A 72,089-nucleotide genomic window follows, 5' to 3' on the forward strand; every position below is an offset into this window, starting at 1 on the left:
CATAGTGCAAGAGCGAAGAGGTAATAATAAGAATGGAGGAGCGGAACGAAGTGCTCAAATTGAAAAGGGTGTCAGACAGGGATGTCTACTGTTCAGTCTGTACTTCGGAGAAGCAACGATGGAAATAAAAGAAAGGTTTAGGAGTGGAAGTAAAATTGAAGGTGAAAGGATACCAATGGTACGATTCGCTAGTAACATTGCTAACCCCAGTGACAGTGGAGAAAAATTACACGATCTGCTATATGTAATGAAGACTCAAATGAGCACGGGATATGCATTGAGAGTAAATCGGAGAAGGACGAAAGTATTGCGAAGTAGCGAGAAACATAACATCAGGATTTATGGTCGGGAGGTAGATGAAGTTAAGGAATTCTGCTACCTGGGCAGCAAAATAACCAGGGACGGACGGAGCAACGAGGACATCAAAAGCAGACTGGCAACGGCAAAAACGGCATTCCTGCCAAAGAGAAGTCTACTAGTCTCAAACATGCGGCTTCATTTGAGGAAGAAATTTCTGAGAATTTATGTCTGGTGCACAGCATTGTATGGTAGTGAAAGACACTGGGGGGGAAACCGGAACAGAAGACAATCGAAGCGTTTGAGATGTGCTGCTAGAGAAGAGTGTTGGAAACGGGATGAGAAGTTCCGCCTTATGCAATACACCTTTTTTTCTTTTGTTTCACCCATACATGTTTCAGCACTTTTGCGCTATCATCAGTGGCTTCTATTTTTATTTTTAACTGTAAATTTGTTATTAACGTTTGCGTCGTTTACAACATTATGGAAAAGTTGCATTTATAACTTAATTGGCGAAAAGTAACATACCTTACATAATGTTATTGACTATTTATTTTGATAGCTGTTCTGCTACACAATATACAACTTGTCATCTGCAAACAGCAAAACGTAATTTATTTTCTGTTTGTTATGCGTTTACGAACGGAAATAAGACTGTATCAGGTTTTCTTTCTGTAACTTACAGTTTTGAAGTTGTGGTACGTTTTCTTGTGTTGTTGGCGAAGTAAATAGGCTTACTTCTCTGCCTGTGTTCGCGTGGCAATGCAGTTTTCCGATTACTCAAAACATAGGCGGAGTTTTCGCTGCCGTTACGTGTTGTTGTGGCTGTGTGGCGTTCATTTGTTTCGTGGCGTGTTCTGCTGGGTGGGGCGCGCGAGTTTGAATTGTATTTGGTGTTAGTGGTTTGTGTGGGTTTGCGTGTGTGTGATGAGTACTGGGTCAGAGAGAGAGAGAGAGAGAGAGAGAGGATTTGTTTCAAATGATGGAGATAATACGAATGTGGAGGGGCACGTGGTCAGCACACTGCTCCCCTGGCCGTATGTCAGTTTAGGAGACGGGAGCCGCCACTTCTCAGCCGAGTAGCTCCTCAGTTTTGCCTCACAAGGGCTGAGTGCAGCCCGCTTGCCGACAGCGCTCGGCAGATCGGATGGTCACCCATCCGAGTGCTAGCCCAGCCCGACAGTGCTTAACTTCAGTCATCTGATGGCAACAAGCTCTTTTTATTCCTTTATAAATATTGTTCCATGTGTTTGTATGTACCCTATATAGTTTCGCTAGCAAATAAATCCCTGTACTTTGACGTGTTAATTCACTTCTCACCACTCCACCATGGAAAATTGATCGAGCGATCGCGTTATGAAATTTGCTTTGGCCATTGAGAAACTTTATCGTAGCTAGAATTTTTGTTACAGATGGTAAATCATAGACCCAGTTCCACTGTTCGGTACTAGGCTGAGACTGACGTGACGTAAACCACTGTGTGAAATAACCGTGACGTGACGTGATGTGATGTGACAGGCAGTGTGAAGACATCCTGATGTATCGGTGCCCTGACGTGATGTTCCATAACTGACATGGCTAGTTACTTAATTCTGATACTATACTCACAATTTTTGTTACGGATGGTAAATCATAGACCCAGTTTGACTGTTCGGTACTGGGCTGAGACTGACGTGACATAACGCACTGTGTGAAATAACCGTGTCGTGACGTGACGTGACGGGCAGTGCCAAGACATCCTGATGTATCGGTGCCCTGACGTGATGTTACATAACTGACATGGCTAGTTACTTAATTCTGATACTATACTCACAATTTTTGTTACGGATGGTAAATCATAGACCCAGTTTGACTGTTCGGTACTGGGCTGAGACTGACGTGACATAACGCACTGTGTGAATAAACTGTGACGTGACCGTGACTTGACGTAACGGGCAGTGTGAGGACATCCTGATGTAACGGTGCCCATTCGTGACGTTACGTAACTGACGTGACCGTGACTTGACGTAACAAACACTGTGAATACATAGCTAGTTACTTAATTCTGATATTATACTCACAATTTTTATCACGGATCATAAATCATAGACCCACTTTCAACGTTCGATACTGGTCAGACGTGACATAACGCACAATGTGAAATAACTGTGACGTGACGGACAGTGTCAATTTCACGGTGCCCTGATGTGACGTTACATAACTGACAGTGATAATTCACCCTGACGTGACCGTGACTTGACGTAACGAACAGTGTTAATACACCGTGATGCGACGGCAAGTGTGAACCAGCCCTTTCACCCGGTAGCTCCCGTCCGCGCCGCTGCGACCCAGGTCGGGGAACCCCCTCCCGCCGGCCGCCATTAGTCCGCGTTACGGCGCTGTTCCCCGGCCCCCGGTGACCTCTGACCTCTCCAGCAGCGGCTGCCGCCGTCCGTCTTGCCGGGGTCAGGGGCGTCTACCCCCACCCCTAACCAACCCCCGCCCCCCCCCCCCCCATCCCCAAAACCAGCCCTTACTTCAATTTCTCACCGTCTGCCCCATCGTACCTCCACCCCCACACAGCACTCCGATAGCGGCAGGGCCCCGATAAATCTGAGACACAGATTCCCGGCTAGTGGGAACTGATTCCGGTGTTTCTTCCGGCGCTGGAAAAAGCCACCCCGTGGGTGCTGTGCGGTCAGAGAAATACGTTTCGTATGTCCGGTCGAGAGGGAATCAGTTTCAGCTGTCCCCTGATCCACACGTCAGCACTCTCCCATAGGAGTGATGGCTGCAGATTAAATTACCTGCCAGGGGCAAACTTCCATACTGTCCCCTCGAAAGAATTAAAAGCCAGTTACAGTTTTATAACGCTGCAACACCGAGTAATGTGCAGAATCCAGATTCTTTAAAGAATTCAACGCAAATGTAGGAAACAGCTGATTACTTCACAAGTGAGGCACGTGTTTAAAAAAACGTTTCAAGAATGTTTCAAATTCTGCTCAAAAATGGTTGAAAGTCGATAGCTGCCGTCATTATCAAACTACGCATGGATCAATATTGTTTATATTATAAAAGCAACTGTACAGTGTGCGTGTGGCTAAAACTCAAAAACAAACCCGTTACGATAAAGAGAATTATGTGGTGTGGTAGCTATCATTCGGGGAACATTCCGTGAACATTCGGGGAACATTCCGTGAACATTCGGGGAACATTCCGTGAACATTCGGGGAAAATTCCGTGAACATTCGGGGAACATTCCGTGAACATTCGGGGAACATTCCGTGAACATTCGGGGAACATTCCGTGAACATTCGGGGAACATTCCGTGAACATTCGGGGAACATTCCGTGAACATTCGGGGAACATTCCGTGAACATTCGGGGAACATTCCGTGAACATTCGGGGAACATTCCGTGAACATTCGGGGAACATTCCGTGAACATTCGGGGAACATTCCGTGAACATTCGGGGAACATTCCGTGAACATTCCGTGAACATTCCGTGAACATTCCGTGAACATTCCGTGAACATTCGGGGAACATTCGGGGAACATTCGGGGAACATTCGGGGAACATTCGGGGAACATTCGGGGAACATTCCGTGAACATTCCGTGAACATTCCGTGAACATTCCGTGAACATTCCGTGAACATTCCGTGAACATTCCGTGAACATTCCGTGAACATTCCGTGAACATTCCGTGAACATTCCGTGAACATTCCGTGAACATTCCGTGAACATTCGGGGAACATTCCGTGAACATTCGGGGAACATTCCGTGAACATTCGGGGAACATTCCGTGAACATTCGGGGAACATTCCGTGAACATTCCGTGAACATTCCGTGAACATTCGGGGAACATTCGGGGAACATTCGGGGAACATTCCGTGAACATTCCGTGAACATTCGGGGAACATTCCGTGAACATTCCGTGAACATTCGGGGAACATTCGGGGAACATTCGGGGAACATTCGGGGAACATTCGGGGAACATTCGGGGAACATTCGGGGAACATTCGGGGAACATTCCGTGAACATTCCGTGAACATTCCGTGAACATTCCGTGAACATTCCGTGAACATTCCGTGAACATTCCGTGAACATTCCGTGAACATTCCGTGAACATTCCGTGAACATTCCGTGAACATTCCGTGAACATTCCGTGAACATTCGGGGAACATTCGGGGAACATTCGAGAGTGTTCAGGAGCATTCCAGAATGTTTCACAATGATCTGGGATGTTCTGGAACATTCGGGAAGATTCCAGAATGTTGGGAATATCCCGGATCATTGTGGAACATTCCAGAACACTCTTGAATGTTGTGGAATGTACTGAAACATTGTGGGCCATTCGAAGCCCTTTTTGGTGTGTTCTGGAATTCTCCACTGACGGGGCTACCGATTGGTAGGGGTATATACGTAAAGCAAGACCCGTTGTGGGTTGGAACGTCAGTTTCTTATCAGTGACGAAGGGAGGAACCGAGAAATTAGTGCAGTGAGTGAATAAAAACAAACAGTGAAATGTGAGTGTTCAAACTCACACAGTGACTGAATGTAAATAGAAAATAAAGTGTGGAAAGCGTATAACGTGTAGTTAATGTATTTTTTAAAGAAGTGGTTCAAATGGCTTTGAGCACTATGGGACTTTAACATCTGAGGTCATCAGTCCCCTAGAACTTAGAACTACTTAAACGTAACCAACCTAAGGGCATCACACACATCGGTGCCCGAGGCAGGATTCGAACCTGCGATCGTTGTGGTCGCGCGGTTCCAGACTGAAGCGCCTAGAACCGCTCGGCCACACCGGCCGGCTTTAAAGCCGTCAAAGTTTCGCATCAGGGATGACAGTAAAATTCATTACTTCTTTGTCACCGACTGTATTCGTGACAAATTTTGCAGACAGAGTGTAACTGCAACGCTATATCACTGTACGACACAGTGTAGGAGGTATGACGTCATGAAGAATGAGAAACTGTCGCATCTTCCATGACGGTCATATTTATTACTTCGTTGCAACTAATTTCATTCGCAACACGTCGGGCGGACGGTATTGACATATATCGCTGATGTACCTATAAAATTATATAACTGTACGATACATGGTTAAGACGCTGCATGGAATGCACAGACGTAAATAGACACCTGGCAATGTCGGATTTGTCTGATGGTATACTGTATGATGCGCGCTCCGTTTTTAGCGATGACTAGTCTCTCATGCATCTCAATGTTTATGACATTATATGTCCTGGACTGCATGTCGTACACTGATGTACAGGGCCATTCGCGAAGATATGCAAATATTTTAATATGTTATTCTACAAGTAAAACAAAAGAAAAAAGTTCGTATATGCAGACACCGCAAAATTGTACGAGGTTACACTAAAGCACGATTTCCATTTATTTTGCTGTTATTGGTCTGGTGAATCTAATGAAACATGTCCGAGACGTGTATCCGTAGTAGTTTCCGAGATCATCCAGAGAAGCAAAGGTTGTTATTGAAGTAAATTTGTTTACTTTCTATTAAGAATATAGAAACGTTTATGTCATTGTTGGCAACCGTCAGTGAGTTGTTTCAGTCGTTTCCTAACCTTGAGACGAGTTAATTTTCTGCGTTGTTCGGCGAAAGAACATAACAACAACAGTATATTTAAGTGTAACCACAAAGTAACTGTTGTAGTTTGTAGATGATTTATGAAATATGTTTGCCTTTTCCAATTTACGACAGAAGAATACGCCGATATGGTGTTTATCGGTGGAGACATTGTTGAACATTTATTGTGAAATTCGCAGAACACCTCAAAAAAGATACACTCACGCTTCGTTCCCCGTTCCTTCTTGACATGGAAATTTTGCATATAATTGACAAACGCTACAAAATTAACGTTCAGAAGATTTTGAAATATATAAGCATTCTCTGCTAAATTCAAAAGACTGATCAACTTGAAACTTCCTGGCAGATTAAAACAGTGTGCCCGACCGAGACTCGAACTCGGGACCTTTGCCTATCGTGAGCAAGTGCTCTACCATCTGAGCTACCCGAGCACGACTCACGCCCCGTCCTCACAGCTTTACTTCTGCCAGTATCTCGTCTCCTACCTTCCAAACTTAACAGAAACTCTTCTGCGAACCTTGCAGAACTTGCACTCCTGAAAGAAAGGATATTGCGGAGACATGGCTTAGCCACAGCCTGGGGTATGTAGATGGTAGAGCACTTGCCCGCAAAAGGCAAAGGTCCCGAGTTCGAGTCTCGGTCGGGCACACAATTTTAATCTGCCAGGAAGTTTCATATCAGCGCACACTCCGCTGCAGAGTGAAAATCTCATACTGATCAACTTGCTTTAAAAAACACTCTATTTTGTATCATCTCTCATATAAATGTAAAAATTAGCCCACCCTTTTCCATATATTACAAGTATGTGTCACGCTTAAAACTTCATTATATGCCTTCGTTACATGTTTAATACAGAGTGTTTGCGTAAGAGCGCGCGCAAATGTAACAGGACATAGAGAAAGCTCCACTGAAAAATTTGAGCTAGGGAACTTGGGGTCAATCTGGAAATTTGTGGTAATTTCCTATGGGAACAAACTGCTGAGGTCATCGGTCCCTAGGCTTACGCACTAATTAAACTAGCTTACGCTGAGGACAACACACACACACACACACACACACACACACACACACACACACACACACACACACACCCCAGGGAGGACTCGAACCGCGCGAAGCGTGGAACCTCGGGTCAGAGAAGCCAAGTTAACGAGACGTGGAAGTAAACTTGCCTACCGCTTTGTCTAGCAATACTGTTTTCTAGCTCGTTTATCACTGACATGCGTACAAGTTTGCACGTACTGTGCTGTTTGTTTACAAGTGCATTCTAGATTTCCTGCAAGGAACCAGGGAGGACCGGCCTGATGAGCAGAAAGTCACGATGCAGCTCTTGTTTGCTTGAGTCCTAGCCGACCTGTTGGAGAAGGTACCCTCGGCTGTTGGTGAGAGGATGTGGATACAACATGGCGGTCGATCGCCTCACACCAGTATGGATGTCCGCAACCATCTTCGCATTCGGGAGGACGACGGTTCAATCCCGTCTCCGGCCATCCTGATTTAGGTTTTCCGTGATTTCCCTAAATCGTTTCAGGCAAATGCCGGGATGGTTCCTTTGAAAGGGCACGGCCGATTTCCTTCCCCATCCTTCCCTCCCCCGAGCTTGTGCTCCGTCTCTAATGACCTCGTTGTCGACGGGACGTTAAACACTAACCACCACCCACCACCACCGCAACCATGTCAGTGCTGTTTTTTCCTGGTAGCTGGATTGGAAGAAGAGGTCCTATTCCATGGCCTGCTAGCTCACTTCACTTGAATCCCCTCTCATGGGGATATTTCAAACCACTCGCGTATGATACCCCAGTGGGTACGGAGATGGAATTAGTTGCCAGAACTGTAGCTGCCTGTGATGTAATTCGCAACACACCGGGGGTATTTATCAGGGTGCGTCAGAACCTTGTTCTCCGAAATCATGCTTGGACTGGGGTTGATTGCCGACAGTTTCAGCATATTTTGTAAGATACAGTACAAATGGTACGCCCGTTGTGGCAATGATGGTATTAGCACTTAATTAATGCAAATAAAAAAGTACACACCAGTGTGATTTTATTCCTCTTATCTCGTTAAGCCGGCTCCTCCGAACCCAGGTTTCCTACCTAAAATTGTTCACCGAGGTACGCAACCGACTCTGCTATAGATCTAGCGTGCATTTTTGTGTTAGCTGTATGTAATAAAATGCCTCGTTTCCGAATATCTCTGTAAATTCATGAAACACGTTAGGAACACCCTATTTCTCGGCACTTTTTAGCCGTGTTACAGACGCGAGTTTCACTGCGGAACAGAGAGCAGCGTCAGCCATTTTCATACTGCGCATTGACAGCGCGACAATCGGAGCACAAAAACACAGAAACTGTGACTGTAGATGATGTTCGAAATAAAAGCTACGTAGCTAAAAGCGTGATGAAGAACAACGTTGAATGCTGTTCATACATTTGAATGTCTTGAAGTTTCATGTAACGTAACTTAGGTCCTACGTATGTATTACGTACATTGGTCCTACTTCCAAGAGCGTAACAACGCCGGCGTGCGAATACTGAGGCTGCCGACGAATCGTCGCGTTTGTGTTTGTGTACACCAGGTTTATTCTTACGATGAGCGGAATATACAAACGCGACACACAACTGACTGTCCCGTGTGCTAGCGCACAATGCGGGTACCCGGGCTAGCGTAATAACTGGTGCACTTGCTGCAGCCGGGCCGGCCGCAGTGGCCGACTGGTTCTAGGCGCTACAGTCTTGAATCGCGCGACCGCTACGGCCGCAGGTTCGAATCATGCCTCGGGCATGGATGTGTGTGATGTCCTTAGGTTAGTTAGGTTTAAGTAGTTCTAAGTTCTAGGGGACTGATGACCACAGATGTTGAGTCCCATAGTGCGGTAAAGAGCTGGAAAGACCAGGTAAATGGACGCCCGACATTACCGCCGTGCGGTAACTTACATTCTCGACAGATCAGTAGCATTTATGTAGACCTTCTCTCGGTTGATTTACGTTGTGCCTCGGACGGACCTCCGACTGCAGACAGTTGATGGAACAACCGGCGAGCAATTGTGTGCTGTTACCTCCAGTACAAGGTGCATTCAAGTTCTAAGGCCTCAGATTTTTTTTCTAATTAACTACTCACCCGAAATCGATGAAACTGGCGTTACTTCTCGACGTAATCGCCCTGCAGACGTACACATTTTTCACAACGCTGACGCCACGATTCCGTGGCAGCGGCGAAGGCTTCTTTAGGAGTCTGTTTTGACCACTGGAAAATCGCTGAGGCAATAGCAGCACGGCTGGTGAATGTGCGGCCACGGAGAGTGTCTTTCATTGTTGGAAAAAGCCAAAAGTCACTAGGAGCCAGGTGAGATGATTAGGGAGCACGAGGAATCACTTCAGAGTTGTTATCACGAAGAAACTGTTGCGTAACGTTAGCTCGATGTGCGGGTGCGTTGTCTCGGTGAAACAGCACACGCGCAGCCCTTCCCGGACGTTTTTGTTGCAGTGCAGGAAGGAATTTGTTCTTAGAAACATTTTCGTAGGATGCACCTGTTGCCGTAGTGCCCTTTGGAACGCAATGGGTAAGGATTATGCCCTCGCTGTCCCAGAACACGGACACCGTCATTTTTTCAGCACTGGCGGTTACCCGAAATTTTTTTGGTGGCGGTGAATCTGTGTGCTTCCATTGAGCTGACTGGCGCTTTGTTTCCGGATTGAAAAATGGCATCCACGTCTCATCCATTGTCACAACCGACGAAAAGAAAGTCTCATTCGTGCTGTCGTTGCGCGTCAACATTGCTCGGCAACGTGCCACACGGGCAGCCGTGTGGTCGTCCGTCAGCATTCGCGGCACCCACCTGGATGACACTTTTCGCATTTCCTGGTCGTCGTGGAGGATTGTACGCACAGAACCCACAGAAATGTCAACTCTGGAGACGATCTGTTCCACAGTCATTCGGCGATCCCCCAAAACAATTCTTTCCACTTTCTCGATCGTGTCGTCAGACCGGCTTGTGTGAGCCCGAGGTTGTTTCCGTTTGTTGTCACACGATGTTCTGCCTTCATTAAACTGTCGCACCCACGAATGCACTTTCGACACATCCGTAACTCCGTCACCACATGTCTCCTTCAACTGTCGATGAATTTCAATTGGTTTCACACCACGCAAATTCAGGAAACGAATGATTGCGCGCTGTTCAAGTAAGGAAAACGTCGCCATTTAAAGTATTTAAAACAGTTCTCATTCTCGCTGCTGGCGGTAAAGTTCCATCTGCTGTACGGTGCTGCCATCTCTGGGACGTATTGACATTGAACGCGGCCTCATTTTAAAACAATGCGCATGTTTCTATCTCTTTCCAGTCCGGAGAAAAGAAATCGGAGGCCTTAGAACTTGAATGCACCTCGTAAGTGGACCGTTAGGCCCACCTCGGGTGCCTGAACTGCTGGCTAGAACAGGAGCGGCAAAGTCGCTAACATGACACACAGCGAATTATGGACGAAGGGCAGCACGCTAGATTCCACATGTCCCATCAATCGATATCTTCTTTTACACAAGTTGAGCGACAGATTTCTCTTTCCTCGAGTTCTTTTCAGCACTTCCTCATGAGTTACTCGATGCACTGACCCACTTCTCAGCTTCCTCCTGTAACACCCGGTTTCTAAAGCCCCCGTTCTCTTCTTGTCTGTGGCGTTTGTCGTTCAAGTTTCACTTCTGTACAAGGCTGCACCTCCCGACAAATACCGACGAAAAAGACTTGCTAATAATTACAATGCTAGCGAGTTTGTCTTTTTCAGAAATTTTTAATATGTTCTTAACCTCACTCATCATATTTTACCGGCCAAATATGGACACATGGAAAAAAGTTTTGCATCACTCCGGTTCACGGAACTCCTAAAGATACCCGTCGACTACGGATATTCTATGACAGAGACAGTCCAGAATGAGATTTTCACTCTGCAGCGGAGTGCGTGCTGATATGAAACTTCCTGGCAGATTAAAACTGTGTGCCCGACCGAGACTCGAACTCGGGACCTTTGCCTTTCGCGGGCAACTGCTCTACCAACTGAGCTACCCAAACACGACTCACACCCCGTCCTCACAGCTTTACTTCTGCCAGTACCTCGCCTCCTACCTTCCAAACTTTACAGAAGCTCTCCTGCGAACCTTGCAGAACTAGCACTCCTGAAAGAAAGGATATTGCGCAGACATGGCTTAGCCACAGCCTGGGGGATGTTTCCAGAATGATATTTTCGCTCGCCAGCGGAGTGTGCGCTGATATGCTAGAGCAGTTGCCCGCGAAAGGCAAAGGTCCCGAGTTCGAGTCTCGGTCGGGCACACAGTTTTAATCTGCCAGGAAGTTTCAGACACAGTGCCTTTGACTGTTCACAGATGTCACTAAACCCGCCTAAAGATGTAAGCAACCATGCACGGGCAGCGCCTATTAGATGGAGGGGGTCCGACAGCCGGTCAGTTCCAGTCATTCCACGAAGAAGGAGGTACACGGCTCGTGTTGTCTGTAGTGCTACTGTGCCTAGACGGTCAATACCGCGGTTCGATCGCGTCCGCATTGTTACTTTGTGGCAGGAAGGGCTCTCAACAAGGGAAGTATCCAGGCGTCTCGGAGTGAACCAAAGCGATGTTGTTCGGACATGGAGGAGACACAGAGAGACAGGAAGTGTCGATGACATGCTTCGCTCAGCCAACCCGAGGGCTACTACTGCAGTGGATGACCGCTACCTACGGATTATGCCTCGGAGGAACCCTGACAGCAACGCCACCATGTTGAATAATGATTTTCGTGCAGCCACTGGACGTCGTGTTACGACTCAAACTGTGCGCAACAGGCTGCACGATGCGCAACTTCACTCCCGACGCCCACGGCGAGGTCCATCTTTGCAACCACGACACCATGCAGCGCGGTACAGATGGGCCCAACAACATGCCGAATGGACCGCTCAGGATTGGCATCACGTTCTCTTCACCGACGAGTGTCGCATATGCCTTCAACCAGATAATTGCGGGAGACGTGTTTGGGGGCAGCCCGGTCAGGCTGAACGCCTCAGACACACTGTCCAGCGAGTACAGCAAGGCGGAGGTTCCCTGCTGTTTTGGGGTGGCATTATGTGGGGCCGACGTACGCCGCTGGTGGTCACGGAAGGCGCCGTAACGGCTGTACAATACGTGAATGCCATCCTCCGACCGATAGTGCAACCGTATCGGCAGCATATCGACGAGGTATTCGTGTTCATGGACGACCATTCGCTCCCCGATCGTGCACATCTTGTGAATGACTTACTTCAGGATAACATCGCTCGACTAGAGCGGTCAGCATGTTTTCCAGACATGAACCCTGTCGAACATGCCTGGGATGGAATGAAAAGGGCCGTTTATGGACGATGTGTGATCAAAAAATGGTTCAAATGACTCTGAACACTATGGGACTTAACATCAGTCTCCTAGAACTGAGAACCACTTAAACCTAACCTAAGCACAGCACACAACACCCAGTCATCACGAGGCAGAGAAAATCCCTGACCCTGCCGGGAATCGAACCTGGGAACCCGGGCGTGGGAAGCGACAATGCTACCGCACGACCACGAGCTGCGGACGATGTGTGATCGGCTAACCAGTCTGAGGTATCTAAACTGAATCGCCGTTGACGAGTGCGACATTCTGGATCAATGCAAGGGGACATGCTACAGTGTATTAGAGGTACTGGTGTGTACAGCAATCTGGACTACCATCTCCGGTGGTCTCGCTGTATGGTGGTCTCGCTGTATGGTGGTCTCACTGTATGGTGGTCTCGCTGTATGGTGGTCTCGCTGTATGGTGGTCTCGCTGTATGGTGGTCTCGCTGTATGGTGGTCTCGCTGTATGGTGGTCTCGCTGTATGGTGGTCTCGCTGTATGGTGGTCTCGCTGTATGGTGGTCTCGCTGTATGGTGGTCTCGCTGTATGGTGGTCTCGCTGTATGGTGGTCTCGCTGTATGGTGGTCTCGCTGTATGGTGGTCTCGCTGTATGGTGGTCTCGCTGTATGGTGGTCTCGCTGTATGGTGGTCTCGCTGTATGGTGGTCTCGCTGTATGGTGGTCTCGCTGTATGGTCGTACAACATGGAATGTGTGCTTTCCATGAGTAATGAAAAGGGCGGAAATGATTATCTAGATTTCTAGTCCAATTTTCTGTACAGGTTCCGGAACTCTCGGAACCGGGGTGACGCAAAACTTTTTTTGATGTGTAAATAATACACTTTGAAAAAAGCTTACTTGTCAGCCCCCCCTCTCGCCTCATGTGGTGTGTACGTGTTTCTGTCGCCACAACACGACGCCGGTTACCTCGACAAGACGCTCCAGCCGTGTGCCCCGTTTCTCTGCCGGCTACGGCAGGCTCACACCTTGCAGTAGGTCACGGGACCGAGAATTCCCCGCATTCCGGCTGGTGAGGTAGTTCTGCTCTCCGGGCACGCGAGGCTGAACGGCCCATTCGATAAATTGACCGCGCGCGCTCCAAGCCCGGCTGTGGCAACTTGCCTCGCCGATCGGATTTGGACTCCAAAATATGCGTGCCCTGGCCTCGGTATCGGTCGTGCTTTGCGTCTTCCACACTTTTCAGGGTTCTGTTCACTTGCTACCGGCTCTCTAGTTCGAGACCGCTCGGCGTATTCAGGCCGGTTGAATTTCGCTAGTTATTTCTGCAGCTACCTACATCATGGTCAGACAGAGATTCCGAAATCAGATACTGGATTGTAAGGCGTACCCAGGAGCAGATATAGACTCAGATCACAATATAGTAGTGATGAAGAGTAGGCTGAAGTTCAAGACATTAGTCAGGAAGAATCAATACGCAAAGAAGTGGGATACGGAAGTACTTACAAGGGAACCTCCCCATCGCACCCCCCTCAGATTTAGTTATAAGTTGGCACAGTGGATAGGCCTTGAAAAACTGAACACAGATCAATAGAGAAAGCAGGAAGAAGTTGTGTGGAACTGTGAAAAAATAAGCAAAATATGCAAACTGAGTAGTCCATGGGAAGATACGCAATGTCAAGGACGCTGGGAAAGCAGGAGCGCTGTGGTCTCGTGGTAACGTGAGCAGCTGCGAAACGAGAGGTCCTAGGTTCAAATCTTCCATCGAGTGAAAAGTTTAATTATTTATTTTCAGTTTATGTGACAAACTCTGATGTTTTCATCACTTTTTTGGGAGTGATTATCACATCCACAAGAAAACCTAAATCGGGCAAGGTAGAAGAATCTTTTTACCCATTCGCCAACTGTACAAGTTAGGTGGGTCGACAACATATTCCTGTCGTGTGACGCACATGCCGTCACCAATGTCGTATAGAATATATCAGACGTGTTTTCCTGTGGAGGAATCGGTTGACCTATGACCTTGCGACAAATGTATTCTGTTCCCATTGGAGAGGCACGTCCTTTCGTCTACTAATCGCACGGTTTTGCGATGCGGTCGCAAAACACAGACACTAAACTTATTACAGTGAACAGAGATGTCAATGAACGAACGGACAGATAATAATTATGCAAAAATAAAGGAAGTAAAATTTTCACTCGAGGGAAGACTTGAACCAAGGACCTCTCGTTCCGCAGCTGCTCACGCTAACCACGGGACCACGGTGCTCCTAATCTCACATCGTCCATTATGGTGCTTATGTGGTCCATGGACTACTCAGTTGGTATATTTTGCTTATTTTTTCACAGTTCCGCACAACTTCTTCCTGTTTTCTCAATTGATCTGCGTTCAGTTTTTCAAGGCCTATCCACTGTGCCAACTTATAACTAAATCTGAGGGGGGTGCGATGGGGAGGTTTCCTTGTAAGGAATGACGAGATACGTTTGAAGTTCTCTAACGCTATAGATACAGCAATAATGAATACCGCAGTAGGCAGTACAGTTGAAGAGGAATGGACATCTCTAAAAAGGGCCATCACAGAAGTTGGGAAGGAAAACATAGGTACAAAGAAGGTAGCTGCGAAGAAACCATGCGTAACAGAAGAAATACTTCAGATGATTGATGAAAGGAGGAAACGCCAGTATGGCGATGACGAATACACGCTTCCAATGTGCATTCACCGCGATGTCGCCAAACATGGATGCGACCATCGTGATGATGTAAACAGAACCTGCATTCGTCCGAAAAAATGACGTTTTGACATTCGTGCACCCAGGTTCGTCGTCGAGTACACCATCGCAGGCGCTCCTGTCTGTGATGCAGCGTCAAGGGTAACCGCAGCCACGGTCTCCGAGCTGATAGTCCGTGCTGCTGCAAACGTCGTCGAACTGTTCGTGCAGATGGTTGTTGTCTTGCAAACGTCCCCTTCTCTTGACTCACGGATCGAGACGTGGCTGCACGATCCGTTACAGCCGTGCGGATAAGATGCCTGTCATCTCGACTGCTAGTGATGCGAGGCCGTTGGGATCCAGCACGGCGTTCCGTATTACCCTCCTGAACCCACCGATTCCATATTCCGCTAACAGTCATTGGATCTCGACCAACGCGAGCAGCAATGTCGCGATACGATAAACCGCAATCGCGATAGGCTAAACAATCCGACCTTTATCAAAGTCGGAAACGTGATGGTACGCATTTCTGCGCCTTACACGAGGCATCACAACAACTTTTCACCAGGCAACGCCGGTGAAGTGCTGTTTATGTTTGAGAAATCGGTTGGAAACTTTCCTTATGTCAGCACGTTGTAGGTGTCGCCACCGGCGCCAACCTTGTGTGAATGCTCTGAAAAGCTAATCATTTGCACATCACAGCATCTTCTTCCTGTCGGTTAAATTTCGCGTCTGTAGCACGTCATCTTGGTGGTGTAGCAATTTTAATGAGCAGTAGTGTAAAATGGAACAACGCCTATTGACATTAACAAACTGAAAGTAGGGTGAATCAGAATATCAGTGGTGTTTGTTGCATGATTCTAGAGCGAGACGTTTACGAGATACCGTATTTTGAGAAACTGCCACAGCTCTTGCAGTGAAGTTGAGACACGATGCGCGATGACGTAGGTCCCCGTTGGCGAACCGGAGACAGAAATGCGAATTCGTACGATGGATGATTCTTCTGACTTGAGATTGCCCGGATATGCAGTAGTTGTTAAATCTTACCCCATCCGCATCGTGCACACCACCAATTGCGAGGAAACATTGTAATTATCGGTCTTCTCGTACGTTGTTCGCTCGTTGCTATGGAGTTGTTGAACCTGTATGAAGAGAGTTCCACAGATACTCTTTGATCACGTCTGAGTGAACCTACGCCGTAATGTTAAAAAAAAAATGTTCAAAAGTTCTCTTTTCAATTAATGAAGTGGTAGGTGTTTTGATATTGAGATTAAATTGTCCCTGCTGAACATTCGTTTGTTAACTATTATTGATTAAATCGTTTAATAATGTAGTCCACGCTAGATATTTCACTTGGAACGAACAGTTTATTGTTCCTTGGCCACTAAATACTTTATAACTTTCGCACCACACGCAGTTGGTTGGTAAAGTCAGTTGTTGTTAAAATTACGTTTCTTGACAATTGCGACAACTTGACTCGTCACCGTATTTGTATGATCTTCCTGAAGTCGTGTAATTGTGTCCTACTCGAGGCTAATAAGACTGTAGTCCTATGATATACTATTCACTCTTCTTTTAGTTCCAACTGTTTGAAAGTCAAGTCCAATATTCACTAGTTTCGTCAACAAAGTTCAATTAGCCCGTTATGCACGGTTGAACGCGTCCGTCAGTTCCTGTCTGCGCTCAGAAAATCAGTTTCCGAAGTTGGTGAATGACGTCACGCAAGAAACACTTCCGAGCGCGAAACAATCTCGTCGCGTTCCGGACTCTCAATAACTAAGACAAGAATTGTTCTCGCACGTCTTTACAGGACGAAAGCCAACAAGCGACTTCTTCTGTGAAAGAGCATTGTAGGCGCATTAAATTTATTCGTTGCGGTTCCAACTCTCTTCAACATAAAAGTTACCTCTGACTAACATCACGTTGTACTTAGCTTTCAAGTTGTTAATTGCGATTATCACTTGGATATTTGTCCATTAATTAAATCTGAGGTTTCTTGCTCCTCTTTTCATAACAAAAACTCTCAGTGGTGTATAATGTTGTTGTTATCAAAACTTCTTGCTGTTAGCTTATCGTTATAGATGTCGTATTTGCCAAGGTAAGTCTTCCCTACTTCATATTACGATATTCTGCCTCAATTGACTTCAAGCGCGTTGTTGGGGTCTTATACTATAGTTGAATTCTTTTATCTTGGCGGCTCGGCTCGCGCATGCCCGCCCTGACGCGGGACATTGCTGCGTTGCCAGTTGTACGCGCCAAGAGAAGCAGCGCCATAGTATAGTATAGTATAGTTCGCAAACTTACGTTTAGGGGGGAGCGCGCAGTTTATGAAGTGTTGCCTCCACGGCCGCATTATCCCTTTCGCTGCTACAGAGACGTGCTCCCCGCATTTTGTCGTCACTGCATTGCTCGCCTGTGCAGACACATCGTGTTCCGACTGTTTTGACACACTTATCATTCGATTTCACAAAAACTATTTGGCCCAAAAATTTGATTTCTACTCATCTTCTTGACTGATACCTTCCCCCCATAAATGACTTAATTTTGTTTCGATCTTCAACGCAGTTATTGTGCAGCATTAAATGTAGTAAACCATTGCACGAAATTTTGAAGAGTTTGCAGAGGTAGAAGTCCATAGCGTATACTTCCCGTATGGTCGATTTTAGTTCCGACAGTGTTGAGAATGAAATGTGGACAAGATACCTAAATTTCATATAAAATTTACTGTATAACAATACCTCGTTTAATTTAAGTACCAGATAGGTGTCGTATGTAATATTGAGAAATATTCGTCCGCATCTCGTGGTCGTGCGGTAGCGTTCTCGCTTCCCACGCCCGGGTTCCCGGGTTCGATTCCCGGCGGGGTCAGGGATTTTCTCTGCCTCGTGATGACTGGGTGTTGTGTGACGTCCTTAGGTTAGTTAGGTTTAAGTAGTTCTAAGTTCTAGGGGACTGATGACCATAGATGTTAAGTCCCATAGTGCTCAGGGCCATTTGAACCATTATTTTTGGGAAATATTCAGTCTTTCGCGACTGTAATAAAACTTTTATTTATACCGTAATCATTTACCTTTTTTCTAAAAAGTTCTGATTAAAACAAAGTTGGCGAAGTACACAAACCTGAATAGTGGACGTAATAAAGCGTAGAAACTAAAATATATTGTCAATGAGACGCAGTGCGCAAACAATTTGTGTTTGTCACAACGGACAGCAAATACTTGCCAAAACATAGACCAGGCGACGGAAACATTTAATACGACGTTGCCAAAGCAGCGAAGCTAAGAATTGCGTCAGACAGTCAAGTATCTCGGCAACGTACGAGCCGAAATTCTGCTGTAAATAGTAGTTTTAATACTGTCGCAAAAGAACATGTCTCAATATGAATAGTAAAACAGCGACTGCGGAAGAGAAGATATACAAACAAAACAGACAACATGAATATTGTATGTGTGCCTTTTCATGGTTTTTAATTGCCGTGAAAAGAAATATTGGAGTAGAAAATTAGAAAAACCGAAAACTTATTATGATTATAATGAAGAGACAAAGCACTAGAAATTTTAAAAAATTACACTCAAGCGAATAAAATTCATGAAGTAAGACACTTCGATATTGTTTTTAATAAAGAAAATATTAAAAACCAAACGAGGTTTGAACTCAGAATCTTTCACATAGCAGCCAAACACCTTAACCATTACGCTAACGCAGCTAGTCATTCAACAGAATTCCTGGAGGACTCTAAAAATATCACACAAAATACCGACAAACACTGTTGGTATGACTATGAATTACTGACGTTTCGTCGAAGTACAGTAGGAAATAAACAATTACCGCTGTTCTTTATTGCGAAAAAGCGGTTCGTGAGAATGATACAAACACCTTTCCGTGCTATCGCCTGAATTAGGAGGCTTATTGCTTGTTTGGTTTAATTAATTAATAGAATATGAAGCAGTTGGTATAAAGAATGCTTTTTCCAAACTTTCTATAAAAGAAAGTCTGCTATCAACACACTGCTTTTGTTCAATTACTTTATTTATGACTGAACGTTTCTAAAACTGAAGACACTTGTCCGTGCTCTGCACTGCAGTCGAGCTCTGGCAACGTCGTTCTCTGTTCATTGGCTGACTCTGTTTTGTGACGTCAGATGCGCAGAACGGACCTAAACTCGTCCGCCGTCGTAAATGACGCGCACTATAGTCACTTCAGTGTGTGTCAGTCCAAACAGTAGGACGTCTGTGGCCGATGGGGTTTACCAGTGCATAAAAAGCCATCATGCTAATTCTGTATGGAGAGTGTAGGAAGGACGCAGTTCGTTCTCGTACGGTGTACGGGCCAAGATACCCCAGTCGATGTAAACCATCTCGGCAATTATTTATCAATTCCTTCATCCACATTGGTGTTGTAACAGCTTAACAGTAGGAAACAAGCGATTTCAGAAGAGGGTGGAAATCTGTGTTGTTCTTGTTGCCCCTGTTGCATTTCATCCGCACGTTAGTTCCCGCAGGTGGCCGAGCGGTTCTAGGCGCTTCAGTCTGAGGTTCGTATCCTGCCTCGGGCATGGATGTGTGTGCTGTCCTTAGGTTAGTTAGGTTTAAGTAGTTCTAAGTTCTAGGGGACTGATGACCACAGATGTTAAGTCCCACAGTGCTCAGAGCCATTTCAACCATTTTTGTTAGTTCCTGTGCGAGTGTTTGCGGAAGTGACGTGAGACCGGCAAGTGTCCAGCGCTTTCTCCATCGACAGGGGTTCCATACTTACCACAGCTCTCTCCATCAAGAGCTGCATGGAAGCGATATAGAGAATAGTGTTAATTTCTGCACATCGGCATTGAGACAGGATCCTCCAGATGTATCATGCATCTTCTCTAGTGATTTTTGTGTCTTCGTCGCCGCTGTAGGGTCTTGCACCAGGGGAAGCAGGAGAGAGCAAATTGTTTGGTGGCCGGAATCCCCTCTCTCTATAACACAACTGCACACATGTATTAGCGGGATTCCTTATGTACCAGAACAGAGAGCTACTTACACTATGTGATCAAAAGTATCCGGACACCTGGGTGATAGTGACTTAGACGTTTGTGGCGCCCTCCATCGGTAATGCTGCAATTCAGTATGGTGTTGGCCCACCCTTAGCCTTGATGACAGCTTCCACTCTCGCAGGCATACGTTCAGTCAGGTGCTGGAAGGTTTCTTGGGGAATGGCAGCCCATTCTTCACGGAGTGCTGCACCGAGGAGAGGTATCGATGTCGGTCGGTGAGGCCTGGCACGAAGTCGGAGTTCCAAAACATCGCAAAGGTGTTCTGTAGGATTCAGGTCAGGACTCTGTGCAGGCCAGTCCATTACAGGGATGTTATTGTCGTGTAACCACTCCGCCACAGGCCGTGCATTATAAACAGGTGCTCGATCGTGTTGAGAGATGCAATCGCCATCTTCGAACTGCTCTTCATCAGTGGGAAGCAAAAAGGTGCTTAAAACATCGATGTAGGCCTTTGCTGTGATAGTGCCACGCAGGACAACAAGGGGTTCAAGCCCCCTCCTTGAAAAACACGACCACACCGTAACACCACCGCCTCCGAATTTTACTGTCGGCACTGCACACGCTGGCAGATGACGTTCACCGGGCATTCGCCATACCCACACCCTGCCGTCGGATCGCCACAATGTGTACCGTGATTCGTCACACCACACAACAGTTTTCCCCCTGTTCAACCGCACAATGCTTACGCTCCTTACACCAAGCGAGGCGTCGTTTGATATTTACCGGCGTGATGTGTGGCTTATGAGCAGCCGCTCCACCATGAAATAAGTTTTCTCACCCCCCGCCTAACTGTCACAGTACTTGCAGTGGATGCTGATGCAGTCTGGAATTCCTGTGTGATGGTCTGGATAGATGTCTGCCTATTACACATTACGACCCTCTTCAACTGTCGGCGGTCTCTGTCAGTCAACAGACGAGGTCGGCCTGTACGCTTTTGTGCCTTACGTGACCCTTCACGTTTCCACTTCACCGTCACATGGGACCTAGGGAGTGTGGAAATCTCGCGTACAGACGTACGACACAAGTGACAGCCAATCACCTGACCACGTTCGAAGTCCTTGAGTTCCGTGGAGCGCCCCATTCTGCTCTCTCACGATGTCTAATGACTACTCAGGTCGCTGATATGGAGTACCTGGCAGTAGGTGGCAGCACAATGCAACTAATATGAAAAACGTGTGTTTCTGGGTGTGTCCGGATACTTTTGATCGACAGCAAGTGCAAAACTGCTGAGCAGGTATGGGTTGAGGACAAATGTAAGAATTCAGAACACTAGGGAAAAGACAAATGCCGTCTACAGGAAGATTGAAGAGACCTTTGGGGAAAAGACAGCTCACATCGAGTAGTAGTTCGAAGCAAAGAAGGGAAAGCAGAAAGGTGGAAGGAGTATACAGAGGGCCTATACAAGGGTGAGCGGCAGTATTATGAAAATAGAAGAGGACTTGGATGAGAAGGCTTACATGCTACTGCGCCAAGAATTTGACACAAGTCGGAAAGACAAAACAAGACCCGAGGAGTAGACAACATTCCGATAGAGCTACTGATAGCCTTGTGAGAGCCGGCCATGACAAAACTCTTCCATCTGGTGTGCAATGTGGAGGAGGCAGACGAAATACCCACTTACTTCGAGAAGAATGTAGTAATCTCAATTCCAAGGAAAGCAACTTCTAACAGTTGTGGAAATTAACGAACTATCAATTTAATATGTCGCTGTTGCAGAATACTAACACGAATTCCTTACGCGAAAGTGGAAAAACTGATAAAAGCCGGCCTCGGGGAAGGTGAGTTTGGGTTTCGGAGAAATGTAGGAACGCGCGATGGCGTACTGAACGTATAAATTATCTGGCGGTTAAGGAAAGGCAAACCTAACTATGTAGCATTTGTAGACTTAGAGAAAGCTTTTTAAGATGTTGACTGGAGCACTCTCTTTGCAATTCTGAAAGTTGCGGGGATAAATACAGGGAGCGAAAGGCTATTAACAACTAGTACAGAAACGAGATGTCAGGAGCACGAAAGGGCAGCAGTGGCTGCGAGAGGGGTGTGAGACAGGGTTGTAGCCCATCCCCGATGTTATCGGATCTGTTCATTGAGCAAGCGGTGAAGGAAACAAAAGAAAAATTTGGAGTAGGAATTAAAATTTGAGGAGAAGAAATAAAAAAAACTTTGCGCTTTGCTCGGGACATAGTAATTCTGTCGGAGACAGCAAAGGATTGAACGGATAGTGTCTTCAGAGGAGGATATAAGATGAACATCAACAAAAGCAAAACGAGGATAATGGAATGTAGTCGTATTAAATAAGGTGATGCTGAGGCAATTAGATTAGGAAATGAGACAAAGTAGTAAACGAGTTTTGCTATTTGCGGAGCAAAATAACTGATGATTGTCGAAGTAGAGAGGATATAAAATGTAGACTGGCAATGGCAAGGAAAGCGTTTCTGAAGAAGAGAAATTTGTTAACATCGAGTATAGATTTAACTGGTAGAAAGTCTTTTCTCAGAGTATTTGTATGGAGTGTAGCCATGTATGGATGTGGAACATCGACGATGAGTAGTTTAGACAAGAAGAGAATAGAGGCTTTTCAAATGTGATGCTACAGAAGAATGTCGAATATTATATGGGTAGATGACGTAACTAATGATAAGGTACTGAACAGAATTGGGGAGAAGTGGAATTTGTGGCACAACTTGACTAGAAGAAGGGATCGGTTGGTAGGACATGTTCTGAGGCATCAAGGGATCACCAGTTTAGTAATGGAGGGCAGCGTGGAGGGTAAAAATCGTAGAGGGAGACCAAGAGATGAATACACTAAGCAGATTCAGAAGGATGTAGGTTGCAGTAGGTACTGGGAGCTGAAGAGGTTTGCACAGGATACAGTAGCATGGAGAGCTGCATCGAACCAGTTGCAGGACTGAACACCACACCAACAGGTCTGAATTTTTTTCTGGAGAAAGGAAAATTTTCGATTCTGGTTTATTTCTCTTAGGTGATTCTTTAATGATTTTAGGTGCAAGTTTTTTACAAATATACTTACCTATCTTGAATACATATTTTCAACATTTGGCTTCTTTTTATGGCCTAAAATAAATATTTTTGAAATATTCACTCATGTCATAAATAAAATAATAATTTAATTAGTACCTTGCAGCCGGCTTTGGTGGCCGAGCGCTTCTAGGCGCTCCAGTCTGGAACCGCGCGAACGCTACGGTCGCAGGTTCGAATCCTGCCTCGGGCATGGATATGTATGATGTCCTTAGGTTAGTTAGGTTCAAGTAGTTGTAAGTTCTAGGGTACTGATGGCCTCAGATGTTAAGTCCTATAGTGCTCAGAGCCAAGTACCTTGCAAAAAAAAAAAAAAAAAAAAAAAAGAAAAGAAAATAGTAATATTCAGTTATACAGTGCAGGAGAAGTAACTAACTTCTTGATTTCTGCCAGTCACAAGGTGCTGTGCGTCGCTACATCACTTGCTGATGTTTTCAGAGTGATGCGCAACAGGTGGTAGCACTTGTGTATGATGGAAAGACTGAACATTTACAAATGTGTACACGAGGTTTCAATTCAGGAAAAATATTTCTATTGCAGCTAATACAACTAAATTTTGATGTATACAATTGTTGGGAATGAGTCTGAAAAAGTTAGAAGTTTGATTTATAAAGCGTGATAAAATTAAATTCCAGTGTTAGGTTAAAAGCACAGAATTGCCTGAGATTTTACGAAATTGCTGAAATTCCCTGTGGTGTCACCGCCAGACACCACACTTGCTAGGTGGTAGCCTTTAAATCGGCCGCGGTCCGTCAGTATACGTCGGACCCGCGTGTCGCCACTGTCAGTGATTGCAGACCGAGCGCCGCCACACGGCAGGTATAGTCCAGAGAGACTCCCTAGCACTCGCCCCAGTTGTACAGCCGACTTTGCTAGCGATGGTTCACTGTCTACATATGCTCTCATTTGCAGAGACGACAGTTTAGCGTAGCCTTCAGCTACGTCATTTGCTACGACCTAGCAAGGCGCCATATTCAGTTACTATGAATGTATTCTAAACAGATAACATTGTGAATCATGTACCGTCAAGAGCGACGTTCATCATTAATGGATTAAAGTTAAGTATCAAACTAATTACGTCCGCTTTCTGAATTCTAATTCCTTGTCATGTTCCAGACCTCACGTCAGTACAGTTCTTCCCTCCTCACGCCAGCCTGCGTGAGCTAAAACGCGTGCATTTCGGCCTCCAGTAGTAACACGGTGTTGGCACTTCTGCCAACACAACATTCCCTGAGGTTTCGTTGTTTTTTTTTCTGGGTAAAATGGAGTTATGTGAGGATTCCAGGTTTTCCAGGGGAATTGCCAACCTGATGATCTGCCGAGTGGAACATTTTGTCTCCGAAGGTTTGCGACGCCCCCGTGGGGAAGGGAAGACCAGCGAGCTGAAAGTCGGCGACAGATCGGATAGCTCGCAAGGGCCCTCTGCGGGCGTTGTTTGGCGCCTGGCTCGCCCTTAAGGGCCGGGGAGGGCCCTCAGGGCTGCGGGGCGTGCCCTATCTGCCGCCACGACCTGCCCTTCGCGGTCGCCCTTTGCGCAGGGCGCGTCTGGAACCAAGAGGCAGGGAATACTACAGAGAGGCAAACTCGACAACCCTTGACCATGTATTATGTTGTCAAAACAAATGGGCGGTGGTAGATAAACCGCAAAAAGAATACACAACTGTTAACGTTCAGCAATTACGCTGAACAATGTATCTGATCGTATGGACTCTAAATCACAGAGGTTGCCAACCTCTCTCTGACCATTACCTCTGTGTGTAATCGGGTATTAGCTATTACGGCCCCCTCCCCTTTCCTCCCATCACCCCTTCACCACCCCCACATTCTCCAGCACCACCAACTTGAGCAGTTAACTAAATGAAAAGGAATTCTCTTAGAACTCTTACTTTTTAAATTATGAAAGTTGAATGATATTTAGATTCTGTAGGAATTAATGAGTCATTGAGACAGTTTGCACTGCTCATGTCCAATAAGATTCTTTATCCTGTACTCTGCCGTTGCACATCATATCGTGCTCCTGTTCACTTCTTAGTTTTTGTTTTCATTCCTCTCATCCACTTTCTGATGTAAATTTTGAACACCGCTATTGTTTCCCATTTGTTCTGTTCGGCTGGTGTTCTGTTCGGCTGGTGTTCTGTTCGGCTGGTGTTCTGCTCGGCTGGTGTTCTGCTCGGCTGGTGTTCTGCTCGGCTGGTGTTCTGCTCGGCTGGTGTTCTGCTCGGCTGGTGTTCTGCTCGGCTGGTCCAAATCCAAATTCCAAATCGTGAAACTCGTCGTTCAGCCATGGTCTGAGACTTCTGAGAATAGAGCCCTTGACGTAGGGGAAAAAATCCATGGGCGTGATATCTGGTGACCTTCGAGGCATGTCATCATCTGCTCTTCGACAAATCGTTTTTCTTCGCGAAGTTTCGTTTAAATAATCGTGGACGGCAGTGAAATAATGTGGTGGATCAACGCCGTGTTGCAAGTATATTTCTTGCAAGTTTTCAGCAAGTCCTGCTACCACGTAATTCTGAAGCATATCCAAATAGTTATCACCTGTCACTGTCTCTTAAAGAAAGTATGGTCCAAGTACTTCAAATGATGATATTGCTCCCCAAACACTCAAACCAGGTTGATTTAGTGGTTGTTCTAACAAAAGTTCTTAATTGTCAGTATACCATCAAGTGCAGTTCTGTCAGTTAACTTGTCCGCTTAACGTAAAATAGGCCTCGTGAAACCATTCAGCTTTATTGACTAGGCTAGGGTTACGTTTCTGTTGGTCAAGTATCAATTCACAAAACTGAAGGTGTGACCTGGATTATCTTCAAGTAACCAATGTCCTAAACGTGGAATGTGAACTTCAAATTTCTATTGGTGTAACGTTGGTGATCAATCCAGCTCAGTTTATTTTCGCGGGCTCTGGGTCACAGCTAAACATACCCGCAGTTCACTTTCGTCCGTTGTGATTGTTCCTAGAATGAAATTTTCACTCTACAGCGGAGTGTGCGCTGATACGAAACTTCCTGGCAGATTAAAACGGTGTGCCGGACCGAGACTCGAACTCGGGACGTTTGCCTTGGAAGGTAGGAGACGATGTACTGGCGGAATTAAAGCTGTGAGGACGGGGCGTGAGTCGTGGTTGGGTAGCTCAGTGGTAGACCACTTGCCCGCGAAAGGCAAAGGTCCCGAGTTCGAGTCTCGGTCCGGCACGCCGTTTTAATCTGCCAGGAAGCTTCAGTTGTGATTGCTGTTGGCCGGCCAGATCTGGGTGCATCCATAACAATTCCATGCTCTTCAGAGCTATCTCGTATGTGGTACGCTGTTTGCCTAGAAGGTGGTTTTGATCTATAGCGTCTCCCCCGTTGAATAACAACTGCAGTAGCGCCACTTTTGTACAATGTTTTCAACGCGAAAATCCTTTCTTCTTTCACTAACATCGTAACTACAGTTGCAAGCTTGCCCCACAGACCACGTTTTTCAACAACTAGCTGGTTTGGTTATTGTTTGTTTTGTTTCTCATTGCATTGTATCCCAACTTCTCAAGGCGTAATCACCACCATTCGGCAATAACAGCTTAACGGGTTAAAAATTCCTACTGTGCTACGGCTCGCTGTTACTTCTGGTTTCTTTTAACCAACTGCCCAGTGACGTTTTGGCAACGCTACATAAGACGGTCATTCAGTAATTAAATAGACAAATTGGTCTGGAGAAAAAACTGTAAGTAGGGCAAGTTTGGTACTTTTATAGCTTTAAGTTGGCATCACTGGGATCAGCCCTGATCAGCTGATATATCAACATTGTTTTGTTTATAACCTCAAAAATACATCTCAAGATGGCGAGTCCGCTTGAAACGTCCACATTAGTTGAACAAAGTTCTGTTATCCCATTTTTTACTTGCTGAAGGCGAGAAACTAGTGAATATGTAATGTAGAATGTCTACAGTTTATGGCGAAGGCTGTATGAATCATGCAAATCTTTTACAAGTGGGTAGAGCGGTTCAAAAATGGTCGCGACTCTGTGACTGACGAACACCGTTCAGGACGACCAGTTGCAGTTTCAACTCCCTCACTTGAAAGTCGAATTGGTGACGTCATTCGTGCTGACCGCCGTGTGACTGTGGAAATGATGGTTGATAAGGTTCAAGTCAGTAGTGGTGCAGTTCGTAACATTATCTGTAACAAGCTGAAGTACCGCAAAACATGTGCAAGGTGGGTCCCAAAGGATCTGACGCGGCTACACAAGAAAACAAGGCTGAGAGTGTGCACACAGCTAAAGGAACGTTATGAAAGAGAAGGTGAGCACTTCCTCAACAAAATTTTAACTTGATGAAACTTGTGTTCACTGTTGTGAGCCAGAATCAAAAAAACAATGCACGGAGTGGAAGCATACCAACTCACCTGTCAGCAAAAAATTCCAAACCCAAACATCAGCAGAAAAAGTCATGTTGACGGTGTTTCGGGATGCTGAACGTCCAGTTTTTTTGTGATTATCTCGAAGAGCAGTGTACAATGAACAGCCAGTACTACTCGGATTTGCTTTTAAACAACGTGAAGCCAGCCACGAGAGAGAGAGAGAGAGAGAGAGAGAGAGAGAGAGAGACGTCGTGGACTTCAGAGGAGAGGTGTGATTCTCCAGCAAGACAACGCACGTCCCCATATTGTTCAACGGACCCGTGAAACCATCGACGAAATGGGCTCGGAAGACTGCCTCATCGCCCTTACGGTCCTGATTTAGCACCAGGAGTTTTCCTTTTGTTTGGTGCATTGAAGGAGGCATTATGTGGGAAGAGGTTCCAGGACAACGAGGACGTGAAAAAGTTTGTTGGAAATTGGTTCAAACATCAAGATAAAGAGTTCTCTGCAGCCAGAATAAAAAAGAATATATCCCTTTGGAAAAGTGCATAAATGTTAAAGGGGATTAGGTTGAAATCTAGAAAAACCATTGTTTTGTAAAGAATAAACTCTTTTTTTCGGCATACCAACTTGTCTCATTAATTACGGAATGACCCTCGTATATAAATGAGCTAGTGGATAAAGCTGGAAGTTCCTTGAGGCTTTTCGAACAAGGTGTTGGTGGATACATAGTAGTACCAATGCTAGAAAATTCTAGCAAAATGCAGAAAACCTGCAGCGGTACGATGCTTGCTGTAGGGACTGGCTATTCAGCCCAAACACACATGATGTACTGCTCATAAATAGTAGGCGAGAGACTTGTTACTGCACGATTAGACAATTGCAGAACGATCCCTAGAAGCAGTTCACATCCTTAAAATACCTTGATGTGTCTGTACAAAGTGGAGCTAATCGGAGGTAAGGCAGATACCAGACTGAGATTGATTCGAAGAATCCTCTGGAACTGTCGACCATCCACAAAGGAAGTAGCTTACAAAACCCTCATTAGATCAATACTCGAATACTGCCTGCCAGTCTGGTATCTATACCAGATAGGCTTGACAGCAGAGATCGACTGAAAGTCAGTCAATAAATTGTTTGCTGCTACGTATGTGTCATGAAAAAGATCATCAAAATTGTTGGTGTTGGAGTTCTCACTGGCGCTTACCTCAATCGTTCTCGTGACCCATTTGGGACTGGAACAGGAAAGTGAGAAAGTGAAGGAGGGCCCAAGGTACCCTCCGGCACACACCATAACGCAGCTTGTAGGTTTAGACTAAAGAACATGTCTGGTAAATTGGGCTCTGTGTCTCAGGAAGACTTTTCTTATCTCGGTTGCAGGGCGGTGCGATGCAGAAGCATCCGGCAGTCGCCCACTAGCCGTGGTCGAACACCGGGGGACCACCTCACCGACGCAGTCTTCCAGCAGCGATTCACCACGACGCCGGCACCACCAGACGCAGCCCGCTCGAAGCACCGATCACACTGGAGAAACTTCCGCACCACCTCGGCGAACTGACGTCACACGGCAGCCGGCTTTCGAGACACCTTACACCAGCCGCTTGGTAGCGACTCTCGAGCCAGCCTGTGGCGAGAGGCAGACAGCGACCTACGACCTCGGGGACGCCACCTGCGCGACTCCAGCTGGAGTACCGCCACGCTTCACCCCACTCAGTGCATCTCAGAGTGAGACTCGCGTGTGGGTAACCTCGCTCCACGGTCTCGGACTCCACTCTGGCCAATCGTCGTCAGGGGAACGAAGTGCACCCTCTGTTTGGGCTTCCGAATGCAGTCTTCCAGGGGAGCCTCTAAGTGCACCAGAAGCGGAACGTATTCGCTGTGTCTGCTCAGATTCGGACAGCCCTTGCGATTATTCGTCGCCGACTCCTGAAGGGAGGGAAGTCACGTCCGAGGCATCTCCCACTGGAGACGCTACTTCCTCGCCAACTCGTACCACCCCAGCGCCGGACAGCGAACCTCCCGGTCACTACCGTGACGAGTCGGGGCCTCCACCGCAGAGTCCGCGAGCAGAGGCAGTCGGGACTCAGACGGCAGATGGTGGAGACGCTGGACTTGAGCCCCTCCTGCTGGCCAGAGCCGCCGACTCTGCCGCCATCAGAGGCGGCGTCTACATCCTCGTGAGTCCTGCCCGACACCTGCTGCGAAAGGAGCCCGGCGAAGGACACGTCCACCACCACTGCTGTTGCTACGCTTTCGGTGGGCCGCTAGAGGTAGGTCACGTCTACGTCTGCATCTGTACTGTCACAACCACTGTGAACTGCATGGCAGAGAGCACTTGCCATTTTAACACATGTAAAATACCAGGTGATCAAAAAGTCAGTATAAATTTGAAAACTGAATAAAACACGGAATAATGTAGATAGAGAGGTAGAAATTGACACACATGCACGTTTTGTATTATCGAAAAATATGGGTCACAGAAATGACACAGGATATGGGCTGGAAGCCATTGAAACAAAGGCGTTTTTCGTTGCGACGGAATCTTCTCACGAAATCCCAATCACTAAGATAAAGTAAGGGAAATCAGAGCTCGTACGGGAAGATACAAGTGTTCGTTTTTTCCACACGCTATATGAGATTGGAATAAGAGCGAATTGTGAAGGTGGTTCGATGAACCCTCTGCCAGTCACTTAATTGTGATTTGCAGAGTATCTATGTACTGGGTGATCAAAAAGTCAGTATAAATTTGAAAACTGAATAAAACACGGAATAATGTAGATAGAGAGGTACAAATTGACACACATGCTTGGAACGACGTGGGGTTTTATTAGAACAAAAAAAAATACAAAAGTTCAAAAAAAGTCCGACAGATGGCGCTTCATCTGATCAGAATAGCAATAATTAGCATAACAAAGTAAGACAAAGCAAAGGAAATGCTCAATATGTCCACCATCATTCTTCAACAATAGCTGTAGTCGAGGAATAATGTTGTGAACAGCACTGTAGAGCATGTCCGGAGTTATGGTGAGGCATTGACGTCGGATGTTGTTTTTCAGCATCCCTAGAGATGTCGGTCGATCACGATACACTCGCGACTTCAGGTAACCCCAAAGCCAATAATCGCACGGACTGAGGTCTGGGGACCTGGGAGGCCGAGCATGACGAAAGTGGCGGCTGAGCACACGATCACCACCAAACGACGCGTTCAAAAGATCTTTAACGCATCTAGCAATATGGGGTGGAGCGCCATCTTCCATAAACATCGTACGTTCCAGCAGGTGTTTATCAGCCAGTCTGGGGATGATGCTATTCTGTAACATATCGGCGTATCTCTCACCTGTCACGGTAGCAGTTACAAAACCAGAATCACGCATTTCCTCGAAGGAAAAAGGCCCGATAACGGTAGATGTGGTAAATCCAACCCATACCGTGACTTTCTCGTCGTGCAATGGAGTTTCCACGACAGTTCTAGGATTTTCGGTAGCCCAAATTCTGCAGTTGTGGGCGTTGACAGACTCTCGGAGCGTGAAATGAGCTTCGTCGGTCCACAACACATTACTCAACCAATCGTCATCTTCCGCCATCTTTTGAAACTCTTTCACCGCAAATGCCCTCCGCTTCACTAAATCGCCAGGTATCAGTTAACAATGCCAATGGATTTTGTACGGATAGCATCGGAGGGTACGCCTAAGTGCCAACCAAACAGTAGTGTATGGAATACCGGTGCGACATGCGACTGCACGAGCGCTGACTTCCCCGTGCATAGACGGACCCGCTACAGTCTGCATTTCTTCCTGAACTGTCTCAGCAGCATTACGCCTTGTGTTCGGTCGACCACTACGGGGTCTATCGTCTAAAAAACCCGTCGCTTCGAACTTCGAAATCATTCTCGCCACAGCTGCATTTGTCAACGGACATTTACACGTTTGATTCCCCTTCCCCATTCTGATAATACAGCTTCACTAAAAGCGCCTTTTCAGGTAACGTCAGCATGCTGCGACTGCTAGTGCATCTGATTCTCTCTCTCTCATTACAGCTGCTTTTATACACGATTGTCATGCGCAGTCACTGACATTTTGCTGTCCAGCGCCATCTGTCGGACATTTTGTGAACTTTGTTTTTTTTTTTTTTTTTGTTCTAATAGAACCCCATGTCATTCCAAGCATGTGTGTCAATTTTTACCGCTCTATCTACATTATTCCGTGGTTTATTAAGTTTTCAAATTTATACTGACTTTTTGATCACCCTGTACGTTAAACATAAAATTCACGATACATTTCCTCCACTGGCACTGCCGACCACTAATTACCACCGTGTAATTGCGCGTATAGCCCTACCACTACTATTGTAATTTAGTATGTTTTTGTCTAAATAACAGAAACCCCTGTCCCCGTGTTGCCACGTACACTATACCCCACCAGAACAAATAGTCATGTCACGGGAAAAGCCACGTATAACCCTCTTACTGAATTTAGTTTAGTTTCCAAATAAAGTACACTACGGGAGGATATTCCCGCTAATAGTAAAAGCTAATCACTAGAGTTACCCGTTTGACAGGATTTGTCTGTGTGTTGTGTCTAATAGAAAAGTAAATCACACTATTCAATTCTTTTCCTGAGATCTTACCCAGCGGTTAAATAGAAATGCAATATCAATAATTTTATACTGAAGCTAGGACAACTCAGTTCGAAGTTCATTTAGTGGTGTTAATATTGTACTAACGGTCATCAGCCTATCCAGGTAATGAAACAGTGAATTATTGGAAAAGCACAAGTATGAATTTTGCCTACTTTCTTGCTACTGTTTAAGCTGCTTCTTCAAATGAATACTACTCGACGTAAACAATGTTGGGCTGCACCCCTATACATTACGTTTTTAAAAGAGAAAAAGCCCAGCAGATAACTTCAAGAAAGCTAAAAGGAAATTTGGCCAGGGAGGACCTTTAGAAAAGCATTTACTATACTCAACAAACTGAAATACTAAAGTACTTAGATACCAAACCACACACTTCTTATATACTGAATATTTCACTTCGAGAAAACCTCTTTCTTACAGGAATTTACTTTCAAAAGCTATTATTTCAACTAACTCTGTACAGTCATTTAATAGATTCTAGTGACTTGGCTACACTCAGATTGAATTTTTCATAAGCAAACTTTGACTGTAACACTTTGCAATAGTTGAATCTCTCTACATTAACTTGTTACTTAGTAAGGCCGTAACACAGGACACTTGGATTAATCAAACACCAGGAAGGAACCCTATATAGGTGCATCATTAGGATGAAATAACAGGGCGATTCAGTTTCTTAAAACTTCAAGAATGATTATTAAAACACAGTTTAAATGAATGGTTAACGCTGTACAAAAGTAAAAATACAAAAAAATCTTATCTTACGGCTGTAGGCTTGGGTGTGGCGAACAGTTATGGCGGCTACACTACCCACAATATGACCCGCAAGTATCTTGCTGTGTGGGCTCAATCTCTCTTCTTACGGTCGTTCAATTTTACGTACAGTATCCCAACAACTGGCAGCTATGCCGTAAGCCGTTTGCAGTCTCCATCCGAGGCATTTTTGTGCAAATTTGCAGGCAAAACTTCTCCTGCTCCGCAAACGTGTCGCCTCAATCACTTCTGCCTACAGACTGCGTGACTTACTTCCCGCGCTTGCTCAAAAGGTAGCGCGCCAATTCGCCCTTGCCACCTTTTCCACTCCGCAGAACCACTTTTATTTTAAACAAAAGCACACTGCTTGTAGGCAACACCTATTTCTTACATCGTTCCTAAGGATGACCATCCCATAAATTGTCAAATTTACATCAACATGAACAGTTTATAGACACAAATATTTTACATAGAAAATGTCATCAGAAAATTATTTAACGTAATAAACAATTTACGTATTTTACATACATTACTCACATACAATGGAAAGAACTTAAAACTCCGGTATAGCACACTTTGTTGTACACCTACAGAAAATATTGTACCAACATACGAAAATTTTAAAGCAAAAAAATTATAAAAATTTAAATGAACCATAAACAAATAGTTTTACATGTGGTCATATCGTGATTGTATTCAGTGGTATTGTGGGCTACATTGCAAGCGTCTGGCCGCATCTCATTTGGCTGAAGAGCTTGAAAGTTCGTTATATGGGGTGTAACGTAGCAACTACGTTACGTAGTCCTGTATAAATGTACCCGCTCTGTTTAGCAATTTTATGTAAAGCCTTAATAATAATAGTAACGTTGAGAGGCACCCACATGCCTTGCTCATACTGTGGCATCAAGCAGTCAGGCCTGCAAGATGAGTGGTCTGCCAAGCGAGTGGATTCATTCTTATTCATCGAGTAACATGAACTCTCGTACTCACAATTTAGTTACAAATTATCCTCCTGTATGCATAATACGCAACGGAAACACGCATCTGACTATCAGTAATTTACAGGACTCTGACTGTTCACTACGCACTGGCAATACCACATTTTCTTTACGTCTTTTATTTAACGGCTTTTAGCAACACGTGGCCACCGCACTGAATATGAATGGCGCACACATTATAAATTCGGGACATTATGACAACATACAATTCGAAGGAAACATCCACCAATCTTTTTCTTTTCACTATCTTATTTATTCCGATAAATTCTCTAACCTAAACACACAAATTCTACAACCTACAACAATAACACATGAGAAATTCCGCCCAGTGGGCATGGCTTTACAATGGTGAATCTCTATATTATGGTCTCGTAACTATTTTAACGCTACTGTGCACTTTCTGGATAGGATGGTGGATCTTTTATTATACCTCACACTTCGACTCTCACAATCATCACCACGAAACTTTCCTCCAGACCGAGCGGTACCGAAGGAACAAGCATAACCCACTAATCTTTTGAAACTACGTCGCTACTCTCCCATGCAAAACCACACATACCCAAATTACATGACATACACCACACTACAATATGAAATACTACACAAAGAATGGTTACAACATTTTAACTTTCAGCTTTCCCACTTCAATTAATATTTATCCCAGTTTCACACGACACTGCCCCACTTTGTAATTCTACTTTCCTACTGTGAACTCTGGAGATATATGCACGTCTTCCTGTGCAATGCAAGCCAAGTGGCGTTGCTGGATAGACGGCCGACTCACCTTGCTTCTCTCTCTGAGTTTGAATCAAGCGTCACACGGAATCATATCACGCAAAGTAATATTAAGAACGTATTCATCACACACGCGAGTCCTCAACTGATACCATGGACGAGTACTTCTCTTTATCCTTTGTCTCATACACAGATTCAGACTCACACAGTACTCACCACATGGAAGTACTCGTCTCTAATTTCAAGTCCTGCACGCGCCATTTCTTAAATATTTCCAACTTACAGTACACACACTAGTAATTCAGCTTACCTTAAGCACTCGGAAGTATTTCAACTTGTTGCTACACCTGGTTTCATTGTGACCGTTGGTCACTTCCGAAGATTACTACGATCCCATTAATATTACCTGCCTGACATTTAATTCTCCCCACAAAAGTTCCTGAAATAGAGAAATTAATATTTCAAACTACTCTTAAATATTCCACATGCATACCATGTCTCCACTCTTTCGTCATTACAGAGCACAACTAAAACAGGTCTTAACAGCACAAGATCCAGCGGCAGAGTGCTGAAACATGGCCGTTCTCCAGGTCCCCTCGCACCTCTGTCGAAGTGGGGGGGAGCACCTTCTTACCGTATTGGTCAGCCACATTTCAGGCGCTCAAAGCTCAGGCAAATTTCATCTCTTTGGTCCCACCAAAGGTGGCCAAAGGATCGTCTCAGAGATGATCATATATCCACATTCACTATCTGCGGTTAGCAGACGACCATACATTCATTCATTTCACAGATCTCACCAAACTGGATGTAGGGATTTATTTTGTGGGAGTGCACATGTGATCAATTAAATAAATAAATTGTCATTCTTTCCCACACTGGTATCCGGCTTCGCTGAATTAATTGAAATTGAGTTATTTTACAAAATAAATGTGGTGTTCTGACAAAAATAATGAAGTATGTTGTACCTATTTTCAATGTCGGGCGGTACTGTACCCTTTCAACACAAGGACTTAACCCAAATTCAAATCAAAACAATTCACGCCAACCATAAGGCGACGCGAATTAATATATTTTCGTTATTATTCAAATGAAATGCGAATGAGATTATGCAGAAGGCAGTGGGCAGGTACACGTCGAACGGTCGGTATAGAAGGCTCCGAGTCATCTCGAGCGGGAACGCGAACTGGTTGATGTTGTCGGATATAGATGGCAGTGCCAGTTGCGCAGGAAAGTAAAATGAATAATTTCAGCGTAGTAATACCCCTTTCCGGTATCAGAAAGTGCGCGTGATTATGAATGCTGAGAGGGGATCCCCCGCTCCCCCCCCTACCCCCCCCCCCCCCCTGCAGACTTCGATGACGGTATAGCGAGATATCGGAGTCGAGAGAAAATAGTCCCACTTGTTCTTAACCATTCAGCTTAAAAAATATATATATATTTTAAATGTAACCTAAAGCACGTAATTGAGGACGGGGCTTAAGAAAACGATCTCGTCTCGTACAAGCTATTTTCTTCGCCCTAGATCCTTAATGATGGACAGGTCTGTATATGACCGCTCCGATGAAATGCTAATTTTATTCGGCCAGTAAGTACTTTTGCAGTACAAATGGCTTTCCAGGCACTGCTCAGAGTGTCTGGAGTCTGGAACAGCAGTTGTGTTTACGACAGATTATTCCGCAATTTAATACGCCAATAAAAGCGTACGTCACGCACTGAGTTGTTTGACTGCGTGATAGGAAGGCTCATTGGAACTGTGATGAACTTTAGAACTACGAGAGAACGTGAAATCAACGTGCAGTCTCATCTTCATGGAGAAGTGATTTCATCCATGGCTCGGCACCAATGACAATTTCCGATAAGTCTTCAAGGTTTTACTGTGTGATAGATGGCCATAGAGTCGACTGCAGTTGCACGAACCTAAATTCATTGTGTAATTTGGTGATGTTCAGGCGAGCGTTTGTGTTTGTTGTAGTTGCATTATTATAAGTCCCGCGTGTCAGTGCAAAATGAACTCAAAATCATGAAAAGTTCAATTTTTACTTTTTTGCGTTTTCTGAATCTGCAGACTATTACCTTTTAATAGATATATAATTTATTCAATTCCGAAGACTACAACTATTTTTAAATTTTTTTTGAAATGTGTTCTACACGGGCGTGACCCACTGTGGCGCTGTTAAACTGCTGTCAAATGGTGTTATTATTAACGTCCGTGTTCATCAGGTACATTTTAGTGATGTGAGATAAAGTATGTGTTGTGGCTAACCTGTGATGGTTCAATATATATCGCTGGTGTGATTGTCGATTGTTTCATGTTTATTCACTCTGTCGTTATCTCGAAAATATTCGTAATTAATTCTGTTTCTTGAGTCTCTGTTTTGTTGAAGTATAATAATGAGTAAAAGTAAAGTTATTAGAAATCCTCTGAAGCCTTTTAAGAAAAGGAGAAATGTTGGAAAGCCAAAGGTATGTGTTATTACTGTAAACAATAAAGACGATAACCAAGTGAGTGAACCTAACCTCTCAAGTACACCTGCCCATAGCAGTCAAAGTGGGAAAGAAAATACTTCACAGAAGAAGCTTGGTTCAATGAGTGAAAACTATGAATGTTTTATGGGCGAATCGGATGTGATTGAAATATTTGATATGTCGGTTCTCAAAGGAATTTTTTCAAACTGTGTAAGATGTATTCATTGTAGTGAAGTTGGTCTGGAACTCTCCATAATAAAGCACGTAGGACTTGCTAGTGAAATACAACTGAAATGTGATAAGTGTTCATACATGACCACCTTTTGGAACAGTGTTGCAGTAACTGCAACTGAAGAAAATGGTAGCAAAATCTACGAACACAACAACGAGCGATGCTTGCTTTAGACAAGGAACGCCTTCGGGCTGCAGACAGGGCTGTAAAGAGTCTAGAAATACAAACAAGAGTAAACAGGACGAGGAACAAGAGGAAGCTGGAGGAGGAGTTTGCAGAGGATGAAGATAATCCATCCTATGGACCTGGAATGCACTAAAAAGTTAATCCGATCTTTGTCGCTCGATTCCCAAAACTTTTATTTTCTCATACTAATTACATGTTTTCTAAGGATCTTCCAAACACATTTGTTTCAAACTTTCAGTAAATGCTACACAGTACCTTCTGCATAATTTAACACAGCCTTTTTTCAAAAAACTGTATATTTTTGAATATATAAATAAAAAATTGCAAAAAAATGTTGTGAATTTTCATTACAATTGAAAAAAAATCATCTTTAATAACTGAACTAAAATTTTGTAAAATCCCTGTGTTAAGTTGTAGCCCATATTCCAATAAATAATCTGTAAAAAGTTCAACTTCCTACCTCAAATACTTTGTGAGGAAAGATGTAATTTATAAGCGTTATTTTAACATTGCAAGTATAGGGCGTTCCGGAGCCCCTTAACTCTGAGTGAAAGCGGTATATAAATTTTTTGTACGTAAGGAGAAGAAAAACCGCTCTAGAAGGGGCTAGCGTATATTGCATTGTTCTGGCGGATAGAGCCTGATTCAATGTGAAGATAATTTATGAACATAAATGAGAGAGGTGTCATCCTAAGGCGCGTTAGGGAAGAAGTTGTCATTCGTGTGCTCTGGCGTTGACTACAGGTGCCAAACATCACTGTAATAGCAATCCCTTGCAGTTGTAACTCGGGCTTTATTCTAGGAGACTGCGCCTTTGGATTATACAGGGTGATTCAAAAAGAATACCACATCTTTAAAAATGTGTATTTAATGAAAGAAACATTACATAACCTTCTGTTATACATCATTACAAAGAGTATTTAAAAAGGTTTTTTTCACTCAAAAACAAGTTCAGAGATGTTCAACATGGCCCCCTCCAGACACACGAGCAATATCAACCCGATACTCCAACTCGTTCCACACTCTCTGTAGCACATCAGGCGTAACAGTTTGGATAGCTGCTGTTATTTCTCGTTTCAAATCATCAATGGTGGCTGGGAGAGGTGGCCGAAACACCATATCCTTAACTTACCCCCGTAAGAAAAAATCGCAGGGGGTAAGATCAGGGCTTCCTGGAGGCCAGTGATGAAGTGCTCTGTCACGGGCTGCCTGGCGGCCGATCCATCGCCTCGGGTAGTTGACGTTCAGGATTCATAACTAACCTTTTTCGTAGGACTCTCCATACAGTTGATTGTGGAATTTGCAGCTCTCTGCTAGCTCTGCGAGTCGATTTTCCTGGGCTGCGAACAAATGCTTGCTTGATACGTGCTACATTTTCATCTCGGCCGTCCAGAACTTTTCCCTTTGCACAAACACCCATTCTCTGTAGTCTGTTTATACCAACGTTTAATACACCACCCATCAGGAGGTTTAACACCATACTTCGTTCGAAATGCACGCTGAACGACTGTTGTCGATTCACTTCTGCCGTACTCAATAACACAAAAAGCTTTCTGTTGAGCGGCCGCCATCTTAGCATCAACTGACGCTGACGCCTAGTCAACAGCGCCTCAAGCGAACAAATGTACAACTAAATGAACCTTTATAGCTCCCTTAATTCGCCGACAGATAGTGCTTAGCTCTGCCTTTTGTTGTTGCAGAGTTTTAAATTCCTAAAGTTGTGGTATTCTTTTTGAATCACCCTGTATTTTACTTATCACTGTAGGTCCGTGTTCTTGTTTGCTGCAACACCCTTTTTCCTTCCAGTGTTACTCGGTTGATTTGTTGCTTACACCGAGTAGCATCAAGAGCAGCAGAGCATGGGTCTGTGGTGCTTGCGACACGTAAAAAACGTTAGGTGGACGTTGCCAGCTGCGCGTCCGATTTAATACAATCTACACTACGTGATCAGAAGTATCCCGACACCCCCAAAAATATACATTGTTCATATTAGGTGCACTGTGCTGCCACCTACTGCCAGGTACTCCATATCAGCGACCTCAGTGGTCATTAGACATCGTGAGAGAGCAGAATGGGGCGCTCTGTGGAACTCACGGACTTCGAACGTGCTCAGGTGATTGGGTGTCACTTTTGTGTCATCCGTCTGTACGCGAGATTTTCGCATTCCTAAACATCGCTAGCTGCACTGTTTCCGGTGTGAGGGTGAAGTGGAAACGTGAAGGGACACGTACAGCACAAAAGCGTACAGGCCGACCTCGTCTGTTGACTGACAGATATTGCCGGCAGTTGAAGAGGGTCGTAACGGGTAATAGGCAGACATCTGTCCAGACCATCACACACGAATGCATCGGGATCCACTGCAAGTACTGTGACAGTTAGGTAGGAGGTGAAGAAACTTGGATTTCACGGTCGGACGGCGGCTCATAAGCCATACATAATGCCGGTAAATGCCAAACAACTCCTGGCTCGGTGTAAGGAGCGTAAACATTGGAGGATTGAACACTGGAAAACCTGTTGTGTGGAGTGACGAATCACGGTGCAGAATGTGGCGATGCAATGCCCGGTCAACTTCATCTGCCAGCGTGTGTAGTGCCGACAGTAAAACTGGGAGGAGGTCGTCTTACGGTGTGGTGGTGTTTTTCATGGAGGGGGGCTTGCACCCCTTGTTGTTTTGCGTGGCACTATCACAGCACAGGCCTACACTGATGTTTTAACCAGCTTCTTGCTTCCCACTGATGAATAGCAATTCGGGGATGGCGATAGCATCTTTCAACACGATCGAGCAACTGTCCGTAATGCACGGCCTATGGCGGAGTGGTTACACGACAATAACATCCCTGTAATGGACTGGCCTGCACACGGTCCTGACCTGAATCCTACAGAACACCTTTGGGATGTTTTGAAACGCCGACTTCGTGCCAGGCCTCACCGACCGACATCGATACCTCTCCTCAGTGCAGCACTCCGTGAAGAATGGGCTGCCATTGCCCCGAGAAACCTTCCAGCACCTGACTGAACGTATGACTGCGAGAGTGGAAGCTGTCATCAAGGCTAAGGGTGGGCCAACACCATACTGAATTCCAGCATTAGCGATGGAAGCCGCCACGAACTTCTAAATCATTTTCATCCAGGTGTCGAGATACTTTTGATCACATCACGGCTAAGTGGCTAAACACTGGCACCGATACATTAATAAAAGCATGCAACTCATGTTATATCGCATTCCACTAGTGGTGATATAAATCTTCTCCACCGACCCTGCTAACTTACAAGGGTGAACATTAATAAAACCAACAAACTACAGGGACGGTTTCCTGACTTGAAATAGAGGGTAGAACGGCCCTATGAACGTGGTCCAGAAATGTATCGTTGCGACGGTAGATTGCACTGACGAATGAACTTTCCTCCGACTGCCGACGATAATTCTTACTCTTTGCCATTTGACACGGATAGTAGTGGTTGTCATACTGGATACACGGAACCGTACTTTGGCTTACACCGTATTGGTGGGTCCGTTGCTTGGAGCCTGGACCGGGGTTCGTCTGGACATCCTGGAGAACCCGGTCCTCCAGATCTGGTGTAGACTCAGTCGGCCGCCTCCCTGCTCGTTCGTCTGTCTAGGACCCTCGACCACACAGACGCCCAAAAAGGACTCGAAATGTCGTGTGGTGTGGTGTGGTTGGTGTCTGTGAAGGTACTTGTTCTGGTACAGCCGTGCTGCCTCTCGGCCGTTTCCATCTACTTACCCGTACACAAACACCACCTCTGCTTGTTCCCGACACCAATACCGGACCAGTCTTCTGCCTACAGTACGCTGAGTCAATGACACTCTGTAACATACAAGCAAAACACGGCGTGTGGTCACAGCAACTGTCATTCGTCAGAGCCGTCAACCGTGACAACGATGCATTTCCGGACACATTTTCAGTCAGGAATCGGTGACTGCAGTTTGTAAGTTTATTGATGTTTACCTTAGCTCGTGGCCTTGCTGTAGCGTTCTCGCTTCCCGCTCACGGGGTCCCGTGTTCGATTACCGGCGGGGTTACGGAGTTTTTCCTGCCTCGAGATGACTGGGTCTTCTTGTCTTCATCATCATCATCATCATCATCATCATTCATCCGCATTACGGTCGGAGGAAGGCAATGGCAAACCACCTCCACTACGGTGATGTGCGTCTCCTGCATCGTCCCCTACGCTCCTCGGAGTATGGGACCTCATCTCCATCATCATCATCATCATCATCATCATCACTTTGTACTAGTGGTGGGCAGGAAATCGCGTATCTGTTAGAAATCACAGTGATTGAGAAGTCACAGATATCACAATAACAACTTTACAAAATCTAACTGCGATTTCAGTCACAGTTAGCAGTCGCAAGTAGCATTTCACATTCAACGCCGTGAGCCATCTGTTGGCCGAATTCCATACTCCTTTCTGCGATTTCAGTGACAAGTCGCGGCTAGAAGTCGCAAGTAGCAACTAAAAAGCGCAGTTAACGTACTTTTCCTAGTGCCATCTGTTGACCGACGTACGTACTTCGTTATGAGAGCCTTGTGCCTCACGAGATCGGTGTGCTGTGTGTGCATATGAAGGGCTTATTTCAATTGTGGTACAAGTCCATTTTTGTTCATTTTGAGATACAGAGTCGTAAAGTTAAATGAGCGCTGACAAATCTGCATTTGAGATACCAGAAATATTCAAGCATATGGCTTCTTGCTAGAGATGAACCTTTATTTATGTTTGTTTGGGTCATTAATTTCAGAAGCATTATAGACAGAAAAGTGGAGGTAATGGACTTGTACCACTATTGAAATAAGCCCTTCATATTATATGACGACATGCACATTCAGCATCAGTTATGGTTGGTCAAATACTGCTGTGACTTTGAATGTATTATATTAATAAGAAGCAACATTGCCTTTTTCTCCTGAAAATATAAAGTAACGTAACAAATGTGTTTGATTCTGCTTCCAATATGACAGTTTTGGTTAATACTCCACATGCCTACAGGACTTTGCAATGTTAACACAGCAGAACTCAGACATCTGTATAAGTGTAGAGAAATGAAAACAGTCATATGAACGCCTCACTTTTGTTCCGACACAGTTCAAGACTCGGGAGAAAAGTTTTACACCTGGTGTTCTACATGGCAACTTCACACACAAGAACTTTTTGCCGACACTACTACCACCTACATAAGTAAGCTTTTCCTGTGTTACTTTCAAGTAATGCACTTAAGCTATTCCCTATTTAACTGGATCTGTACTTCCCACTTTCACATCAACAGCCTCAAAATGCATATTGTAGACTTCGGGATATGTTACAGATCAGTGTCACACCAAGACTGTGGAGAAATGGGGGGGGGGGGGGGGGGGAGGGGCGGCATGTCACTCTCCAACAAGTGTTTACCAATAAGTAAGTGGCGGAAAATTTACGGGTATAGGACGGCTTAACATGTGGAAAACGACATTTTTATTATTCACTCACTGTATTTAACATTTATTATGCCTTTAAAATCGCACAACAACTTCAATAAAACACAGTTTAATCATTCACACACTTATTTCACAATTATTTCACTTTTAAACTGCAAATCCTCTAAGAGCTGTCTTGAATCTTCACGAGTCTCTCTCAACAGCCTTGATGTGGATAGATACGTACAGTAACCAGTAATCAGAGTCAGAACTGCGTCTGCAAAAACACAAGGATTATTAAACAATATTTGCTGTCACTAATTACTAGAAATATAATTGACAGAGTAGATTGCTAATATTCGCTATAATGAATGTCACATTTGCAAGAACGATCTCACTGAAGTAATTAAGTCCATCGAAACGCTTAGAAACTAACCTCTCGTCTGACGAAAACGGTCTAAAGACGCAGTGGCAATTTCTTCTGATCAGTTGACAATGATATTTTGAGTTATCACTTTAGTGAGTGACTGAAATGTAGTTCAGGTACCTGTGAGCATAACAATATGTTAGAATTCATTTTCTAAACACGAACTATCACGGTACTGTACGGCTACTTACATATTAATTACACTATTAATATTTTCACAGTTGTTTCTTTAATACAAAATTAAAGCCAACGGAAGAAACAACGTAAAACATACTTGCCAATGACCGGTTTGTTGCGATGCAATTTTCTGTGTTGACAGATGTAACTTTTTCATACGGTGGTAAGTCACAGAAATCGCAGAAGTAGCAGAAGTCACAGAAATCGCAGAAGTAGCAGAAGTCACAGAAATCGCAGAAGTAGCAGAAGTAGCAGAAGTAGCAGAAGTAGCAGAAGTAGCAGAAGTAGCAGAAGTCGCAGAAGTAGCAGAAATAGCAGTGGCGGAGGGATACACGACCTATGTTCCTTAACTGCGACAAATCACAGTTAAGAATAACAGATACTGAAAAGTAGCATTCACAGAAATCACTGATATCGGAAAATCGCAGTTTAGCCCATCACTACTTTGTATATTCAAATTCATTTTTGTGTCAGGTTGGTATTTGAGAAATGTGTGGAACTTACAGCCGCAACAGAGCTGTGGGAAAATTTAATTTTGAACAGAAATATGTGGAGTTCAACGCTACACTGGTGCGAAATACAGACTAACCGGCACATCAAACAATTCGACTGCGAGAAAGTAACCTGTCTCCAGTGAAATTTACGTACGCCATTTGAAATATTATGGAAATGGAAGAGGATGTAGATGAAGACGGTATGGGAGATATGATACTGCGTGAAGAGTTTGACAGAGCACTGAAAGACCTGAGTCGAAACAAGGCCCCGGGAGTAGACAACATTGCATTGGAACTACTGACGGCCATGGCAGAGCCAGTCCTGACAAAACTCTACCATCTGGTGAGCAAGTTGTAGGAGACAGGCGAAATACACTCAGACTTCAAGAAAAATATAATAATTTTTACCCCAAAGAAAGCAAGTGATGACAGATGTGAAAATTACCCAACCAGCAGTTTAATAAGCCACGGCTACAAAATACTAACACGAATTATGTACAGACGAATGGAAAAACTGATAGAAGCCGACCTCGGGGAAGATCAGTTTGGATTCCACAGAAATGTTGGAACATGTCAGGCAATACTGACCCTAAGGCTTACCTTAGAAGAACGATTAAGGAAAGGCAAACCTACGTTTCTAGCATTTGTAGACTTAGAGAAAGCTTTTGACAATGTTGACTGGAATACTCTCTTTCAAATTCTAAAGGTGGCAGGGGTAAAATACAGGGAGCGAAAGGCTATTTACAATTTGTACAGAAACCAGATGGCAGTTATAGGAGTCGAGGGGCATGAAAGGGAAGCAGTGGTTGGGAAGAAAGTGAGACAGGGTTGTAGCCTCTCCCCGATGTTGTTCAATCTGTATATTGAGCAAGCAGTAAAGGAAACAAAAGAAAATTTCGGAGTAGGTATTAAAATCCATGGAGAAGAAATAAAAACTTTGAGTTCGCCGATGACATTGTAATTCTGTCAGAGACAGCAAAGGACTTGGAAGAGCAGTTGAACGGTATGGACCGTGTCTTGAAAGGAGGATATAAGATGAACATCAACAAAAGCAAAACGAGCATCATGGAATGTAGTCGAATTAAGTCGGGTGATGCTGAGGGAATTAGGTTAGGAAATGAGACACTTAAAATAGTAAAGTAGTTTTCCTGTTCGGGGAGCAGAATAACCGATGATGGTCGAAGTAGAGTGGATAAAAAATGTTGACTGGCAATGGCAAGGAAAGCGTTTCTGAAGAAGAGGAATTTGTTAACATCGAGTATAGATTTAAGTGTCAGGATGTCGTTTCTGAAAGTATTTGTATGGAGTGTAGCCATGTATGGAAGTGAAACATGGACGATAAATAGTTTGGACAAGAAGAGAATAGAAGCTTTTGAAATGTGGTGCTACAGAAGAATGCTGAAGATTAGATGGGTAGATCACGTAACTAATGAGGTGGTATTGAATAGAATTGGGGAGAAGAGGAGTTTGTGGCACAACTTGACAAGAAGAAGGGACTGGTTGGTTGGACATGTTCAGAGGCATCAAGGGATCACAAATTTAATATTGGGAGGGCAGCGTGGAGGCTAAAAATCGTAGAGGCAGACCAAGAGACGAATACACTAAGCAGATTCAGAAGGGTGTAGGTTGCAGTAGGTACTGGGAGATGAAGAAGCTTGCACAGGATAGAGTAGCATGGAGAGCTGCATCAAACCAGTCTCAGGACTGAAGACCACAACAACAACAAATGTATAAGCCTAGGGACTGATTACCTTAGCAGTTACGTCCCATAAGATTTCACACACATTTACGGACTGCAGTTTGTAAGTTTATTAATGTTTACCTTAGCTCGTGGTGTTGCGGTAGCGTTCTCGCTTCCCGGGCACAGGGTCCCGTGTTCGATTACAGGGTCCCTCATCCCCATCCCCATCATCACTTTGTATATTCAAATTCATTTTTGTGTCAGGTTGGTATTTGAGAAATGTGTGGAACTTACAGCCGCAACATAGCTGTGTGAAATTTTAATTTTGAACAGAAATATGTGGAGTTCAACGCTACACGGCCGCGAAATACAGACTAACCGGCACATCAAACAATTCGACTGCGAGAAAGTAACCTGTCTCCAGTGAAATTTACGTACGCCATCTGACTACAAAACAAAATATATGAAAGATTAAAATACTGACCCTGAATATTGCTAATCTTTATCTTTAGTCTTGTAAACAATCACCGTACGAGAGCTGTTATTGAAATTACTCAGCAAACGAACATAAAAATTACCCTACCTGACTTTCGGTTAAAACTACTCTTTGCAAGATAGCACTTTACTGAAATGTTTTACTGGTATTAAGCCTCCGAACTGGTATGCTGTTTCCACAGATATACTCCGTCAGTTACTTTGCCTTACGGTGGACATGAACTTTGATAGTAATTAAATTTGTTGACCTACCTGTGCACACAGAACGCTCTCCTGCTATGCTTCTTGTTGCTACTAGAAATATCATGTGTCCGTTGAAAATCAAATTTCATTTGCCGTACTTCCGATGTCCGATGCAAGATGGTATCTTACCAGTTCTTATAGAATGCCCCTGACATATACAACTCCAGATGCTACGGTCGCAGGTTCGAATCCTGGCTCGGGCATGGTTGTGTGTGATGTCCTTAGTCCCACAGTGCTCAGAGCCATTTGACTCATTTTGAACAACTCGAGATTTGCAAAGCCATTGTTCAACCAGAGTCAGAAAGTAAATCAAAATGGGCAACTAATCTTCACGATTGATAACCGACAGCAAAAACTCCACGTTTAACTGTGCTTCATTAAGCCATAACAACAAAATACCCTATCATAAAGTTCTCACACCTACACAAGTTACCGAAAAATGTTTCTTAATGACTCCTCTGTGTACAGTTGCATTCCTCGATACTTGCTTCAACTATAAGACAAGGACATAAGTTGCATTATAATATTTCTACAGCAAGCTTCAACCTTACGCAATGTTCTAACAATAAGAAACTACACGGTAACAAATATAAAAAAACTGGATTAGCTTAAAAGTTGACTTTTATCATTCTTCCATTAATATTATGGGAGCCTTTATATTTTACGAAGTAACAGCTTTTTCAAGAGATGAGAAAACATTTTATTTTCCAAGCACAGATCAAAAACTCACAAGAATAAACAACTCGTAACCAAGCCGACTACGGCAAAGATAAATATCTATCAGCTGCAGCTTTCACCCGCTGTTTTTGGCGCAGTGGATAAATGACGTCGCCACAATATCTTTTCTAAAAATATATGCTTAAAAGATCATTTTTAAGTAATGCTGCCTCCATTACACGGCGGGCCAGCCTCCATCTTTTTTTGAACGAAGTTCATCGCCGCATTGTCCGACACGCATTGCTAATCTCTAACTTACTCTAACATCTCTGGCCTCAAACATAGAGTAAACATCTCTGGAGTTAGCATTCACATGCGCAGAACATATTTTGTGTTGTCAACATACATTGCCGGCTTGGTCACGTGTTTTCGGGACGTCGTGTTTTTGTCCGTATAGCGCCCTGTATATTTCGAATGTCACTACATCCCTAGTACAGATGGATTCTTTTCGTACGTGTCGTGGATTTTATATATATATTGCGCAGACATTTTAACAGTATCCATTTGATACCGGAAATAAACCAGCTATGTAAATTTTAAGGGCAAGTGATATTGTATACTGCTTCTTTGCGATAGGTGTCACAGTTCAGATGCACTCGATTTTTGGTAGTTTTCGGTATGATACGGCACTTCATAGTATTACAGAGCCTGACGTACATTTTTGCAGTGATAGTCCTGCAAAACGACTTGACAGTACGCTAGTACTTTTGCAAGTGTCCGAAAAACACCGAATTTGCCACACATTAGCGATTATATCCCTGCTAATTCGTCTTTTTTGTGCTATTTCTGCGTATTTATTTTCTCGTTTTTGCGACCTAAAGCACAATTTTCCTTCCTGGTGCACTTTGAAGTGTTTATTTAACGCATTTTACGTACTTGGTCCCAGTTTATTAAATAAATAGTAGCCTGAGTAATCTATATACATAATCGACAACTCATCGATAAATGCATGGAGGATAGTATTTACTGAAATAACTAACCATTCCTTTTCCTGTTTCACTAGCTAATTTACGAGAGGAAGCGATTGTTTGTAAGGTTTTGTACGAGCCGTAATATCTATTATACAGGGGGAGTCACCTAACGTTACCGCTGGATACGCTTCGTAAACCACATCAAATACTGACGAACCGATTCCACAGACCGAACGTGAGGAGAGGGGCTAGTGTAATTGCTTAATACAAACCATACAAAAATGCACGGAAGTATGTTTTTTAACACAAACCTAGGTTTTTTAAATGGAACCACGTTAGTTTCGTTAGCACATCTCAACATATAAACAAATACGTAATCAGTGCCGTTTGTTGCATTGTAAAATGTTAATTACATCCGGAGATATTGTAACCTAAAGTTGACGTTTGAAACCACCGACATTCAGTTGCGTGTTGTAACAAACACGGGCCACGGTCGGCGAGCAGCATCTGCAGGGACATGTTTACGATGACGACCGTGTTTACGAGTGTGGCTGTAGTGCACTGTTGTGGTTCGGTCTAGCTGTCGCAGTGTCCGCATGTAGCGCTTGCTGCTATTGTTATTCTGCATTCGTCTCCGCACGCAGACCAACTGTAGTACACCGTGTTATTCTGCATTCGTCTCCGCACGCAGACCAACTGTAGTACACCGTGTTAACAGACGTCTGTGATATTGCAGTGTTGTAGGAACTGTGACCATGGTGTATTCGAACTCTGAAAAGGCGGAGATGATACTCATCTATGGCGAGTGTCGACGAAATGCAGCTGAAGCCTGCAGGGTGTATGCAGAACGGTACCCGGACAGAGAGCATCCAAGGTGCCGCACATTGCAAAACACCTACCGCCAACTGTATGCAACAGGTATGGTCGTAGCACGCAAACGGGTCCGTAACAGGCCCGTCACAGGAGAAGCGGGTACAGTTGGTGTGTTAGCTGCTGTTGCCACGAACCCACACATGAGTACACGGGACATTGCGAGAGCCGGTGGACTGAGTCAAAGTAGTGTCATGCGCATACTGCATCGTCACCGCTTTCACCCGTTTCATGTGTCGCTACATCAGCAATTACATGGTGATGACTTTAATCATCGAGTGCAATTCTGTCAATTGGCATTAACAGAGAATGCGTTGCAATTCTACCTGTTTACCGATGAAGCGGGCTTCAAAAACCACGGGGCAGTGAATCTACGGAACATGCATTACTGGTCCGTGGACAATCCTCGCTGGCTCAGACAGGTAGAGCGACAGCGATCGTGGACTGTAAATGTATGGTGCGGAATTATTGGCGACCACCTCATTGGTCCTCACTTCATCGCAGGGGCCCAAACAGCTGCAACATACATCGCGTTTCTACAGAATGATCTGCCAACGTTGCTCGAAAATGTCCCACTGGAAACGCGTCGACGTATGTGGTATCAGCATGATGGTGCACCTGCACATTCCGCAATTAACACTAGGCTGACCCTTGACAGGATGTTCGACGGGCGTTTCATAGGACGTGGAGGACGCATAAATTGGCCAGCCCGTTCTCCTGATCTTACACCTCTGGTCTTCTTTCTGTGGGGTACGCTAAAGGAGAATGTGTACCGTGATGTGCCTACAACCCCAGAGGATACGAAACAACGTATTGTGGCAGCCTGCGGCGACATTACACCAGGTGTAATGCGGCGTGTACGACATTCATTACGCCAGAGATTGCAATTGTGTGCAGCAAATGATGGCCACCACATTGAACATCTATTGGCCTGACATGTCGGGACACACTCTATTCCACTCCGTAATTGAAAACGGAAACCACGTGTGTACGTGTACCTCACCCCTCATGGTAATGTACATGTGCGTCAGTGAAAAAGACCAGTAAAAAGGTGTTAGCATGTGGACGTAATGTGCTGTTCCAGTCTCTTCTGTATCTAAGGTCCATCACCGTTCCCTGTGGATCCCTACGTAATTCGGTGTTCTCCGATACACACGATCCAACAGCGGAGGAGTGGTACTCAAGCGTCAACTTTAGGTTACAATATCTCCGCATGTAATTAACATTTTACAATGCAACAAAAGGCACTGATTACGTATTTGTTTATATGTTCAGATGTGCTAACAAAACTAACGGGGTTACATTTTAAAAAAACGTAGGTTTGTGTTAAAAAACATACTTCCGTGCATTTTTGTATGGATGGTTTGTATTAAGCAATTACACTAGCCCCTCTCCTCACGTTCGGTCTGTGGAATCGATTCGTCAGTATTTGATGTGGTTTACGAAATATATCCAGCGGTAACGTTAGGTGACTCACCCTGTATAGTCATAAAATCGTAGAAAAATAGGTCTACAGAATCAAGCCTTCAGTATAATGCGTCTCGAAATTTTTAAACATAGTACCCATGAAAAGTTACTATCCCTCCTTATCGCTTATTTTTCTTTGCATCCGTAGCAACAACAGTAATTCACCATCGCTATTACACTATCAACAAACGGTGAAACACAACAAAAACTCTTCACATTATAAACTTCAAACGCTGCAGAAAGCACACACGCACAGGTAAGTCCCGAAAACACGTGACAATCCTGGTTTAATGTTGACAACATGCGCAGAACGCAATGCTCACTCCAGAGATATTTACTCTATGGCCTCAAACGCAGTCTAACAAAGAATACGATTACATCGATATTACAGAGTACATTTATCAAATTCTCGACTTCATACGCATTTGTAGCCAGAAGTTCTTGAAAATCCTCATGGCAAATCGAACAGTATCCTCTTCCAAACCTGCCAAATGTCGGTGTGGACGGAATGTACGCACTTTATGGCAGTGGTACAAATTACGAGCCGGTACAATACAGTAAAGTCTGCCCTATTCCAATCCCTGTCTTTCCCCTACACTGTTCACCCTCTGCAACCCACTTCAGTGCCGTTAAAGTTATTCCCTTCATGTCTTAAAACAGGTCCCATCATTCTGTCCCTTCTTCTGGTCAGTGTTTCCTATGTATTCCGTTCCTCGCCGATTCTATGCGAAGCTCCTCATCCTTACCTTATCGATCCACCTAATTTGCATCACTCTTCTATAGCACCACATCTCAATACATCAATTCTTTTCCGATTTTCCCACAGTCCATACTTCACTACCACACAACGCTGTGCTCCAGACATACATTATCAAAAATTTCTTCCTCGGCCGATGTTTGATACTAGTAGACTTGTTTCGAATTTGCTTTTTATGCTTTTGTGAGGCGTGTGTGATTTCGCTCCCGAGGCATCAGAATTCCTCAATTTCGTGAGTACGAAGTATACTCACCTACGTTGACCCCAATCTTCTGACTGATCTCGTACCTGCTATTCCTCATTACTATCGTGTTTCTTTCTTTTACTCTCAATCCATACTCTCTATTGATTGGGCTGTTAATTTCATTCAACAGATGCTGCAGTTCTTCTCTGCGACTGAGACTACCAATGAGATCACCGAATACGCTATGATGATTGATATCCTTTCAACCAGAATTTGCCGGCCGGTGTGGCGGAGCGGTTCTAGGCGCTACAGTCTGGAACCGCGGGACTGCTACGGTCGCAGGTTCGAATCCTGGCTCTGGCTTGGATGTGCGTGATGTCCTTAGGTTAGTTAGGTTTACGTAGTTCTAGGGGACTGATGACCTCAGATGTTAAGTCCCATGGTGCTCAGAGCCATTTGAACCATGCTCAGAAAAAGGCTCTGAGCACTATGGGACTTAATTTCTGAGTCCATCAGTGCCCTAAACTACTTAAACCTAACTAACCTAAGTACATAACACACATCCATGCCCGAGGCAGGATTCGAACCTGCGACCGTAGCGGTCCCGCGGTTCCAGACTGTAGCGCCGAGAACCGCTCCGCCACACCGGCCGGCGAACCATTTTCAACCAGAATTTTAATCCCACTCCTCTATTTCTGTCATTGCTCTTTTGTACAGATTTAACAGTAGTGGCACAGTCTAGTAAATACAGCCACGGCACACACTGGCCCAACTCCAGCGCTCCAAGTGCCGAAAGAACAGACTGTAACATGCGTCGTCAGGATAATGTTTGTTTTTAATGAGTTTATATTTAACTAATGAATTGGTTGTTACAGTTGTGCCTTAGTAAATTACCAAGTGACATGAATTACCGTGAAATACATTTGAAACCAGTCGAATATCGCTAGTTCAGTGAGACAAGCCACAAGTTATTCATCAAGAAGGTAAGATAATGCACCGAAGACCCAAAGAAACTGCTGCACCTGCCTGATATCGTGTAGGCTCCAGCGAGCAGTCAACAGTGCCGCAACACGACGTGGCGCGGACTCGACTGATGTCTGGAGTAGTGCTGGAGGGAACTGACACCACGAATCCTGCTGGGCTGTCCATGAATCCGTAAGAGTACGAGGAAGTGAAGAGATCCTGTAGTGAAGTGGAAGTGGATAGTTCCTGTGAATTATTATGGGTGGAGGTTACACTAAACAACCGAACTAGCTTAATAATTGGCTCCTTTTACCGACCTCCCGACTCAGCAGCATTAGTGGCAGAACAACTGAGAGAAAATTTGGAATACATTTCACATAAATTTTCTCAGCATGTTATAGTCTTAGGTGGAGATTTCAATTTACCAGATATAGACTGGGACACTCAGATGTTTAGGACGGGTGGTAGGGACAGAGCATCGAGTGACATTATACTGAGTGCAGTATCCGAAAATTACCTCGAGCAATTAAACAGAGAACCGACTCGTGGAGATAACATCTTGGACCTACTGATAACAAACAGACCCGAACTTTTCGACTCTGTATGTACAGAACAGGGAATCAGTGATCATAAGGCCGTTGCAGCATCCCTGAATATGGAAGTTAATAGGAATATAAAAAAAAAGGGAGGAAGGTTTATCTGTTTAGCAAGAGTAATTGAAGGCAGATTTCAGACTACCTAACAGATCAAAACGAAAATTTCTGTTCCGACACTGACAATGTTGAGTGTTTATGGAAAAAGTTCAAGGCAATCGTAAAATGCGTTTTAGACAGGTACGTGCCGAGTAAAACTGTGAGGGACGGGAAAAACCCACCGTGGTACAACAACAAAGTTAGAAAACTACTGCGAAAGCAAAGAGAGCTCCACTCCCAAGTTTAAACGCAGCCAAAACCTCTCAGACAAACAGAAGCTAAACGATGTCAAAGTTAGCGTAAGGAGGGCTATGCGTGAAGCGTTCATTGAATTCTAAAGTAAAATTCTATGTACCGACTTGACAGAAAATCCTAGGAAGTTCTGGTCTTACGTTAAATCAGTAAGTGGCTCGAAACAGCATATCCAGACACTCCGGGATGATGATGGCATTGAAACAGAGGATGACACGCGTAAAGCTGAAATACTAAACACCTTTTTCCAAAGCTGTTTCACAGAGGAAGACCGCACTGCAGTTCCTTCTCTAAATCCTCGCACAAACGAAAAAATGGCTGACATCGAAATAAGTGTCCAAGGAATAGAAAAGCAATTGGAATCACTCAATAGAGGAAAGTCCACTGGACCTGACGGGATACCAATTCGATTCTACACAGAGTACGCGAAAGAACTTGCCCCCCTTCTAACAGCCGTGTACCGCAAGTCTCTAGAGGAACGGAGGGTTCCAAATGATTGGAAAAGAGCACAGATAGTCCCAGTCTTCAAGAAGGGTCGTCGAGCAGATGCGCAAAACTATAGACCTATATCTCTTACGTCGATCTGTTGTAGAATTTTAGAACATGTTTTTTGCTCGCGTATCATGTCATTTCTGGAAACCCAGAATCTACTATGTAGGAATCAACATGGATTCCGGAAACAGCGATCGTGTGAGACCCAACTCGCCTTATTTGTTCATGAGACCCAGAAAATATTAGATACAGGCTCCCAGGTAGATGCTATTTTTCTTGACTTCCGGAAGGCGTTCGATACAGTTCCGTACTGTCGCCTGATAAACAAAGTAAGAGCCTACGGAATATCAGACCAGCTGTGTGGCTGGATTGAAGAGTTTTTAGCAAACAGAACACAGCATGTTGTTATCAAAAAAAAAAAAAAAAAAAAAAGTGGCACGTAAAGTGCCCTCCGCCACACACCGTTGGGTGGCTTGCGGAGTATCAATGTAGATGTAGATGTAGATCTCCTCTGAACAGCACGTTGCAAGGCATACCGAATATGCTCAATAATGTTCACGTCTGAGGAGTTTAGTGGCCAGCTGAAATGTTTAAATTCAGAAGGGTGTTCCTGTAACCACTCTGTGGCAGTTCTGGGTGTGTGGGGTGTCGCATTGTCCTGCTGGAATTGGCCAAGTCCGTCGGAATGCACAATAGACGAGAATGGATGCAGGTGATCAGACAGGATGCTTACGTACGTGTCACCTGTCAGAGTCGTATCTAGACGTATCAGGAGTCCCATATCACTGCAACTACAAACGTCCCACGCCATTACAGAGCCTCCACCAGCTCGAACCATTCCCTGCTGCCATGCAGAGTCCATGGACTCATGATTACTTACTTACTCGTTCGGCATCACAGAGGCATAATTTACAATATTCTTATCACTATATACTAAAAAAGAAAATAATATAATTCTACACTATATTAGATATGTTTTTGAGCCACTCTATGGCTGAGTCACTGAGTCTATGTATGTCCATGAGTTCACCACCATAGCCATACACTTTGCACACGAGTAGATGGTCCATTGTCTGTATTTCACCGCACTCACATTCAGCGCTGTCTGCCAGGCCCCACTTGTTCAAGAGGTGTTTACATCTCCCAACACTCGTTCTGACCCGGTTTAGAGCTGTCCACACTCTTCTTGGTAGGTTGAAGCCATCAATCTTCTTGTTCGGATCGTGTACTAAATTTTTGTTCTTAAATTCACTTGCCGACCATACTTCGTTCCAGGCCGTTCTCGGCTCAAAGGCTTGTAGTTCTTCACCGATTTTCCAGAAAGGTGATCTGGATTTAAGCCTGTTTGTCGGTGTCATGATGATTTCTCGATACCCGTACGCGTCCATCCGTTTGATAAAATTTGAAACTTGACCGGGCAACATCTTTCCAGTCATCAACAGTCCAATGCCGGTGTTGACGTTCCCAGGCGGGGCGTAAAGCTCTGTGTCGTGCAGTCATCAAGGGTACACCAGAGGGCCTTCTGCTCTGAAAGCCCATAATGACGATGTTTCGTTGAATGGTTCTCACGCTGACACTTGTTGATGGCCCAGCACTGAAATCTGCAGCAATTTATGGAAGCGTTGCACTTCTGTCACGTGGAACGATTCTCTTCAGTCGTCGTTGGTCCCATTCTTTCAGGATCTGGCCGCAGCGATGTCGGACATTCGACGTATTACCGGATTCCTGGTATTCACGGTACACTCGTGAAATGGTCGTACGGGGAAATCCCCATTTCATCGCTAACTCGGAGATGCTGTTTCCCAACGCTCGTGCGTCGGCCGTAACACCACGTTCAAACTCCCTCAAATCTTCATAACCTGCCATTGTAGCAGCAGTAATTCATCTAACAACTCCACCAGACGCTTGTTGTTTTATACGGGCGTTGCCGACCGCAGCGCCGTATCCTGCCTGTTGATATAGCTCTGTATTTCAATACGAAAGCCTATACCAGTTTCTTTGGCGCTTCAGTGCATAGACAAATATTTCATGCATGCGAAGCCTATATTTCAGTTATTATTATTATCATCGGCAGTCTGCTTGACACTTCAACATTTTTCAGAGAGTCTAATGATTCATCTGTTCTTACGCTGCACTCAGCTTTCTAATACGGGAATATTTTTGTACATGTAATTATTTTTGCTTCGGAAGCGAATGTGTCGGTGATTCTTGCCGTTCGTGAATCAAATGTAGGACATATTGTGGAACTGGTTTCTTCTGTGTTGGGAAAACATTTAAATTGGTTTTGACGATTTGTTATCACGTTTGTGTAGTTTTCTCTTAAGCTACGGGTGTGGTGACGTACTTCGTAGGCTAAATAATTCAGATGTTAGATTCCATAGATGTCTTACGTTACAAATTCAATTATTTGTCTGAAAGTGTAGCGAATAAAATTCTGATTTATTGGGTAGAAATACAGTGTCTTTCTGCAAAAGATCAGGTCTTCTGGTGTTAACTAACAGTTTATTGTTATTAAAGGAAAAAGACATTATTCATTAAATAACACTACGTTACACGAGAACCGTAAATAAACTGTCCTCTAATATACCGTTCCGTATATTCGACGGCCAAATTTAGAAAGCCAAATAATCATAAATGTGATGTTATTTTGTAGCTCGTACGGGAAGATATAATTGTTCATTCTTCCCGCGCGCTGTACGAGATTGAAATAATAGAAAAGTGTGAAGGTGGTTCGGTGAACCCTCTGCCAGGCACTTAAATGCGATTTGCAGAGTATCCATGTAGATGTAGATGTTAATGGCGCTACGTAGACTGCCTATTATAAAAATTGTGTTAGGAATCACGATAGATGTTAAGACTTGCATTTATCCGCTATCGTATTCAGAAGTGTCGCTCGCTGACCGCTTGGGGCGGTGCTATCGCTGTAACAAAAGCAAGTCGCAGTGTCGGGACTGTTAAGTTAGACTGTGGTAGTGGCGGTAGATTGCATCCCTGTTGTACACTCCTATTAATTCGAGCAGTTTGTTCTCTGCCTTTCAAACCTAGTGAAAAACAGATGCTCATTATTTGGTAACCGTGACTGGAAGAGGCAGAAAATAAATGTTTGTGAAATAATGTAGACCCGACTTCCTTCGCTGCAGTTGGCACAACCGCCGCAGTCGAATGCACTTACACAGCGTCAATCATATAAAATTTGTACGGCAAAATATTGCGGAAATGGAAAGTGCTCCTGATGTGCGGTTTTTACAGAATGGATCGGTAGTCGTGGCTCATACAGTTAGCCAGTCAACGGATGGTAATAATGGAGTATTTTTTGTGCAAACGCACTTCTTTAACCGCAACAATAACCTCTGACGTCAACACACTAAAGGTTCTGTAAATGTGAGTGACTGTTGCACGATTCTAGTTAGAGTGCTTTAGAAGATAAGGTATTTTGAAAAGTTCCCACACTGTCACTTGTAAAATACTGCGGTAGCCACACACACCATAACAACACAAGTACATACACTCAGTTATGTGCAATCTGACCAGTATCGAGAAAAGTGATCATCACAGGTTGTGTTCAGAATGACCACAGGCAGCGACAGTATACAAGGGGCGTTTCGAAACTCCCTCCGTCTACTTACGCGTTAGGGTTAAACATTCTTCATTTTTCGACGTAGTCTCCTTTTAGACTTAAACATTTTGTCCAACGCTGTTCTAATTTGTTGATCCCTTCCGAATAATAGGAATTGTCCAAGTATGCAGAATAGCTATTATTTCCTGCAATCACCACCTCGTTTGAATAAAATCATAGGCCCACCAGCGATTTCTTTAAGTTGAGGAACAAATAGTAGTCCGAGGGAGCCAAGTCTGGAAAATAGGGCGGATGTGGATCGAGTTGGAATCCTGTTTCCATTAATTTTTGCAACCACAAATGCTGAGGTGTGTGCTGGTGCATTGTCGTGATGGAAAAGGACTTGTTTTGCGGTCCAGTCGCCGGAGTTTTTTCCTGCAGCTCGGTTTTCAAACGGTCCAGTAACGATGAATACTATGCACCTGTAACAGTTTCACTCTTTTTCCAGATAGTCGATGACGATTATTCCTTGCGAATCGCAAAAGACAGTCACCATAACCTTTCCGGCCGAAAGAATCGTCTTCGCCTTTTTTGGTGCAGATTCTCTCTTGGTAGCCCATTGTTTAGATTGTTGTTTGGTCTCAGGAGTATAGTAATGTACCCACGTTTATCGTCAGTGACGAAACGACGCATAAAGCCCTGCAGATTCTTCCCAAACAGCTGCAAACCATCATTGCAGCACTTGACACGAATCCGTTTTTGGTCAAGCGTGACCAATCGCAGAACCCACCTTGCGGATAGCTTTCTCATGCCCAAATTTTTATGTAAAATATTATGTACCCGTTCATGCGAGATGCCCACAGCACTAGCAATCTCGCGTACCTTAATTCTTCTGTCATCCGTCACCAGTCATGGATTTTATCAATGATTTGTGGAGTCGTAACCTCCACAGGGCGTCCAGAACGTTCAGCATCACTTGTGCCCATATGGCCGCACCGAAAATTTTGAAACCACTTATAAACTGTTCTAATGGAAGGTGCAGGGTCACAGTAATGTTTATCAAGCTTCTCTTTAGTCTCCTGAGGCGTTTTGACCTTCCATAAAGTAATGTTAAATCACCGCACGAAATACTTTTTCGCCCATTTTTTGACAATCAGTCGATTTCCTTGACTCACGCGGTTGCCAAACACTAAGAAATAAACCAATATGGCTGAAACTTGGTGTGTGTTCAGAATGAGATTTTCACTCTGCAGCGGAGTGTGCACTGATATGAAACTTCCTGGCAGATTAAAACTGTGTGCCCGACCGAGACTCGAACTCGGGACCTTTGCCTTTCGCTGGCAAGTGCTCTACCAACTGAGCTACCCAAGCACGACTCACGCCCCGTCCTCACAGCTTTCCTTCTGCCAGTATCTCGTCTCCTGCCTTCCAATCTTCACCTGCGAACCTAGCAGAACTAGCACTCCTGAAAGAAAGGATATTGCGGAGACATGGCTTAGCCACAGCCTGGGGGATGTTTCCTGGATGAGATTTTTACTCTGCAGCGGAGTGTGCGCTGATATGAAACCTCCTGGCAGATTAAAACTGTATGGCCGGCCGGTGTGGCCGTGCGGTTCTAAGCGCTTCAGTTTGGAACCGCGTGACCGCTACGGTCGCAGGTTCGAATCCTGCCTCGGGCATGGATTTGTGTGATGTCCTTAGTTAGGTTTAAGTAATTGTAAGTTCTAGGGGACTGATGACCTCCGAAGTTAAGTCCCATAGTGCTCAGAGCCATTTGAGCCATTTGAAAACTGTATGCCGGACCGAGACTCGAACTCGGGACCTTTACCTTTCGCTGGCATGTGCTCTACCAACTGAGCTACCCAAGCACGACTCACGCCCCATCCTCACAGCTTTACTTCTGCCAGTACCTCGTCTCCTACCTTCCAAACTTTGCAGAAGCTCTCCTGCGAACCTTGCAGAACTAGCACTCCTGAAAGAAAGGATACTGCGGAGACATGGCTTAGCCACAGCCTGGGGAATGTTTCCAGAATGAGATTTTCACTCTGCAGCGGAGTGTGTGCTGATATGAAACTTCCTGGCAGATTAAAACTGTGTGCCCGACCGAGACTCGAACTCGGGACCTTTGCCTTTCGCTGGCAAGTGCTCTACCAACTGAGCTACCCAAGCACGACTCACGCCCCATCCTCACAGCTTTACTTCTGCCAGTACCTCGTCTCCTACCTTCCTTGTGTGCGTTCTTTCCAAAGATGCTGCTAACTAAACATGCCCTCGATACGCGCCGGTGGTGCCATCTCTCGGACTTTGCACGGACTTTTCAAACGGCCCTCGTACGCTTTCACTCTCGTATGGAACAACTGCGGCACGCTGCTACAATTTCAACGGAGACGTCCGACCAGGGTGCAGTAACACGTCGCTGCGTTATCATTGGGTGTCGTTGGTGTGTCCTTTCACGACACCGTCTATCAGCGTTCCCCACAGGAAAAGAGTCTACAAGCGTCAAATCCGGGGAACGGACCAGCTACAGTCTTCTGCGTCCAGTCCAACGATTTTGATACAATTCTGAAGAAGACGCGCCGCAGTAATTCGTGCTCTATGGGCTGGACAGCAATCGCGTTGGTACTACAGGTTCTTCCTAGTCTGAACAGGAACGTCTTCTAGCATCTGTGGAAGATGCCCTGTTAGGAGGCTGCGATACTCCTGCGCATTCAGTATCCCTTCTATGAAAAACGGGCTCGTACAGCTGGTGGTTCACCATCCTACACCAAACGGTTACACTCCAATACGAGCCCCGAACTAACGTCCCACCTGTCGAAGCCAACGGATATTGTGAAAATAGCTCTTGTTTCGGCGGTTTACCTCACCACAATTGGTAAATGTGGTTTCATCACTAAACAAGATACATGATACTTCTGGGGTTGTTGTTGTTATCTTCAGTCCTGAGACTGGTCTGATGCAGCTCTCCATGCTACCCTATCCTGTGCAAGCTGCTTCATCTCCCAGTACCTACTGCAGCCTACATCCTTCTGAATCTGCTTAGTGTATTCGTCTCTTGATCTCCTTCTACGATTTTTTACCCTCCACGCTGCCCTCTAATGCTACATTGGTGATCCCTTGATGCCTCAGAACATGTCCTACCAACCGATCCCGTCTTCTGGTCAAGTTGTGCCACAAACTTGTCTTCTCCCCAATCCAATTCAATACCTCCTCATCAGTCACGTGACCTACCCACCTAATCTTCAACATTCTTCTGTAGCAGCACATTTCGAAAGCTTCTATTCTCTTCTTGTCCGAACTATTTATTGTCCATCGTTCACATACATGGCTACACTCCATAAAAATACTTGCAGAAACGACTTCCTGACACTTAAATCTATACTGGATGTTAACAAATTTCTCTTCTTCAGAAACGCTTTCCTTGCCGTAGCCAGTCTACATTTTATATCCTCTCTACTTCGACCATCATCGGTTATTTTGCTCCCCAAATAGCAAAACTCCTTTACTACTTTAAGTGTCTCTGTCATCTGGAGTATCTTACCTTAATTCCAGTGTACGCAAGTTAACATGATTCTCATAATAGTTTCCATACAACTCTTGATGGAGAGCTACATGTGATAGGTATGGAACCTGTGTCGATGGAGGATGCATAAGACAATTTCCTAACTCATGCCACTTTTCCTCGTGTGATTGCGCGGGGCATAACGAGCGGATCAACTGCAACTGTAGCAGGAACAGCTGTTTCCCCCCTCTTCTGTTGTCACTTGTTTCCTTTTTTTACGTTGTCTAATTGAAACTGTAGAACTTTAACGTAGCTGTTTAAAGAGGTCGAGATAGTAACTGCCGACATGGTTGACGTTTGTTGGCATTCCTTGGCACATACACCGTACTGCATTCTTCCTACGCTCTCCGTACACCACAAATATGTAGGCTATTTCTGCATCGGTAAATCCCATTGTCCGCTTACGACCTAGTGCTTGGACCGTCACACACGAGTAGAATGTCGCAGTGCACACTCCAGGAACACAAAACCACACTATAAGCAAGCGTAACAACATCGTACTTAGTAACTACACAGGTTGAATGGCACCAGCAAATGTCGGTGTGCAAACTTTTCAAAATGCAATATATCGTAACCGACTCACGCCACAATCCAGCAGCAAACACCACACACACTCTAATTAACCCTACTTCTAGTCTTTTGCCGGCCGGGCTGGCCGAGCGGTTCTAGGCACTTCAGTCCGGAACCGCGCTGCTGCTGCGGTCGCAGGTTCGAATCCTGTCTCGGGCATGGATGTGTGTGATGTCCTTAGGTTAGTTAGGTTTAAGTAGGTCTAAGTTCTAGGGGACTGATGACCTCACCAGTTAAGTCCCATGGTGCTCAGAGCCATTTGAACCATTCTCTAGTCTTTTAACGTCAGTAGGCATTTTCCAGAATGAGATTTTCACTCTGCAGCGGAGTGTGCGCTGATATGAAACTTCCCGGTAGATTAAAACTGTGTGCCCGACCGAGACTCGAACTCGGGACCTTTGCCTTTCGCGGGCAAGTGCTCTACCATCTGAGCTACCCAAGCACGACTCACGCCCGGCCCTCACAGCCCCATGCTGTGGCTAAGCCATGTCTCCGCAGTATCCTTTCTTTCAGGAGTGCTAGTTCTGCAGGGTTCGCAGGAGAGCTTCTGTAAAATTTGGAAGGTAGGAGACGAGGTACTGGCAGAAGTAAAGCTGTGAGGGCCGGGCGTGAGTCGTGCTTGGGTAGCTCAGATGGTGGAGAGCTTGCCCGCGAAAGGCAAAGGTCCCGAGTTCGAGTCTCGGTCGGGCACACAGTTTTAATCTGCCAGGAAGTTTCAGTAGGCATTGTTTAAAAAAGTGTATATTTCCTCAGAAATACACTTTATGTTACTACAGTCTGCCTTCTGGCTAATAATATGAGCCCCTGTCAAAACCGCACATCAATAACACATTAATAAGTTTTAGATTCAAAACGGTTCAAATGGCTCTGAGCACTATGGGACTTAATATCTGTCATGTCCCCTAGAACTTAGAACTACTAAAACCTAACTAACCTAAGGACATCACACACATCCATGCCCGAGACAGGATTCGAACCTGCAACCGCAGCAGCAGCGCGGTTCCGGACTGAAGTGCCTAGAACCACTCGGTCACAGCTGCCGGCCTAAGTTTTAGCTGGTTCAACCTTTACAATGATAGCGACCGCATTATATGCATCATAAAAACCTTAAAACATACATGTAAAAGTCCCTGAAAAATTCTGCAGACGCATGGAAAGAGTCAAAATATGAAGATAAAATAATTTAAAAAAATACAGGATAGTTACTGCGTGCATTATATCTCAAAGTCGAATATCAGTGCATATCAATTACGAGGTTGATTTCACCGCGGACTTCTAGACTGAGCCACACATAACTGATGTGAGCAAAGAGTACCGGCCTGAAGATAGCGTTGACGCAACGCCGAAACTAGTAGCGAAGTAACTAAAAAATCTTAAATACCGCTGGAGGAATTTCATTTTTAATGAAAATTATACCAGCTAAGTTTTCTTTAATTTACGTCTATGGTCACAAACGTTTTGTTAACAGATTACCGTTTTCGGTCTATAATGACCATCGTCAGGTCTGTTATCACAAAAACAAAGCCCTGAAGTACTGCAGCCATAGTGGAATTAGGACTTGCTTTTTATAATAACAGATCTGATGATAGTCATCAGAGACCGAAACCGGTAATCTGTTAACAAAAAGTTTGTGACCATAGACGTAAATTAAAGAAAACTTATTATATATACGGGTCACTGTTTTATTCGCGACTATGTCACAGCTTGTGAAATTATACCAACTGTGGCCCACCTTCATCCAATTTAAATATGGATGTACGAAAATTACGAGGAAGATCGCCGGCCACGCGAAAAATCGGTACGTTTAGAACGCTGATATCATTTTCTGAATAATTTCTGGTAGAGGTTAGGAAGGTGGCCTTTCTGGGATTGCAAAATGGGGACGCACACCGTGTTTCAAGAAGTCTTCCATCTTTGCTATTGTTGTCGGTAACAAGCGGGTGCGATGCGAGTAGGTCGCGGCGAAACAAACAATATCTACGATCAACTTCGAGATATATCGACATCTACATCCATACTCCGCAAGTCACCTGACGGTGTGTGGCGGAGGGTACTTTGAGTACCTCTATCGGTTCTCCCTTCTATTCCAGTCTCGCATTGTTCGTGGAAAGGAGGACTGTCGGTATGCCTCTGTGTGGGCTCTAATCTCTGATTTTATCCTCACGGTCTCTCCGCGAGATATACGTAGGAGGGAGCAATATACTGCTTGACTCCTCGGTGGAGGTATGTTCTCGAAACTTCAACAAAAGCCCGTACCGAGCTACTGAGCGTCTCTCCTGCAGAGTCTTCCACTGGAGTTTGTCATCTCCGTAACGCTTTGGCGATTACTAAATGATCCTGTAACGAAGCGCGCTGCTCTCCGTTGGATCTTCTCTATCTCTTCTATCGACCCTATCTGGTACGAATCCCACACCGCTGAGCAGTATTCAAGCAGTGGGCGAACAAGCGTACTGTAACCTACTTCCTTTGTTTTCGGATTGCATTTCCTTAGGATTCTTCCAATGAATCTCAGTCTGGCATCTGCTTTACCGACGATTAATTTTATGTGGTCATTCCATTTTAAATCACTCCTAATGCGTACTCCCAGATCATTTATGGAGATAACTGCTTCCAGTTGCTGACCTGCTATATTGTAGCTAAATGATATGGGATCTATCTTCCTATGTACTCACAGCACATTACACTTGTCTACATGGAGACTCAATTGCCATTCCCTGCACCATGCGTCAATTCGCTGCAGATCCTCCTGCATTTCAGTACAATTTTCCATTGCTACAACCTCTCGATATACCACAGCATCATCCGCTAAAAGCCTCAGTGAACTTCCGATGTCATCCACAAGGTCATTTATGTATATTGTGAATAGCAACGGTCCTACGACACTTCCCGGCGGCACACCTGAAATCACTCTTACTTCGGAAGACTTCTCTCCATTGAGAATGACACGCTGCGTTCTGTTATCTAGGAACTCCTCAATCAAATCACACAATTGGTCTGACAGTCCATATGCTCTTACTTTGTTCATTAAACGACTGTGGGGAACTGTATCGAACGCCTTGAGGAAGTCGAGAAACACGGCGTCTACCTGTGAACCCGTGTCTGTGGCCCTCTGAGTCTCGTGGACGAATAGCGCGAGCTGGGTTTCACACGACCGTCTTTTTCGAAACCCGTGCTGATTCCTACAGACTAGATTTCTTGTCTCCAGAAAAGTCATTATACTCGAACATAATACGTCTTCCAAAATACAACTGATCGACGTTAGAGATATAGGTCCATAGTTCTGCACATCTGTTCGACGTCCCTTCTTGAAAACCGGGATGACCTGTGCCCTTTTCCAATCCTTTGGAACGCTACACGGCTCTTCTTTTAAAGCGCCAACAATTAAATTTGCAATTTAACGGCGACGAGTGTCTGTAGTTTTGTCAACTGAAATACAGTTAATTCTGTTCTTGAGCACGCAGAGGGCACGCTCAAAAACTCCGTAATATTTTACTTAAAAAAGAACATACAATCATGATCTTTTTTGAACGGCATTAACTTTTAATTATTACAATTGGACCAAAGCATCAGTCACAATTTATTTTACATTTTTGTGCTGTTGCAAACATGAACGACCGAGTACTGTTGCAAACGCTCGCTAGTGAGATTGTGTCTTCGATCACTCAAAACATTTCTGTGAGCAGAAAAGGACCGTTCTACATCAGCTGGGCAGTATTTCAATTTGGGTGCTATGTTGGCACTTACTGTTTCTGGCAAGAAGTTCCCTGTCCCATTAATGAAACTGTCAATTTGGAACAAGGGTTCAAAGCCTGGGGTATTGTTTAAAATGTTTTCAAACTTCTCTTTCAGTTTTCTTGGGAACACCTCCGGCAATGAGGAGTTAATTAGAATAATTTTATTCATTAACTGAATAGTTTCATTCAACGCCAAACCGTGAGTTTCAAGCTCTTTAATACTTGCAGGTATGTGGGAAAAATGAGTACTAATTGCGGCAATGTCTTTTTTTTAATACCGGAATCGTTAAAAGCTTCCTTGCACTGACAAACTACCAAAGCACCTGCACTATCGAAGTCGTTTACTACCCCTCTTATAGCCTCGAAATGTTAATTGCACAACGACACAGCTTCGACCCACGTACCCCAGCGAGTTACCACTCGTTCGGGAGGTGAAGGCACATTTGGTAGATTTCCTTAGTAGGTCTTGACGCTAGCAGGAGCCTGTAGAAACAGTTTCTTTGTGGATGAAATCAGTTCATTCACATTCTCAAACGTGGAAGTTCTTCTGCAGCAAGGCGATGTACTCCACGAGCAAAGCACGTCACGTGAATCAAATTGAGATAAAATACTCGGATGGCTTTTTCTGCTTTGATCATACAGGAAGCAGCTTCTGAAATAAACACAAACACCCTTTAAAATCCACGGAGAAGAAATAAAAACTTTGAGCTTCGCCGATGACATTGTAATTCTGTCAGAGACAGCAAAGGACTTGGAAGAGCAGTTGAACGGAATGGGCAGTGTCATGAAAGGAGTATATGAGATGGACATCGACAAAAGCAAAACGAGGATCATGGAATCTAGTCGAATTAAATTGGGTGATGCTGAGGGAATTACATTAGGAAATGAGACACTAAAAGTAGTAAAGGAGTTTTGCTATTTGGGGAGCAAAATAACTTATGATGGTCGAAGTAGAGAAGATATAAAACGTAGACTGGCAATGGGAAGGAAAGCGTTTCTGAAGAAGAGAAATTTGTTAACATCGAGTATAGATTTAAGTGTCAGGAAGTCGTTTCTGAAAGTATTTGTATGGAGTGCATAGCCTTGTATGGAAGTGAATCATGGACGATAAATAGTTTGGACAAAAAGAGAACAGAAGCTTTAGAAATGTTGTGCTACAGAAGAATGCTGAAGATTAGATCACGTAACTAATGAAGTATTGAATAGAATTGGGGAGAAGAGGAGTTTGTGGCACAACTTGACTAGAAGAAGGTATCGGTTGGTAGGACATGTTCTGAGGCATCAAGGGATCACAAATTTAGTATTGGAGGGCAGCGGGGAGGGTAAAAATCGTAGAGGGAGACCAGGAGATGAATACACTAAGCAGATTCAGAAGGACGTAGGTTGCAGTAAGTACTGGGAGATGAAGAAGCTTGCACAGGATAGAGTAGCATGGACAGCTGCATCAAACCAGTCTGACGACTCAAGACCACAACAACCACCATTTCATTTGCAGAAGAGTCTGCAAATACTTTTCTAATACCCTCATTCACAAATCTGGCGATCGTAGAATGACTTAACTTTTCAAGTTCTTTGCAGGCGGCTAAATAGGTAGAAGAAGGCTCTCCTTTTAAAGCGCCAACAATTAAATTTGCAACGTGATGGCCACGTAGTTTCGTCAGCTGAAATCCAGATAATCCTGTGCTTGAGCTCTTTCATCCACACCTACATCTACGTGATTACTTCGCTATTCACAATAAAGTGCCTGGCAGAGGGTTCAATGAACCACCTTCAGGCTGCCTCTCTACCGTTCCACTCTCGAACGGCACGCGGGATAAACGATCATTTAAATTCTTCTGTGCGAGCCCTGATTTCTCTTATTTCATCTTGCTGCTCATTTCTCCCTATGCAGGAGGGTGCCGACAGAATGTTTTCGCAATCGGAGGAGAAAAGTGGTGATTGAAAACGCAGGAGGAGATCCCCTCGCAACGAAAAAAAGCTTTGTTTTAATGACTGCCACTCCAATTCACGTATCTTGTTTGTGGCACTATCTCCCTTGTTTCGCGATAGTACAAAACGATCTGCCCTTCTTTGTACTTTTTCGATGTCATCCGTCAGTCCCACCTGATGCGGATCCCACACAGCACAGCAATACTCCTGAACAGGGCGGACAAGCGTGGTATAAGCAGTCTCTTTAGTAGACATGTTGCACCTTCTAAGTGTTCTGCCAGTGAATCGCAGTCTGTGGTTTTCTCTACCCACAATATTATCTATGTGATCGTTCCAATTTACGTTATTTGTAATGGTAATCCCTAAGTATTTAGTTGAATTTACAGCCCTCAGATGTGTGTGACTTACCGTGTAATAGAAATTTAGCTGATTTCTTGTAGTACTCATGCAAATAACTTTTTCCTTATTCAGGGCCAATTGCCACTTTTCACATAATACAGATGTCATATCTAAATCATTTTGCAAGCCGTTTTGATCATCTGATGACTTTACAAGACAGCAAATGACAGCATCATCTGCAAACAATCTAAGAGGGCTCCTCAGATTGTCTCCTATGTCGTTAATACAGATCGGGAACAATAGAGGGCCTGTAACACTTCCTTGGGAAACGCCGGATATTACTTCTGTTTTACTGGATGACTTTCCGTCTATTTCTACGAACTGTGACCTTTCTGACAGGAAATCACGAATCCAGTCGCACAACTGGGGCTATACTCCGTAGGCACGCAGTTTGGTTAGAAGACGCTTGTGAGGGACGGTGTCGAAAGCCTTCTGGAAATCTAAAAATACAGAATCAATTTGGCATCCCCTTTCATAGCAGTTACTGCTTCATGAGTATAAAGAGATAGTTGTGTTTCACAAGAACGACATTTTCTGAATCCGTGCTGACAACGTGTCAATGAATCTTTTTCTTCGAGGTACTTCATAGTGTTCGAATACAATGTATGTTCCAAAACCCTACTGCAAATCGACGTTAGTGATATGGGCCTGTAATTCAGCTGATTACTCCCACTTCCCTCTTTGGGTATTGGTGTGACTTGAGCAATTTTCCAGTCTTCAGGTACGGTTCTTTCTGTGACCGAGCGGTTGTATATAATTGGTAAATATGGAGCTATTTTATCTGCATAGTCTGAGAGGAACCTGACTGGTATACAATCTGGACCGGAGGACTTGCCTTTATTAAGTGCTTTTAGCTGCTGTGGTTCACTGAGGATATCTACTTCTATGTTTCTCATCTTGGCAGTTGTTCGTGATTGGAGTTCAGGAGTATTTACTTGGTCGTCTTTGGTGAAGGATTTTTCGGAAAACCGTGTTTAATTGCTTTGGTGGCACTGTCATCAGTGACTTCACCGTTGTTGTCGCGCAATGAAGGTATTGGTCGCGTCTTGCCACTGGTGTGCTTTATGTATGGCCGGAATCTGTTGGGGGGGGTTTCTGCCAGATTTCGAGACAGAGTTTCGTTGTGCAAATTATTGAAATCATCTCGCATTGAAGTATGCACTATATTTCGAACTTGTGCAAAACTTCGCCAATCTTCGGGATTTTGCGTTCTTTTAAATTTGGAATGCTTTTTTCGCTGCTTCTGCAGCAGCGATCTGACCCGTTTTGTGTACCATGGGGGGATCAGTACCGTCACTTATTAATTTATGTGGTATATATCTCTCAATTGCTGTCGATACTACCTCTTTGAAATCATTCCACAACTTTCCTACGCATACGTGGTCTGATCGGAAGGAGTGAAGATTGTCTCTTAAAACGGCGTTAAGAGCATTTTTATCAGCTTCTTTAAATAGATATACTTGGCGTTTCTGTTTGATGGTTGTAGTTGTAACGGTATTAAGCCTAGCAGCAACTGCCTTGTGGTCGCTAATCCCTGTATTCGTCTCGACACTCGCTATATGGCCAAGATTATTTGTTGCTAAGAGGTCAAGTATGCTTTCGCAGCCATTTACGCTTCGAGTGGGCTCATGAACTAATTGTTCAAAATAAATTTTCTGAGAAAGCATTCGGTACAATTTCGGATGACGTTTTATGCCTGCCGCCGGCTTTAGACGTATAATTTTTCCAGCTTATGGAGCGTAGATTGAAGTCACCACCGACTATAATTGTATGAACGGGGTACCTATTTGAAATGTGACTCAAGTTTTCTTCGAGCTGTTCAGTAGCTGTATCCTCCGAGTCGGGACTCGGTAAAACGATCCAAGTAATAGTTTAGTCCGATTGTCATTGCGTGTGTGTTCCAGAAAATTTACCTAAATTGTCGGTGTGTAATTTTTACGCAATGTTGTTTCACCTGGTGTATTTTGATTTAAGCAATATTTGCGCAGGAAGCATTTGAGGATAGGGTTTGTAAGTTCGTGTAGAGGAATATTGCATAGATCCATGTTAAATCGACTTTTTGGTTACCTTTGGATTAATCCCTGATAATGCGACTTGCTGTTGTCAGAAGTTGTCGTGGTCCTTTCTTCTGCATTCGCGCGATATGAAGACTTGCCTTGACATGCTGGTCTATTTGACACTTTCTTGTGCGCGAAAGGTTTTTCTCGCAAACTCGACAATAGAAAAAGGGTCGCTCCAAAAGAAATGCACACTATTTTTTAAAAAAATCCATCTTTGATTCTACATGTTTGAAAGTTCCACAGTGTGTAGATACATCCTTTAGGAACAATATTTTCATTTCTCCACATAATTTTCGTCCCTCTCAACTGCCTTACGCCATCTTGGAACCAGCGCCTGTATAATTCTGGACCAACCTGTTGGAGCCACTGTTTGGCAGCGTGCACAAGGAAGTCGTCATTTTCAAGCCTTGTTGCACGAATAGAGTCTTTCAGTTTCGCAAGGAGGTGACAGTCACACGGAGCCATGTCAGGACTGTAAGGTGGCTGTTTCAGTGTTGTCTATCCGAGTTTTGTGATCGCTCCCACGGTTTTTTGACTGGCATGTGGCCGTGCATTGTCGTGCAACAGCAAAACATCCTGCTTTTGCCGATGTGGTCGAACACGAATCAGTCGAAGTTTCCTCAGTGTCGTCAAATATGGATCAGAATTTATGGTGGTTCCACTTGGCATGATGTCCACAGGCAAGAGTCCTTCGGAATCGAAAAACACCGTAGCCATAACTTTTCCAGCAGAAGGTGTGGTTCTGAATTTTTTTTCTTGGGTGAATTTGCATGCTGCCACTCCATTGATTGCCTCTTCGTCTTCTAACAGCCCTACCACATCAAAGGGCAAAAATTAATTATGATTGTAGTGTTGCTCACGCTGCTAAATATTGCATTTTCGGGCAACAACAAAGTTATATTATGTGGCAGGTGTCATGAGAGCACAGTTAGTAAAGTCATTTCATGAAATAATCGATAAAGTAGGCACTCATCTTTTCGTGTTTCCCACGCTGGTCTCGTTGTGAACTCGTGGCTCAATCGTCGAAAATCTAGGTAGTGATGATTCCAAGCTCGGATGCAAAGAGGCCTAGGTGTTACTCTGCGATATTCAAAAGTTTTATAGATGCGTTTCATAAACCATTCTTGAAGATTAAACGTTTGCAAGTTACCACAAGGGTGATGTAAAAAAGTAATCAGCACTCCGAATTTAAGTTACACTTCCTCTTCATTACTTTTGTTGCAATATCACGTAATTCGTTCCAAAACATCACTTCACAATATAAAACATACTTGAAAATATCTTCCTCACTGTTAAAGTTCACATTTCATAAACTGGCTACAATTTGCGTCTTTTTAACATGACGACCAAAGCTTGACTCTCTAATAACCGCTTACGCGCCCAAAAATCAGAGTTACAAGTACGTCAAAGATCATAGTGACAAAAGAAAGAATACACATAATATAATTGCATTGTATACATATCGATGTAACGAAGTACCTCTACATTAATGAAATCAAATCTGAATGTTGTCACAGAAATGTGTTAACTATTTTACAGAAACATAGTAGAATATTGCTGGTATCGAGAGGTTGAGGTGAGGTACCACAATGGTTACGTAAAAATGATGGAGCCATGTTTCATCAGCTGTCACAGTTCTTCCAAGAAATTCATCTCCACCGTTGTCGTTCTGTTCCAAAAGTTCGGTGCATACGGTTTTTCTTGTTTCTTAGTGAGCCACTGTCAACATCCTGGGAACCCACCTGGCACAAACCTTTTTCAACGCCAACACTTTCAGTATTCTGCAAACACTTCCTTCCCCTATCCCAACGTAGCGTGACAATTCGTTCACTGCTTATTTGTCTCTCAGCAGTCACCAATTCGTTAACTCCCTGCACAATGTCTGGAGTGTGTGCAGCACGAGGCCTGCCGCTGCGAGGACAATCCTCAATATTGCCGTGCCCGCTTTCGTCACGTAACCTGCTCGCCCACCGACTAACTGTACTGCGATCGACAGCAGCATCTCCGTACACCCTTCCCAACCTCTTGTGGATGTTTCCCACTGTCTCGTTTTCACAGCACAGGAATTCTACGACAGCACGTTGCTTCTGACGAACGTCAAGTGTAGCAGCCATCTTGAAGACATGCTGCGACGGCGCCTCTCACGGGAACAGGTTGAACTAAGTTTGAAAACAAGCGGGAAGGCTGTATCTACACGCTGTAAAAGTTTCACACATGCAGAATGAAAAACTGTATTTTTACAAAACTGGTGTGCATTTCTTTTGGAGTGACCCTCATAAAATGTTCCAGGATGGTCAGCCATCCACGACACGACGTTTGTTTTTTCGGGTGACATGGCGCACATCACGTTACACGCTACACGTCGTAAGCACGTTCAACTCTGCTCAAGTGAATAGAAAGCTAAACTGAAACAATGGACGTGCGACTAAAAGCTTGTGTAGTTTAATTTAACTGTTGCTGACGCGTTTCGCGGTCAATCTGTGTGACATCAAAATTAGATGGAGCTAGAGACCGCAGCCCGTCAGAATTTCTAAAATATTGTAAACAAAGAGCGAAAATATGGATTGGCCCTAGTCTTTTTTTTTTTAAATATGCAGTAACCAGTGAAAAGGAGCTAAAGTGCAAATGTGTTTGCAACGTGCAAATGCATATAATTCGGTCTCTTAATAATGAGAATGTAAGGTCCCCCTTCCCTTCTATCG

This window comes from Schistocerca piceifrons, chromosome 11, assembly GCF_021461385.2.
Source record: "Schistocerca piceifrons isolate TAMUIC-IGC-003096 chromosome 11, iqSchPice1.1, whole genome shotgun sequence".
NCBI lineage: Eukaryota > Metazoa > Arthropoda > Insecta > Orthoptera > Acrididae > Schistocerca > Schistocerca piceifrons.